Source organism: Cyprinus carpio, chromosome A3 (genome assembly GCF_018340385.1).
Source record: "Cyprinus carpio isolate SPL01 chromosome A3, ASM1834038v1, whole genome shotgun sequence".
In the NCBI taxonomy this organism is placed as follows: Eukaryota; Metazoa; Chordata; class Actinopteri; order Cypriniformes; family Cyprinidae; genus Cyprinus; species Cyprinus carpio.
In genome coordinates this window covers 36468761-36540849 of record NC_056574.1, presented here as the reverse complement: position 1 = coordinate 36540849, position 72089 = coordinate 36468761, and the positions used below count along the sequence as shown (strand labels likewise).

The 72089-nt window shown below is 37.3% G+C and overlaps 1 long non-coding RNA gene and 11 other non-coding genes across 12 annotated transcripts; all 12 read left to right on the top strand.

The window, feature by feature from the left end:
- Positions 1–33773: 33773 nt before the first annotated feature.
- On the top strand, positions 33774–33892 carry LOC122139188. Its single transcript, XR_006156063.1, has one exon. It is a non-coding gene; the product is annotated as a 5S ribosomal RNA (ribosomal RNA).
- An 84-nt stretch (positions 33893–33976) lies between these two features.
- On the top strand, positions 33977–34095 carry LOC122139163. The gene has a single exon (XR_006156035.1). It is a non-coding gene; the product is annotated as a 5S ribosomal RNA (ribosomal RNA).
- Positions 34096–34179: 84 nt separating this feature from the next.
- Positions 34180–34298, top strand: LOC122139174. The gene has a single exon (XR_006156046.1). It is a non-coding gene; the product is annotated as a 5S ribosomal RNA (ribosomal RNA).
- An 85-nt stretch (positions 34299–34383) lies between these two features.
- On the top strand, positions 34384–34502 carry LOC122139171. The gene has a single exon (XR_006156044.1). It is a non-coding gene; the product is annotated as a 5S ribosomal RNA (ribosomal RNA).
- Positions 34503–34589: 87 nt separating this feature from the next.
- LOC122139158 lies at positions 34590–34708 on the top strand. Its single transcript, XR_006156031.1, has one exon. It is a non-coding gene; the product is annotated as a 5S ribosomal RNA (ribosomal RNA).
- Positions 34709–34795: 87 nt separating this feature from the next.
- On the top strand, positions 34796–34914 carry LOC122139162. The gene has a single exon (XR_006156034.1). It is a non-coding gene; the product is annotated as a 5S ribosomal RNA (ribosomal RNA).
- An 84-nt stretch (positions 34915–34998) lies between these two features.
- LOC122139175 lies at positions 34999–35117 on the top strand. The gene has a single exon (XR_006156047.1). It is a non-coding gene; the product is annotated as a 5S ribosomal RNA (ribosomal RNA).
- A 286-nt stretch (positions 35118–35403) lies between these two features.
- Positions 35404–35522, top strand: LOC122139155. The gene has a single exon (XR_006156027.1). It is a non-coding gene; the product is annotated as a 5S ribosomal RNA (ribosomal RNA).
- Positions 35523–35607: 85 nt separating this feature from the next.
- Positions 35608–35724, top strand: LOC122139201. The gene has a single exon (XR_006156077.1). It is a non-coding gene; the product is annotated as a 5S ribosomal RNA (ribosomal RNA).
- Positions 35725–41755: 6031 nt separating this feature from the next.
- LOC122139065 lies at positions 41756–41874 on the top strand. The gene has a single exon (XR_006155970.1). It is a non-coding gene; the product is annotated as a 5S ribosomal RNA (ribosomal RNA).
- An 89-nt stretch (positions 41875–41963) lies between these two features.
- LOC122139197 lies at positions 41964–42080 on the top strand. Its single transcript, XR_006156073.1, has one exon. It is a non-coding gene; the product is annotated as a 5S ribosomal RNA (ribosomal RNA).
- Positions 42081–54857: 12777 nt separating this feature from the next.
- On the top strand, positions 54858–56471 carry LOC122138537. The gene is made up of 2 exons (XR_006155657.1): positions 54858–55034; positions 56001–56471. It is a non-coding gene; the product is annotated as an uncharacterized LOC122138537 (long non-coding RNA).
- Positions 56472–72089: the final 15618 nt, after the last annotated feature.

Sequence of the window (72089 nt, the reverse complement as noted above, 5' to 3'; positions counted from 1 at the left end):
ATCCACTCATTATCTTTCTGACTGAAGAAAATTACTGATTGTACTGTACATTTATTTAAGGAATGTTTAAATAAAATGGACAATCAAAAGATGAGAGGTTACTGAGAGGTAAATGAGAAATAAATCAAACAAATATGAACATGAATATTAATGAGCACTTACTGACAGACAAGGTCACTGGAGCGAAGTCTGTTGCTGGTAAAGGTGGTGTGGTAGCACTGGTGCTGGGAGCCCTAAGGAGTTTTTAAAATATAAACAAAATACCAAAGACGGTACCTTGTCACTTGTTAGTGTTGTGTAAAATATGCCATCATGATTGGAAACTAATGCTGAAACATTACACCACACAAATTAAAAACCAACAAACAGCCAAGCTATGTTACATGAGTAAGCAAGTATATATATATGGTGGGTGTGGCTGGCCCAGGGGTGTAATTGTAAAGTGGTGGGGACCCTGAAGAGACATTAGCAAAATATTAGCAACATTATATTTCATGTGTTTTTTAAATGTTTATATGCCCAGCAGTCAAAACCCAGGGTTAAGATTGGCAAAGGAAACAGAGAGATACATTTTATGCTTTTTTATGCTTTTTTACTCTGGTACCTTATTCATATTAAATTAAATGTCTTTATCATTGTGACTGCCTCTGTCCTCCATCAGCATTTACTCTCTCTCTCTAGCCAAGCAGAGAACGGTTTTATCTTGTGAGCCAAGGTGAGATGTCTGACTGAGGACAGAGGCAGATTTCCATTTGACCAACAATTTACAGTGTCATTTGTGGGCCTGAGGGGTGACAAGTAGCCCCCGTTAGCTAGCAGTAACGCATTTATCATGCTTTGCAGCTCAGAAAATCTTCACATAATCTTAAACTCACATTTACTCATGAGTTCATCCCACTGCGTTGCTTTGCATTAAACCGGTGTGAGTTTTACGCTTTATAGAAACAAATGTGCTACACATAAAGTGCATTTGGTGCTAGTAGTAAATCTCTACTGGTTACCGTTAGCTAGTTTAGTTAAGTTAGCCTTGTTTTTTTTTTTTGTTTTTCAAACGAAAAAACAAACTATCAAACATACACGGACCAAGTTAGCCTTGACAGTTATTTTGTTTTGTATTTTGAATAGCCGCCAGGATGGCTCTGCCGATGCTCTTGGTTAACGCCGATTCGTTTGACGTTTTGAATGACAGTAACGTTAACAGTTACCGTACCTGGTCAGGGGCGGGTGGGGGGGATATAGGCTCTTGCTGGCGTTTAAGCATGCGACAATGACAGAGTGATGACATGATGAGTGAGGACATAACATTCAGTCAAAGTGAGACCTCTCGTGGCTGGCTATTATGGCTAAAGGTCATCATAAGTTCCGCACTTTTTTCAAAAGTGACACTAGCCTACTCTTCAAATACAGTTCCTCCAAACGTGTTTATTATTTATGTAGTTATTATCATGATAATCCATGTCCAAGAGTCAATTTCCTCGGATGATGGATGTGTTTTTATTCATTACTTATTTGACACGATGCTATAAACACACACTGACCTCCTCGAGCTTTTATTTTGGCACTTCCGGTTATCTGCATTTTGAATTTGCATATTAGTTAAATATTTAGTTTCACCCGAAACATTTAGATTCAACATTTAGATTTAGATTTAAACTTTAGATTTAGATTTAACATTTAGATTTAGATTTTACATTTAGATTTAACATTTAGATTTTACATTTATATTTAGATTTAACATTTAGGTGTAATATTTAATATTTAGATTTAAAAATATTTAAAAATATCTATATATAGTTGAGAAATATTGTTGTAAATGTGCTAAAAAGTGACCGTCAAAAATTCATACAAGTTTTTTTAAACATTGTTTGAAGCTAAATGTGACAAAATGTTGCTGTTATTTTTCAGCGTGAGCCGCTTTTACAAACGGCGCCCCATAAAGTGAGAGCAGAGGATTTAATCAAAGCAATCTCGGAACAAATTGGAAGTGGAATAGGGTTGGCTGTAAGACCCAGACAAGGCAAAGAATATGAACTAACGCTGGAACAGGGAAGAAATGTGCGACGTGTTAATCGATGGAGGGGATTGACAATAAAGGGAGTGGACTGTGAAATAAAAAAAACTGCAAAATAAAGATTACGTTGTTTCCTTCATGCACCTGCCTGGAGGATAATGAAATTTTAGATAAATTGGAAGGATGGAGAGTATCCCCATATCTTAAATCAAAAGAATGTGCTATCCAGACACTGACATAGAAGACGGGAACATGATTTGTAAAGGTGAGGTTCCCCCAAAGAAGTGGCATCACTCCCTTATACAGTAGGTGGCCAACCAAAATGATGGTTCTATCAACCGCATGTGCCACCGCTGCCGCTGCGTCTGCAAAGTGCATTTGCAGCTTTTGACCGCTGAGTGGTGCTTTCAACCACAAAGTTATCAAACAAACGTATCAAAGCACATTTTCGCAAAATAGACATGAGTCTTTGCCTCACCGATGTGTTACATTTGATGGTTGCAGTCAGGGAAAATGAAAGAAAAACACTGTAGTTAAAATATTTAATATTCACAGATGAAAGTTTAGTACTTAAGTTATGTGCGTTTCATAGAATGAATTCAAACAGGATAAATGTCAATCCTATGAGCCTGTGCTTATATTTTCTCTAAGCTACACAGTATTACACCATATTTTAGATTTGACACATTTAATAGGTGTGCAGTATTATTTATATAATATGAATTATGTGTTATATTATTCTAAAGAAATTGTGGTTTACTTTGCATCGAAACATTAAAAGTGGTCTATTTTAGTGAGCTAGGCTGCATGGATTTATATGCAAAATGTCAATATTCTCACATATTAGGCCTATATTTTAAAATTATATTTTAAAATTCCTTTAATAAAACTGCATGCATTTTTGTCACGCACTACTTTGTTATTCGTTACCTGTTCTTTATTTTGACATAACTTTTTGGGAAATACATATCTGTCTGTAGACTGATTGAGAAATTGTTGCATGTTTTATAAATTATTTTCTTTATTTTAGTAAAACGTGAGGCACCGTATAATTTCACTCCCATTATTTAGGCCTAATTAAAACAAGAAATGAATATAAATTAAAACTGCACGATTTAGCTAAATCACTGAAACGCGCTAAAGAATGGATGGATTAATATAAACGTCCTCATTTTTAAACTCAAGTTCCTCTCATTATAAATCAACAAAATGCACACGATGTAAAAAAGAGCTTCATGGTAATTGACAACTACAGTGATTTTAAAGGGAGCTTTCTTTACTTGCTTTTATATAATTTAAGTAAAGTAAAAAATAAAATAGGCTAAATAAATAACTTGCAAGCAGCATTTAAATGCAGGTGTGGTAAAATATCAGAGTGCAAGATTTGTGCGGCTCACGTGATGCTGAGCGCAGCATTTATTCTTATTTGTCTACATATTTTATCTTCATTACAAATCTTTGTTTGGTTTTATTTTGGATAACTGCATGTAAAAATTATTTACTTTGTAATGAATATGCACAAATGTGAATTATCTTTCATATTCAAGTGTTTGTGCAAAAATTATTAATGCGCGTGAATGACAGGGAGGCGCCCTCTCGATCACTTTAATTTTTTCCTGATAATGAATTAACTTAAAATTGGGGTGTCTCACATACATGAGAGATATATCTACAAAAAGCTCGAAATGTCTACTTTTAAACGAATCAATTCAAAACAAAAGCATTATGTAATCTGTGAAGGTTGTATTTCTCTTTAAAGGCGCGTTCATGTGGATAAAGTCAGCACTGTGAATTTCATCTTGCAGCCGACAAGAAAACATTTGTTTATTAATAAATAATTAAAATGTCTCCTTTTTCACAATTATTAGGCTACTTCTGCCTGTGCTTTGTGGCAAACTTAATGCATGTGCTTGTACAAGCGTGGAATATATTAAGGCTCATTATGGATTATAGATGTAAATTTTATATATAACCTGTGATTATTTGAATAATGACAAATGAACGACTAGTAATTAGAAAAATCTTACGTGGGCGCAGACCTATTAAATACCCTCTAGACAATCTCTGGTAAAGTTTTTAAAGCATTTTATATGCGTTTGCATAAATTCTTCTTCTTTCAGAACGGTCAGTAATGGAGAGATGCCTTAACATTGATTTTTCCTCTGAAACACAAAAATGAAAATTGAAATAAAATTGATATTTTATGTTTTGAGATTTTTTTTATGCTTTATAGGCTATATATATAAATAATGTCTCCAAAAAACAAGGACCTGTATATTTATGTATGTAACGCATGTGTATTTCCCAAATCTAAAACAGCCTATATAAAACATGTTCATAGACGGATACTTTACTGATGTCTGGACTCTGTTTGGGATTTAGAAAAACATAAAGAGATGGATCAATATATTGGTAATTAGGCTACATTCTGAGAGAATTTATATTTCAGACTCTAAAAAATATTGTATGGATGCAACAAATAAGATTAATGCAACAATGCAATAATTTTTTTTTTCTTCTTCTTTTTGAGTTAAGGCAACTTCCTCTGAAATTAAGTTATAATAACTAATAAACTATATATGCGCTAGTAGTCAACATTTTAAGTGGATCAAAACCTTTCTTCAACATTATTCTTAAACCAAAGCGACAGGCATTCGTCCTATCTAAACCTGTTCTGCAAGTTTGAAACCCTCATAAGACACTGTCCATATGAAAGCGCAAGAAATTCACACCTTTATCTCGACCCTCACAAACTATACAGAACTACCCCCAAAAAACCCCAACCCCCCTCCAGCTGAACTGAACTCTGTCTGTTTTTTTTGGCTGTGGAGGAACGGTGTGTTGTCATGTTACTGGGTTGAAACATGCCTGCACTCACATCAGCCCTACTCTTTGTATTCATTATTTTCTCGCAGCCCATGTTATTATTTTCTCAAGACCATAATAATAACAAATTATCAATTGATAATTAATCATTATTTTTGCGAAAATCATTGTTATTTGTGAACGTTGGCGTTTGAGGAAGGCTTTAAGACCAAGCGGAATCCTCCATCAGCTGCTCCCGCATCACAGCGAGTGCGAGCGCTAACAGCAGCCAGGATCACCGTCAGCAAGTTTTGATTTTACAAAATCAGTTTGAGGCGAATACAACTCATTGATCATGAGCCCAACATTTAGCAAGGCAGGAGAACATTCAGTCTACCTGAAGAAAGACGTATTTCATTGAAAATGAATGCCATTAAATAGAGAGTTAAAAAAAAAAAACTTAAAAAAAAAAAAACTAGTGTAGGCTATTAAGCTTGGACCTCATTATATTAAAGTACAAATCCTAACATTTCATAGACCTTCAGTTGTTATGCTTTAAAATCCCGTCATTTGTAATTTCACAGTATTTTCACCTTCTAAATTACTACCCCCATTCTATAATAGTAAAATTACTCATGCCGATGGCTTTGTTATTTATTTCTTTATTTATTATATATATATTTTTTTTTAGAATAATTGTAGCCTATATTGTTGAAGCAAAACAAATATGATAACTTTTTTAACTGCAGGCAGATATAGGCCTATATTATTAAAAAAATATATTTATCATTACAAATATTTGGATTTTCCCTTATTCTGTACCTTATTTTCTTAAAGGATAAACACTTATTTTATACAAGAATAAACATTATAAATGAAGAATAAAAGAATCTCAATTAGCCCTTACTTTCCATTTCTGAAGTTAACTGGCAACTCTAATGATGATGTAATTATTTTTTGACTCCCTGACCGTGGCACCTTGCTCAAAAAAAAAAAAAAAAAAAAAATTCCCTGTTGTAGGAGATATGTGAGTGATTAATAGATTTAAAAAAGAAAAAAGTGGGTGCTTGGTTTCAGAAAACAAATACAGCTCGTAAAAAATGATATGATGAAAAAGTCCTGCTAACATTAATTCATAGAAATAGTTTAAGTGAATGCGCATGCACAAAGTCATTTTCAGATGCAATAAAAAAAAAAAAACCTGGATAAAAACATACACGAAACTTGTAAATAGTTAACAACATAGCCTCGATTAGGCCCATACTCTGATCCTAAGTATATAAATGCAATTTTTTTTAACCCACAGTAACAAATTTTAACTGATTAATCGCCTATTTTCATTTGCTGCATGATTTTTTTTTTTTTTTTGTGAGAGGAATTTTTTTTTGCTTTTTTATTACATTGAGAAATTATAACGGCAGGCCTAATAATGTTATAGTGTTATATATATATATATATATATATAAATATAATTGCAGTATATGATGCTTAGTTATAAAAAAAATAATAATAAAAATAATAATAATTTAAAGGTAAGGTTGGGCTCTCTTATTCTGGAGAAATCCAAACGTTTCCATATTCGTGATGTTGCCCATTTGAAAATAGGCTTTGTAGTTTACGCGTGTGTCAGTATTTGACGGAAAAAAATTATAATGAACAAAAAATATGCCAAAGTGGACTGCTGCTCACGCCGGATGACACTGTGAACAGCTGTTTCCAATGAATATGTGCGCGTGAGGCACCAGCGCGATCGAACAGCTGAAACAGAAAATACTACATTTTTGGTCACACATAAGGCATAATTCGATAATGCAAACTGTTAGCAGTTAGAAAAATCAATAATTATTTCTAAATGTTGGACCAGACTGTTCTCATTTCGCTCTGCATATGGAACCTGAAGATTATTTTTTTTAAACCAAGAATGAACCAAAATGAGCCTAAGACTATCCCACGTTTTTGAAATTAACTCACTGTAAATGTTCTAATAGTTTTTAAGAATGTTACAATGTTATATTATAATGTTATTGTTGTTTTACTTCCTCCTTTCATCTCCATTAACAAACCAACATTTTACAATTACATTCAGTTCACAATCCGTCCCTTTGCGCCACCTGGTGGTAGTTTTGCGAATGATTTTAACACGCCCATTCTGGTTGTCTACCTACTGTAGCACAAACCTGGAAACAGCAGAAGGCCCGCAGTACTTTAGGGTGATGCACAGCCACCAGGTGAAGACCTGTAGGCTGTGCATGAGCCCAGGACATCTGCTGAAAGAGTGCCCAGAATTCAAGTGCTATAAGTGTTTGGAAAGGGGAAATTTTGCACGAGACTGCAACGCTGTCAGGTGCCTGGATTGCCAAGAAATTTTAAATAAATATGAATGCTGGATGGAGGGAGTGGTAGGAGGAAGGAAATAACAGGTGGACAGATAGGTGCATGAAGGAAACAACGATGAAGAAGGACATTGTGATGAAAAAAAAAAGAAGAGGATGAATTGCAACCAAAGGAAGCAGAGGAAGGAACAAGCAACAGACAGGACAGAGAAGGAGAAGAAGAAAAAGAAAAAGAAAATGATGATGAACACATATAAGCAAACACACAATTGACACCCATGGACAGATCTTTAAGTCATGGACAAAAAGGAAAAGAACAAGACAAAGGAACTGACAACAAAGGAGAAATAAGGATGGAGGAGGACGAGAAGGAAAAGGTGGAGAGGGGACAAATAAGAAGAAGATCGCTAAAGTTAAAGCCAAATATAGAAACTTCAAGAAAAAAGTGAAATGTTTAAACAGGTTTGAGGGTTTAAATGAACTGGAGGAAGACTGAGAATGATGGGTTTTAGATATTTATTCTTTTTCTTTTTAGTGGTTTAAGAGGACTTTTGAACTTGAAGAAATTTGAAAATGTAAATGTAAAATGAAAAATGTAAAAGAGAAGACATTATTGTGCTACAAGAAACAAACTAAAGAGAAAATGTGATGAATGATTATAAAAAGAGATGGGAAGGAGGGATTTTATACAATAATGGAGATGGGAGGTTTGGGAGAGGTGTGACTTTTTTAATGAAGGATGATGTTTTTAAAGCAAGTAAAATTTTATACAAAGAGTAAAATGTACATGCAGCAATGGAGGAGAAGGAAAAGAACGTTTTTTTATGTTTTAAGAAGTGTTGTAAAGGAGCATAAGGAAATAATGATGGGGATTTTAACAGTTTTTATTATTAAACAAGACATGGCAGAAGGAATGGGTTTTTTAAAACTGATACAGGGAGAGAAAATAATTAAAAGCATTAATGGCAGAAAATAATATGATAGATGTGTGGAGAGAAAGAAATGAAAAGAAAAAGGATTTTCAAGGAGACACATAGTAGGGAATTTTGTGTGCAAAATAAGAATTGACTTTATGTATGATGAATGTGGAGAATTTTATCGAAAATATTAAATATGAAGACAAGTTTTAGCGACCACAAGTTTTTATTTTTTAAAGTGGACTGGAATAAAGTGCAAAGAGGGCCAGGAATATGGGTTTTAAATACAAAAATGTTAGAAAATGAAGACTATGTTTTAAAGGTTAAAGAAATTATAGAAAAAAAGGATAGAAAAAGAACAGGAAAATGAAATGTATGAAGAAGATAAGAGAATATGGTGGGAGAACGTTACGTTTTTAATAAAAAATTTCTCAATTAAGTATTGTAGTAGAATACGCAAATGCAAAAGATACAAAGAAAAAGAAATAAAGAAAAGTTTGGAAGTGGAATTGAATAAAGAAAATAAAGATCTACAAAAGATAAAGGAAATGGATGAAAAACTGAAAGAAATAGAGGAAAAAGAATATGAGGGTGCGAGGTTAAGAAGCAAAGCTAAATATACTGTGGAGGGAGAAAAATGCACAAAGTTTTTTTTTTATTTGGAAAAAAGAAAGGGAAAGCTGAAACAATAAAAGAGATAAAAGGGAAAAAAAGGAAATGGATGAAAAACTGAAAGAAATAGAGGAAAAAGAATATGAGGGTGCGAGGTTAAGAAGCAAAGCTAAATATATACTGTGGAGGGAGAAAAATGCACAAAGTTTTTTTTTATTTGGAAAAAAGAAAGGGAAAGCTGAAACAATAAAAGAGATAAAAGGGAAAAATGGGGAAGTTGTAGAAGGGAATGAAAAGATTTTAGAAGAAATAAAGAATTTTTATGAAGATCTTTTTAGTGCAAGGGGTGTAGAAGAAAACAAAAAAGGGAATTGCTGAATCGGATAAAAGCAAAAATGAGCAAGGAAGATAAAAAAGAATGTGATCAAAAAATCAGAGAAGAATAGATTGAAAGAGCAATACAGCAGCTGAATAAAAAGAAAAGTCCAGGAATAGATGGTTTGGGAAGTGAATTTTATATGTATTTTTAAAGAGATTTTAACCAAGATTTTAAAGGGAGTTTTTAGATAATTTTTTGAAAAAGAAGACGTTAATGAAAGAATGGGGATGGGGATAACAAAACTGATATATGAAAGGAAAGGAGAAAAGCTAGATTTAAAAAACTATAGGCCGATCACGATGCTTAACACAGATCTTAAGATTTTAGCGAAGGTTTTAGCAAACAGGTTAAAGGAAGTAATGCCAAGTATAATCGAAACAAACCAAGCATACGGAGTAAAAGGAAGGGATATAGCGGACATAACAATGAGCATAAGAGACACAATATGGTACATGAAAGAAAAAAATGCAGATGCTTACGTAATTAGTCTAGATTTTGAAAAAGCGTTTGATCGGGTTGAACACGGGTATTTATTTGATGTTTTAAAGAAATTTGGTTTTGAGGGAGATTTTATCAAATGGATTGAGATTTAATATAAGGGTGCTTTAACGAGAATAAAATGTTATGGGTTTTTAACAGAATGTTTTTAAAATCACAAGATCGATAAGACAGGGTTGTCCGCTTTCAGTGTTATTATATTCACTTGTATCGGAACCATTAGGATTGGCTATAATAAAACAAGAAGGAGTAATTGTTGGTGATGTTGAGGAAAATAAGGCTGAGGGAAAGGTTTTTCAATAGGCTGATGACACAACGATAATAGTAAAAGGAAAGGAGAGCGTCATAGAAGTTATGAAGGTTGTGGAAGAATATTGTAAAGGATCTGGGAGTAAAGTAAAAATGAATGAAGAAAAGACGGTATATATGAGATTTGGTAAAGCAATGGTTTTAAGGGATTGTTTTAATTTTAAGGAAGTGGAAGAAATTAGGATTTTAGGAATTTTAATGGGAAAAAATGAGAGGAAAGTAAGAGATGAAATGTGGGAGGAACTAGTAACAGGAATAGAGAGAAGGTTAAATTTTTGGAAATTAAGAACATTAAATTTGAAAGGGAAGGTTTTAGTATTGAATGTTTTAATGGTATCTAAGTTATGGAATGTTTTATGTGTGTCGGATATGCCATTGTGGACAGAAAAGAGGTTGAAGAAATGTTTTCTTGACTTTTTATGGGAGGGGAAGCCAGCAAGAATAGCTTTTAACACGATTTTAGGGGCGATAGAGGAAGGGGGTTTAGGTTTAATGGATGTGGAACAGAGGAAAAATAGTCTGAGAGTGAAAATAGTGAGGAAATACCTACAAGATGAGGGCAAACCAGAGTGGAAAAAGACAATGAAATATTCTTTAAACAAATGTGGGGATTTTAACATGGGGGATGGAATTTTATGGATGAAAACGAAGAATTGGATGACAGAACGATTACCAGAGTTTTATAGAGAAATTTTTGAGTATTGAGTATGAAAGTTGAGTATGATCCACATGGGAGAGAAAACATTTTAAATCAACCTCTGTTCTTAAACAAAAACATTTTAAAACAAGACAAAGAAATGTTTTTAAAGAAATGGATGGAAGTGGGGATAAGAAGAGTGAGAGACGTTTTATATAAATTTAAAGAAGGGTTTTTACCGACACAATTTATTGTGGATGCAATGGAGGAGGCAAAAGAGGATTACAGTGAACAAGAAATAAAAAATAAATATGCAATCATTAAAAGTGCAATACCCAAAGAGTGGATTAAAAGAATAGAAAGTATGGAAGGAGAGCCAAAAGAGAAATGTACAGTAGGTAGACAACCAAAATGGGTAATACCGCCGCGGAGTTAAATGCAAATCAGTCTCGTGTTAAAATCATTCGCGAAACTACCGCCAGGTGGCGCAAAGGGACGGATTGCGAACTGAATGTAATTGTAAAATGAAAGGAAGACGTAAAACAACAATAACATTATAATATACATTATAACATCCTTAAAAGCCATAAAAAAATAGGATAGTCTTAGGCTACAGTCTAATCTTTAAAAAATTAAAGAAAGACCTTTACACAAAGGCTCTGATGCATGCTATTGTTTTTAAACAGTCATATATATATATATATATATATATATATATACGGATTTTAAATGTTTTCATTTCGGTTCATTCTTGGTTAAAAAAACAAATATTAAAAATAATCTTCAGGTTCAATTTGCAGAGCGAAATGAGAATGGTCCAGCATTTACAAATAATTCTTATTAACTCTGTTATTATTCTTGATTTTTCAAACTGCTAACACTTTGCATTTTTTAATTATGCCTTTACTGTGTGACCAATAATTGTGAATTGTGACTTTGATCGCGCTGGTGCCTCATGCGCACATATTCATTGGAAACAGCAGTCGTTCACCGAGCCATGCGGCGTGAGCAGCGGGCCACTTTGGCATATTTTTGCTAATTATGATTTTTTTTTTCGTCGATACTGAAACACGTGTGAAATCCAAAGCTTATGAATAAGAGTTTAGCTTCAAATGGGCAACATGTTTGGATTTGTCCCGAATGAGAATGATAAGCCCAACTTTATGTATCGCTTTAAATTATTTTTAATTATTATTTTTTGTTGTTGTTTATAAGCCTATATTATTATATAGCCTGCTGCAATTATATTTATCCATTAGAATTATATATTTGTAATTCTTGTTCTGTTCTGATTAATTTTTTAAATTTAAAAGGATTTGTTGTAAAGTGAAGGGAACTATAAATATCCTGTTGGTACATTAGCCTGCATTATTAGGCCTGCCGTTATTATTTCTGAATGTAATAAAATGCAACTCTCACAAATGTAATTTATTTTTTAGCGTATTTTCGTGTATGTTTTTATCCAGCTTTATTTTTCCATTGCATCTAAAAATGACTTTGTGCTTCACATTCACTTCGTGAACAAACAAATATAACTTCAGATCTGCCTCCTGCGTTGCTCAGCTGTGGACGATTTCAGAATGTTTGATATAAAGGTTGCGGTCACATTTTATCCAGGAATTGTTCATTTAAAAAAAAAAAAAAAATCAAATTATATTGTTAGTTTTATGCTAACATGCAATCAAGTCTTCGGATACTATACAAGATACAAATTCATTTAGGCTATTTAACATGCACTGTGACATTTTACCATTTCAACTTATAAACTTTTTTAAATCTATGAATCGCTCGCATATATCATACAACCTACAAATAAGGGCTAATAGAGGTTCTTTCTTTATTTATTTATAATGTTTATTCTTGAAGAAAATAAGTAATTATTCTTTAATAAAATAAGGAACGATTCAAATATTTGTAATGTACAATAATATAGGCCTATATCTGGCTGCAGTTAAAAAGTTATATTTGTTTTGATTCATCCATTTATGTAGGCTACAATTAGCCTATTCTAAAAATAAAAATAAAAATAAATAATGTCATAAAAAATGCCATCGGTCTGAATAAATTTTTACCATTATAGAATTGGGGTAGTAATTTAGGAGGTGAAAATACAGTGAAATTACAAATGGCATGGGATTTTAAAGCATGACAACTGAAGGTCTATGAAACATTTGATGCATTTTTTTAAACAATGGCACTTAAAGTTTTGAACTAAAATATTACTATTTCAACCATATAGCCTGTGAATAAATAAATAAAATGCATATTTTTCAGTGAAAGAACACAGAGTGTAGGTTGCTTCTGGTGTTTGGATTTGTACCTCAATATAATGAGCTCCAAGTATAAGAATAGCCTTTTTTTTTTTTACTCTCTATTTAACAGCATTAACTTACAATGAAATACGTCTTCCTTCAGGCAGACTGAATGTTTTCCTGCCTTGCCAAATGTTGGGTCAGTTTGCGCGAGTCCCGCGCGCTGTTAAGTGGGAGTAGCTTACGGAGGATTCCGCTTGGTCTTAAAGCCTTCCGCAAATGCCTACGTTCACAAATAACAATGATTTTGGCAAAAATAATGATTAATTATCAATTGATAATTTGTTATTATTTTGGTCTAGTGAAAATAATAATATGGGCTGCGGGAAAAATAATGAATAAAAAGAGTAGGGCTGCTGTGAGTGCAGGCATGTTTCAACCCAGTAACATGAGAACACACCGTTCCTCACAGCCAAAAAACAGACCGAATTAAGTTCAGCTGGAGGGGGTTGGGGGGTAGTTCTGTATAGCTTGTGGGGGTCGAGATAAAGGTGTGAATTTCTTGCTCTTTCATATGGACAGTCTTATGAGGGTTTCAAACTTGCAGAACAGGTTTTAGGACAACTTTAAAGAAAGGTTTGATCCACTTCAAATGTTGACTACTGTATAGAGCGATAAAGTTTATTAGTTATTATAACTTCATTTCAAAGGAAGTTGGCTTAACTTAAAAAAAACAAACAAAAAAACTGTTGCATTAGGGCTGGGCGATAGGCCTATGGCCTAAAAAAAATCCCAGATTTTTTTCACAAAAAAATCCTATTTACAATTTAAATCGATTTTTTTTTGCCTTCCTACTTAAAATCAATATTCAAATGACAAAGAAATTGTTCAAAACAAGTTTTAATATAACAATATATTATTTTTTAATACTAGCCCATCATGCATCTAACCATCCACTCGGCGTAAAGAGCTGTTCAGATTAAAACTGGCAACTCCGCAGTGAGTCAGTGTCATGGATGGAGGACAGACCAAGTGTAGCCTAAATCAATTTTCTAGTCTATATTTTCATCTCGTTATGCCGCTGGTTTAGGTTATGTGTTTATTTTTATTATTTGTAAATATAACAGACACTGTCTAACCGTGTCTACAGTCGTGGCCAAAAGTTTTGAGAATTACATAAATATTAGTTTTCAAAACGTTTGCTGCTAAACTGCTTTTAGATCTTTGTTTCAGTTGTTTCTGTGATGTACTGAAATATAATTACAAGCACTTCATACGTTTCAAAGGCTTTTATCGACAATTACATGACATTTATGCAAAGAGTCAGTATTTGCAGTGTTGGCCCTTCTTTTCAGGACCTCTGCAATTCGACTGGGCATGCTCTCAATCAACTTCTGGGCCAAATCCTGACTGATAGCAACCCATTCTTTCATAATAACTTCTTGGAGTTTGTCAGAATTAGTGGGTTTTTGTTTGTCCACCCGCCTCTTGAGGATTGACCACAAGTTCTCAATGGGATTAAGATCTGGGGAGTTTCCAGGCCATGGACCCAAAATTTCAACATTCTGGTCCCCTAGCCATTTAGTTATCACTTTTGCCTTATGGCACGGTGCTCCATCATGCTGGAAAATGCATTGTTCTTCACCAAACAGTTGTTGGGTTGTTAGAAGAAGTTGCTGTTGGAGGGTAATGTGTATCAGTATTTTTTATTTTTGGCTGTGTTTTTGGGCAGAATTGTGAGTGAGCCCACTCCCTTGGATGAGAAGCAACCCCACACATGAATGGTGTCAGGATGCTTTACTGTTGGCATGACACACAGGACTGATGGTAGCGCTCACCTTTTCTTCTCCGGACAAGCCTTTTTCCAGATGCCCCAAACAATCGGAAAGGGGCTTCATCGGAGAATATGACTTTGCCCCAGTCCTCAGCAGTCCATTCACTATACTTTCTGCAGAAGATCAATCTGTCCCTGGTGTTTTTTTTGGAGAGAAGTGGCTTCTTTGCTGCCCTTCTTGACACCAGGCCATCTTCCAAAAGTCTTCGCCTGATTGTGCGTGCAGATGCACTCACACCTGCCTGCTGCCATTCCTGAGCAAGCTCTGCACTGGTGGCACTCCGATCCCGCAGTCTGAATCCTCTTTAGGAGACGATCCTGGCGCGCTTGCTGGACTTTCTTGGACAAACCCTGAAGCCTTCTTTACAAGAATTGAACCTCTTTCCTTGAAGTTCTTGATGAACCTATAAATTGTTGATTTAGGTGCAATCTTAGTAGCCACAATATCCTTGCCTGTGAAGCCATTTTTATGCACCGCAATGATGGCTGCATGCGTTTCTTTGCAGGTCACCATGGTTAACAGTCTTGTTCATTTCGTAGGGCGAAACATCTCTCACTCGGCAGTGCAGTATGCCTATGTGAGCGGAGTGGAGCAGCAACAATTTCCCTCCGCGCTCCTAGCATTTAATAATCACTCCGCTCCGTGTTCATTGATACCAGAAACACTGCTCCGCCTTCACTCCGTGGCTAAAGTTGAAATGTTATGTTCATAATAGCTTATAAAAATAAAATAAAAATAAATAAATTAAAATTACAGGCGAGTTTCAAAGGGGATTAGGCTATTGTGTGCAAACTTTTTGTCCTACCAAACGCCAAAATAATAACATTGTCAGCATTAAAAGGTATAATTGCTGCTTTCTGCTGTGCAAATTTTGTTTGTGATTAAAATAACATTTTCGTCAATTATTTTATCTACAGATCGATGCATTTGTTACACATTTCTTCTCATTCAAAATCAGATACAGATGAAGTATTCTACTGTAAGATTACATTTGTTTGAATGCGTTATTGCGACAGAGATTACGTGTGAATGTGCTGTATCTGTTTAAATCATGCTTTAACCCGAAAATAATCAGTAAAAGGAAGACAAACTCCTTGAGAACTAGCCTGTAACGCTCGACTATTGCCGTCATTATAATCTTCTGATCGGAGATATTATGTGTATCAAGCTATAGCTAAATATGTTTATCATGTGAATTATTGCTAAATATGCAGTTATATTATGGGCTGTTGGCATGAATTGTATTCGTGATGGAGCGGTGCTGGAGCGAGTGAAAACCACGACGCTCCGACTTTTAAAAAATCCGCTCTTCGCCCCAGTCAGAATCACTCCGCTCCGCTCATGCTCTGCTCGGCAGCGTGTCTCAAACGCGCGGGGAGGGTTGAGCCCAATCATTCTCAAAACATAAAATATTTATTTTATTTCAATTTACGTTTTTTGTGTTTCAGAGGAAAAATCAGTGTTAAGGCATCTCTCCATTACAGACCGTTCTGAAAGAAGAATTTATGCAAATGCATATAAAATGCTTTAAAAACTTTAACAGAGATGTCTAGAGGGTATTTAATAGGTCTGCTTCCCACGTAAGATTTTTCTAGTTATAGTCGTTCATTTGTCATTATTACTAATCGCAGGTTTTTAATGAATCTACAACTATAATCCAGCCTTAATATATTCCGCGCTCAAGAACATGCATTAAGTTTGTCACAAAGCACAGGCAGAAGTAGCCTAACAATTATGAAAAAGGAGACATTTTAATTATTTATTAATAAACAAATGTTTTCTTGTCAGCTGCAAGATGAAATTCACAGTGCTGACTCTCTCCACATGGATGCGCCTTTAAAGAGAATTACAACCTTCAGAGATTACATAATGCTTTTGTTTTGAATTGATTCGTTTAAAAGACACTTCAAGCTTTCTGTAGATATATTTCTTATGTATGTGAGATGCCACAATTTTCAGTTATTTCATTATTAGGAAAAAAATCACGTGATCGAGAGGGCGCCTCCCTGTCATGCATGCGCATTATAAATTTTTGAGCAAACACTTGAATATGAATAATTATTCACATTTTGCATATGCATTACAAAGTAAATAATTTTTTTTACATGCAATTATCCAAAATAATACCAAACAAGATTCGTAATGAAGATAAAATATGTAGACAAATAAGAATAAATGCTGCGTGCACTCAGCATCATGCGCAGAGCAAATCTTGCACTGATATTTTACGGAATATTATACAAACCTGCATTTAAATGCGGCTGCAATTTATTTATTTATTTATTTTATTTATTTTTACTTTACTTAAATTATATGAAAGCAAGTAAAGAAGACTCCATTTAAAATCACTGAAGTTGTCAATTAATGAAGCTCTTTTTTTTTGTGTGCACTTTGTTGATAAGTGAGGACGTTTTATTAATCCATACATTCTTAAGAGTTTCAATGATTTAGTTAAATCATGCAGGTTTAATTTTTTCGTTTCTTGTTTTAATTAGGCCCAAATAATGGAAGCGAAATTATACAGTGCCTCACGTTTTACTAAAATAAAGAAAATAATTTATAAAACACGCAAGACTAGCTCACAATAGGCTACTACTTTTAATGCTCCGATGCAAAGTAAACCGCATTTTCTTTTTAATAATATAACACATAATTCATATTATATAAATAATACTGCACACTATTTAAATGTGTCTAATCTAAAATATGGTGTAGAGAAAATATAAGCACAGGCTCATAGGCTTGACATTTATCCTGCTTGAATTTGTTCTACGAAATGCACATATCTTCATAGGAACTAAACTTTCATCTGTGAATATTAAATATTTTTTCTTTCATTTTCCCCGACTGCAGTCAAATATAACACTTCGGTGAGGCAAAGCTGATGTCTATTTGCGAAAATGTGCTTTGATGCGCTTTTTTGAAAACTTGTGATTAAAGCGCCACTCAACGGTCAAAAGCTGCAAATGCACTTTGCAGACGCCGTGGCAGCGGTACGAGCGGCGGTAGAACCAACGCTTTGGATGGCCACCTACTGTATTTATGTGAAATTAGGGGGAAAAGTGTATGATTTTAAGGAATGTACTCTGAAAATGATTTATTGTTCTTTTAGAGATGGTGTTTTTAAAGAGCCGATTGCAAATGGATACTGGGTGCAGAAATTCTGTTTTTTAAGAAAAGATTGTTTATGGGTGTAGATTTTTGGGATGTGTGTGGAAACAAAGTTAGAATGTTTGGAATATTTCATAAGACACAAAGTGGTTTTTACTGAGGCTATTTGAAATAAAATAGGAATGGAACAAAATGCGATGTGTAAAGTGTGCCAGGAAAAGGAGGAGGGCATTTTACATATGTTTTTATATTGTAGAGAACTGGAGGAATTTTTAAGGAAATGTAAATGTTTAATTAAAGATGTGACTGAGGACTGGGATGAAAATGAAAACGACCCTGCTTAGCTTCCGAGATCAGACGAGATCGGGCGTGCTTTTTTTTTTTATTAAGAAATTTCAATTAATAAAATACAAGAAATTCAACACAATCAATAGAAAATACAGAATTTCTTCTATAAACATCTCTACATTACACATCTTTCCTTTACATAGATAACGGAGACCGCCTGGGAATACCAGGTGCTGTAAGCTTTAGTTTTTTCGTCAATACAGATCTAATATAATGCAGATTAGGGTGGCTGATCTTTAAATAGCCCACACTTTGCAGCAGCCCTCGCTTACAGCCATACCACCCTGAGGGCGCTAGAGAGCTACAGGAAGTGTTGGCTGCAGTTGGGAGAGGAAGGCTCTCCCACATCTCTGTTTGTTTTGAAGTTTTGTATATTTGTATATTTGTCAATTGGACTATTGGCAAACGACACTGGACTGGCTAGAGAGACACCTATGGCAAACGACAATGGACTGGAGTATCGACAACGAGCAGGACACGGTAAAAAACAAGATGCAAGAGATAAATTTGGTGAAAAGAAATACTTAAAGGAGGCAACTGTGATTGTGAATGTTGAGAACGTAAATGAGGTGAGGGCTGTGGATATTACTAAAGCCGTCACGGACAAATGTGGATATGGTAAAATTCTGGCACTAAGACCAAGGCAAGGAAAGGAATTTGAACTGACAATGGAAAAGGAAGAAACGTGAAGAATTGACTGAGGGACTGTTAATAAAAGGAGTGAACTGTGAGAAAGAAACTGCAAAATAGAGATTATTTGGTTTCCTTCATGCACCTGCCCGTCTACCTTGATGATGAAGAAATTTTAGAAAATTGGAGGGATGGGGAGTTAATCCCATATCAAAATTAAAAAGAAGATGCTACCCGGGCACTGAAATTGAGGATGGAACAAGGTTCTTAAAAGTAAGATTCCCCAAGGAGGTGGCATCGTTGCCCTACAGCACAAAGCTGGAAACAGCAGAAGGGCCGCAGTACTTAAGGGGTGATGCACAGCCACCAGGTGAAGACCTGTAGGCTGTGCATGAGCCCAGATCATCTGCTTAAAGAATGCCCTGAGTTCAAGTGCTACAAGTGTGAAGAAAGGGGACATTTTACAAGGGATTGCAATGCAGTCCGATGCCCGGAGTGTCAACAAATTTTTAAATAAGTGTGAGTGTTGGATGGAGGGAGAGGAAGGATATGGATAAGGAACAGACAGCAGAACAGGGCACTCAATGGACAGAAATGGAAATATCAGACAGTTTTAAAAAACTTCTGGATAACATGGAAAGAGATGGACAAGGAATGGATGATCAAAACAAAGAAATGGACAGTGATGAAGAAACAAGGATGGACAACATGGAAAAAGACAGAGTGGAGAGAGGACAAATAAGAAGGAGAACATTAAAGGTAAAACCAAATGTTGAAAATGCAAGGAAAAAGATAATGACAAGGGGCTGAGTGAAAAGTGTAAACCGATGTGAAGTGTTAAGAGGGCTGGAGGGAGAAGATGGAGAATAATGTTTTTTAGGTATTTATTTTTATTTCTTTTAATGGTTTTAAGTTGTGTTACTTTTAATGCAAGAGGACTTTTGGACTTGAAAAAATTTGAAAAAGTTAAAGAAAAATGTAAAAAAGTAGACATCATTGCTTTACAGGAAACAAACTAGAGAGATGATGTGATGAACGATTTTAAAAAGAGACGGGATGGAGGCTTTTTATATAACAATGGAGATGGAAGGCTGGGGAGAGGAGTGGCATTTTTAATGAAGAATGAGATTTTTAAAATGAGTAAAGTTTTATATACAGATAATATTTGGAAATGTATGATAGTCAAAATGAAATATGATAGATGAGAACTAATTTTGGTTAATGTGCATGTGCCAACAGAGGAGAAGGAAAAGAAACAGTTTTTTAATGGGTTAAGAAGTATCATAAACAAGTATAAGGAAATAATAATGATGGGAGATTTTAATACAATTTTTAGCAAGCAAGACATAGCGGAAGGGATGGTTTTTAAAACAGATACAGGAAGAAAAGAACTGAAAGCTTTGATGGAAGAAAACAACATTGATGTGTGGAGAGAAAGAAACGAAAAGAAAAAAAGAGTTCTCAAGAAGACAAATAGTGGGCCAATTTGTGTGCAGATCCAGAATAGACTTTGTTTTATGTACAAGAATTGTAGAGAATTTTATAGAAAAGATTGAGTGAGGACACCAGTTTTAGCGATCACAAGTTTTTATTTTTTAAAGTGGATTTTAGTAGTGTACAGCGAGGGCCGGGGATTTGGATTTTAAATTCAGAGATTTTAAAAAATGAAGACTATTTTTTAGAGGTGATTATTATAGAAAATGAGAAGGAAAATGAAATGTATAAAGAGGATAAGAGGATATGGTGGGAAAACATAAAGTTTTTAATTAAAAAGTACTCTAATATATTGCAGTCTCGTACGCAAATGCAAAAGACAAAAAGAAAAAGGAATTAAGCAAAGTCTCGAAAAAGAATTAAATGAAGAACATAAAGATATACAAAAGATAAGGGAAATGGAGGGAAAGCTGAAAGAAATAGAGGAAAAAGAGTATGAAGGGGCAAGGTTAAGAAGTAAAGCCAAATATACGGTGGAAGGAGAGAAATGTACAAAGTTCTTTCTTGATCTAGAAAAAAGGAGGGGGAAGGCAGAAATAATAAAGGCAATAAAGGGGGAAAATGGAGAAATTGTAGGAGGCAATGAAAATATTTTAAAAGAAGTAAGGCTCTTCTATGAAGATCTTTTTAGTGCAAGAGGTGTAGAAGAGGAAGAGAAAAATAATTTATTGAAACACATAAAAGCAAAAATTAGCGAAGAAGATAAAGAGGAATGTGACCAGGAAATCAAAGAAGAAGAGATTGAAAGAGCAATAAAACAGCTGAACAAAAGGAAAAGTCCAGGAATAGATGGTTTAGGGAGTGAGTTTTATATATGTTTTAAAGAGGTTTTAACGACGATTTTAAAGGAAGTGTTCAAAGAAATTTTTGAAAAAGAAGAAGTTAATGACAGAATAAGAATCGGCCTAATGAAATTGATATATAAGAGAAAAGGAGAAAGGGTAGATTTAAAGAATTACAGGCCAATTACAATGTTAAACACGGATTTTAAAATTTTAGCAAAGGTTTTAGCAAACAGGTTAAAGGAGGTAATACCAAGTATAATTCAAACCAATCAAGCGTATGGAATAAAAGGTAGAGACATAGCGGACATCACAATGAGTATAAGGGACATGATATGGTACATGAAGGAGAAAAATGAAGATGGGTAGTCTAGATTTTGAAAACGCTTTCGACAGGGTAGAACATGGGTTTTTATTTGATGTATTAAGACGTTTTAATTTTGGGGAAAATTTTACCAAGTGGATCATGATTTTATATAAGGGGGCTTTAACAAAAATAAAATGCAATGGTTTTTTAACAGATGCTTTTAAAATCTCAAGATCTATAAGACAAGGGTGTCCACTTTCATCTTTATTATACTCATTAGTTTCAGAACTATTAGGGTTGGCTGTAAAAGAAAAGGAAAGCATAAAAAGGATCGAAATCGAAGAAAAGAAAGCTGAAGGGAAAATCTTTCAATATGCAGATGATACGACAATAATTGTAAAAGGAAAAGAAAGTGTAAAAGAAGTAATGAAGATAGTAAACGAATATTGTAAAGGATCTGGGAGCAAAGTTAATGAGGACAAAACAGTGTATATGAGGTTGGGTAGAGCGACGGGTTTTGATGGATTGTTTTAATTTTAAAGAAGTGGACGAAATTAAGATTTTAGGGATTTTAATGGGAAAGAATGACAAAAAAGTAAGAGATGAAATGTGGGATCACTTGGTTACAGAAATAGAAAGAAGGTTAAACTTTTGGAAATTAAGAACTATAAATTTGAAAGGGAAGGTGTTGATTTTAAATGTTTTAATGGTTTCAAAGTTATGGTATGTTTTATATGTATCTGAACTCCCCTTGTGGACGGAAAAGAGGTTGAAAAAATGTTTCCTTGACTTTTTATGGGAGGGCAAACCACCAAGAATTGCTTATTATATGATTTTAGGGGCGGTGGAGAGGGGAGGTCTAGGGTTAATGGACAGAGCAAAGAAAAAACAGTTTAAGAATAAAAATAGTAAAGAAGTACCTACAAGAAGAGACAAATGCAGAATGGGGAAAAACGTTTAAATATTTGTTTTAAACAAGTGTGGGAATTTTAACATGGGAGACAGGATTTTATGGATGAAAACGAAAAATTGGATGACAGAAGAACTACCTGTTTTTTATTGAGATGTTTTAGGTGCTTGGAGAAAATTTTTAAACACAGTTCAATACGATCCACGAGGGAGAGAAAACATTTTAAATCAACCTCTGTTCTTAAATAATAACATTCTGAAACAAGACAAAGGAATATTTTTTAATAAATGGATGGAAGCAGGGGTAAATAAAGTGAGAGATGTTTTATACGAATTTAAGGAGGGTTTTTTACCAGTACAGTGCATAGTGGACGCAATGGAAGAGGCAAAAGAAGATTACAGTAGACAAGAAATAACAAACAAGTATGTAACTATTAAAGAAGCTATACCTAAAGAATGGATAAAAAGAATAGAGAACATGGAAGAAGAAACAAAAGAGAAAAATATTTATGTGAAACTGGGGGACAAACTGTAAGATTTTAAGACCTGTACTAGTGTTGTCATGGTACCAAAATTTCAGTATTCGGTACCGATACCAGTGAAAATCCAGGATTCTCGGTACCAATTTCGGTACCAAAGCAAAACACAAAAATATGCTAATTAAAAAAAACAAACACTTTTTATCACTTAAAATAAAACCAATGCCATTCTTTATACTTATTTACAATTGTGTTTAAAGTTTTTCTACAAGTAATATAATTATAAAAAACTGTTTCACCAAAATTTAATTTGTCTTTTAATTGATGAAATTTAAACACTTTTTTTTTTTGTTAAATAAGGGGGATTTGCTATTAAAATTAAAACATGGAAGAAATATTGTGTGATATATTTCTTTAAAAAATAAAGTTTTATTAATATCACATACATTCTACTAAATAATAATAATATTTCTAGCACAATGCCTTTATGTAAAAATGAACTTTTATTTTGACGGGTTGCAGTGTTTCCCAGCCTTGTGGCGGCATTCCCCCGCCCTCATATATACATATATATGCAAAATAATTTTCCGCCAGCAGGAGGCGCTTTAAGAGCAGGATTCTCTGGTAATGGCTGCAAAGCAGCGCTGAGCTCACAAACGCTGCCTTATCAAGCATTACACGCAAAATGAAATGAAAATGAAATCGAAAATTTTCTAAAGACAGTCGGTTTCCTTCTGAAATACAGTGATATAAAAACACCCGCATTGGATTTTGATTTTGAAACGTGCAGTACTCATGTTTATTCAATGAAGTCAAAGCATTTTGGAAAATCTATTTGTGGCGGTCAGTTTTGATATTGTAATAAATCAATGTGTGCAAAACCCCGGGTTGCCGTGAATACCTTTAAATTGACACTGGTTTTACTCAAATGAAACGGTAAAATGCTTGTGAAGTGACTCAGAACAGTTCTGGTGATGTTTATGTATTTATGTCCTCATTGAGACGGCAGATGCTGAAATTACTGCAAGCGTCATGCGCTTCAGTCTATGTTGTAAACTAAACCGCACGTGTCTGCCATTCATTCATTCACACAGAAACGCGCAGAACATGCCGGGTTCATATTTTGCGGCTTAACATTTACAGATACTGGTCCATATGGAGATTTGATTTGATTAATTTATGCTAACTTTGACAAATTCCGTGACTGTCCATATTGAAATGTAAGTGTCATTTGCATGACTGGATTTTGAGATTCGGCCCGCGTTTTCTGCTTCGCGGAAATCATAGCGCTGTATGCGTCAAGAACCGGGTTGACCGGGTGCTCGGTACCACCGGTACTTAAAGAAACCTGGTACCGTGACATTTTCATTTTTTTAGTACCGACTTGGTACCGAAGTACTGGGTCTTTTGACAACACTAACCTGTACTGTGAAGATGTTTTATTGTTTTTTTTAGAGATGGTGTTTTTAAAGAGCCGATTGCAAATGCATACTGGGTGCAGAAATTCAAAGATTTAAAAAAAGAGTGTATATGGAGAAACATGACGGTGAAGTGTGTGGAAACAAAATTGGGATGTTTGGAGTATTTTATAAGGCATAAAGTGGTTTTTACTGAGGCTATTTTAAATAAAATAGGAATGGAAGAAAACTGTAAAGTCTGTGTAAAGTGTGCCAGGAAAAGGAAGAGGACATTTTACATATGTTTTTATATTGTAGAGAACTGGAGGACTTTTTAAGGAAATGTAAATGTTTAATTAAAGATGTGACTGAGGACTGGGATGAAAATGTAATGGAATGGAACAGAGTGGTGATATTTGGTTGGGGAAAAAAAGTGTCAAAACAAAAGTTTTATTAATCTGTGTGTAATGCTAATGAAAAGTGCAATATGGGAAAGAAGAACTGTGGCTAAAAAGGAAAAAATTGTGTTGATGTTTGGACTGTGTTTAAAAGGAAAACAGAATTATATATTGAAAGACTGTATGTGTACTTTAAAGGTGGAAATATGTTGGATTCTTTTTATGATGTTTTTACCCCAAAAGTTTGTTGTGTTTTAAATGATTTAATGTGGAAGCTGCCAGGTAGTGAAGGAGATTTTTAAATTATCTATGTAAAGGAAAGATGTGTAATGTAGAGATGTTTATAAAAGAAATTCTGTATTTCCTATTGATTGTGTTTAATTTCTTGTATTTTACTGATTGAAATCTCTTAATAATAAAAAAAAAAAAAAAAAAGTGCACCCGATCTCGTCTGATCTCGGAAGCTAAGCAGGGTCGGGGCTGGTTAGTACTTGGATGGGAGACCACCTGGGAATACCAGGTGCTGTAAGCTTTAGTTTTTTCGTCAATACGGATCTAATACAGGTCCTTCTCAAAAAATTAGCATATTGTGAAAAAGTTCATTATTTTTTCATAATGTAATGATAAAAATTAAACTTTCATATATTTTAGATTCATTGCACACCAACTGAAATATTTCAGGTCTTTTATTGTTTTAATACTGATGATTTTGGCATACAGCTCATGAAAACCCAAAATTCCTATCTCAAAAAATTAGCATATTTCATCCGACCAATAAAAGAAAAGTGTTTTTACTACAAAAAAAAGTCAAGCTTCAAATAATTATGTTCAGATATGCACTCAATACTTGGTCGGGAATCCTTTTGCAGAAATGACTGCTTCAATGCGGCGTGGCATGGAGGCAATCAGCCTGTGGCACTGCTGAGGTGTTATGGAGGCCCAGGATGCTTCGATAGCGGCCTTAAGCTCATCCAGAGTGTTGGGTCTTGCGTCTCTCAACTTTCTCTTCACAATATCCCACAGATTCTCTATGGGGTTCAGGTCAGGAGAGTTGGCAGGCCAATTGAGCACAGTAATACCATGGTCAGTAAACCATTTACCAGTGGTTTTGGCACTGTGAGCATCTTGATTTCCGAATGACATGCAAAATTTGCTTTCATCCGAAAAAAGTACTTTGGACCACTGAGCAACAGTCCAGTGCTGCTTCTCTGTAGCCCAGGTCAGGCGCTTCTGCCGCTGTTTCTGGTTCAAAAGCACACGCCTGTGCACGGTGGCTCTGGATGTTTCTACTCCAGACTCAGTCCACTGCTTCTGCAGGTCCCCCCAAGGTCTGGGAATCGGTCCTTCTCCACAATCTTCCTCAGGGTCTGGTCACCTCTTCTCGTTGTGCAGCGTTTTTTGCCACACTTTTTCCTTCCCACAGACTTCCCACTGAGGTGCCTTGATACAGCACTCTGGGAACAGCCTTTTCGTTCTGAAATTTCTTTCTGTGTCTTACCCTCTCGCTTGAGGGTGTCAATGATGGCCTTCTGGTCAGCAGTCAGGTCGGCAGTCTTACCCATGATTGCGGTTGAGTAATGAACCAGGCTGGGAGTTTTTTAAAAGCCTCAGGAATCTTTTGCAGGTGTTTAGAGTTAAATTAGTTGATTCAGATGATTAGGTTAATAGCTCGTTTAGAGAACCTTTTCATGATATGCAAATTTTTTGAGATAGGAATTTTGGGTTTTCATGAGCTGTATGCCAAAATCATCAGTATTAAAACAATAAAAGACCTGAAATATTTCAGTTGGTGTGCAATGAATGTAAAATATATGAAAGTTTAATTTTTATCATTACATTATGGAAAATAATGAACTTTTTCACAATATGCTAATTTTTTGAGAAGGACCTGTATAATGCAGATTAGGGTGGCTGATCTTTAAATAGCCCACACTTTGCAGCAGCCCTCGCTTACGGCCATACCACCCTGAGGGCGCTAGAGAGCTACAGGAAGTGTTGGCTGCAGTTGGGAGAGGAAGGCTCTCCCCCATTTTGTTTTTTCTGTTAGTGTTTGTTTTGTGAGTTGTTTTTGGACTTTTAGTTTATTTTTTGTGTGGTTTTTCAGTTTTAAACCACCTAACAGCAGCATCTTGCTGGCTGGAGGGTGGTTATTTTTTTGTTTGTGTTTTTTTACAATGGATGGATTATTGGCAAACGACACTGGACTGGCTGGAGAGACACGCATGGCAAACGACACTGGACTGGCTGGAGAGAGACGCATGGCAAACCACCCTGGACTGGCTGGAGAGAGACGCATGGCAAACGACACTGGACTGGAGTATCGACAACGAGCAGGACACGGTAAAAATCAAGATGCAAGATATACATTTGGTGAAAGGAAATACTTAAAGGAGGCAACTGTGATTGTGAATGTGGAGAATGTAAGTGAGGTGAGAGCTGTGGATATTATTAAAGCAGTGACGGACAAATGTGGATATGGGAAAATCTTAGCACTGAGGCCAAGACAAGGAAAGGAATATGAACTGACAATGGAAAAAGAAGAAACATGTGATGAACTGACTGAGGGATTGTTAATTAAAGGAGTGAACTGTGAGATAAAGAAACTGCAAAACAGAGATTATGTTGTCTCTTTCATGCATCTGCCCGTCTACCTTGCTGATGAAGAGATTTTAAATAAACTGGAGGTTTGGGGGGTTTCCCCAATTTCAAAAATAAAGCGGTGTATTTATCCGGGCACCAGCATAGAGGATGGGACAAGATATGTAAAGGCGCGGTTTCCGAAGGAGGTGGCCTCCCTACCGTACAGCACAAAAATGGAAACGGCAGAGGGTCCACAATACTTTCGGGTGATGCACAGCCATCAGGTGAAGACTTGTCGGCTGTGCATGAGCCCAGATCATGTGGTGAAGGACTGCCCGGAGTTTAAGTGCCATAAATGCAAGGAAAGAGGCCACTTCGCGAGAAACTGCAATGCTGTGACATGCCCGGAGTGCAATTTGGTTTTAAATAAGTGTGAGTGTTGGATGCAGGGTGAGGAGGAGGAGCAGCAGCAGGTGGGCGGGCAGGTGCATGAAAGAGACAACGAGCAGCAAAATGTTGGAGAAAGAGTACGAGGTGAAGGACTGGAATTAAATAAGGACATAGAACAACAGAAAGAGTATACCAAACCGATCATACAAACACAACAGGATGGGGGAATTTGGACACAGATGGATTTGACGGACAGCTTGCAAAATGCTTTGGATACTGTGGAACTGGACAATCAAAGGAATAAAGTACTGAGTGATGCACAACAGGAGGGAAATTTATGTACACCGATGGATGTGATGGACAGTGTGCAAAAGGAGATGGACGCGGTAGAAATGAATGATTCTACAAAAGAAAGTGAAAAAGGAAAAGAAAATGAGGAGACGCAGGGGAAATCATCGAAAAGAAGAAGATCTGTAAAGGTAACGCCCAATCTAGATGCTGCAAGAAAAAGAGTGCTTAAAGAAGATGGTATTGAGTGTGCAAATAAGTATGTGCTGCTAAAGGGTTTGGAGGAGATGGACTGAGTTTATGGGATTTATGCATGTTTTTATATGTTTTTTTATGCTTTTAAGAATTGTTACTTTTAATGCTAGAGGACTTTCGAACGTAGGAAAATTTGAAAAAGTGAAAGAAATGTGTAAAGGAGAGGATGTGATTTTATTACAAGAAACTAACTGGAGGGAAGAGTACATGATTGAAATAAGGAAGAGGTGGAGCGGAGAGATTTTTTATAACAATGGTGATGGGAGGCTGGGAAGAGGAGTTGCGATTTTAATAAAAGAAAACTGTGGGGTATCATGTAAAACAATATATAATGACATAGATGGGAAATGTATTGTGGTTGAAATGGAGTATGAGGAGAAAAAAGTTATTGTAGTTAATATTCATGCACCGACTGTAGAGAATGAAAAGAAGGAATATTTTAATGTATTAAGAGATTTTTTAAAAAAGCATAAAGAAGTTATTATGATGGGTGATTTTAATACCGTTTTCAGTAAATTAGAAATTGGTGAGGGAATGGTTTTTTAAAAATGATAAAGGAAGAAAAGAACTGAAATTATTACTGGAAGAAAATAATATGATTGATGTATGGAGAGAAAGAAATGAAAAAAAGAAAGAATATTCAAGGAGGCAATTAGTAGGGAATTTTATGTGTAAAACAAGGATTGATTTTATTTTATGTACAAGGAACATTGAAGGTTTTATCGGTAACATTAAATATGAAGAATCAAGCTTAAGTGACCATAAAGCACTTTTTATACAAGTAGACTGGAGTTCAGTGAAAAGAGGGCCGGGTGTATGGGGTTTTAAATGTAGAGGTTTTGAAGAATGAGGAGTATGTGTTAAGTATTAAAGAAATTATTGAAAAAGAAAAGGAGAATGAAATGTACAGTGAAGATAAAAGGATATGGTGGGAAAATGTTAAATATTTAGTAAAAAAATTCACAAAGTATTGCAAATCAATACAGATGTGTAAGAGGAAGAGGGAGAGAGAAATAAGAGAAAAATTGGAAAAGGAATTAAATGAGAATGGGAAAGATATACAAAAAAAATAAAAGAATTGGAGGGAATATTGAAAGAAATGGAAGAGAAAAAATATGAAGGTGCAAGACTAAGGAGTAAAGCTAAATATACTGTGTAGGGTGAAAAATGTACAAAGTTTTTTCTTTGATCTAGAAAAAATAAAGAAAGAAGAGAAATTGGAGTTACTAAATCAAATAAAAACAACAGTAGGAGAAAGTAGACAAAAAAGAGTGTGATGAAGAGATAAGAATATAGATAAAAAGAGAAGAAGAGAGAAAAGATGGTTTGTGGATGAATAAGTGAATTAACTAGTAAACAAATAATGAGAAAAGTCCAGGTATAGATGGTTTGGGAGTGAATTTTATACGTTTTTTTAAAGAATTTTTCTAACCTAGTATTTAAAAGAGAGTATTGAAGACTTTTTAAAGACAACGAAAGAGAAATGAATCAGAGAATGGGGATTGGGGATTAATAAATGATATATAAAAGAAAAGGAGATAAAGTAGACTTAAAAAGAGGAAATTGGCACAGAGAATGGGTGGGATTAATAAAAAGTTGAGAATAACAAAAAGGAGATATAAAGTAGACTTAAACAATTACTAGCCCCATACATGATGAATACAAGATCTGAAAATTTTAACAAAAGTTTTTAGCCAATAGATTGAAAGAGGTAATGACAACCATACTTGAAAAAATTAGTGATGGAATTAAGGGAAAGATAGATCTGACAAACTTAAGTTAATTGCGAGAATAAGATATATTAGAAAAAAATAAGAAAGGATTGTCATCAGATTGGATTTAAGGCCTTTGAAGAGTGGAGCATTGAATATTTACAAATCAAGAAGGTACGGGGGTTTTTTAAAGGAACAATATAGTCAAGGGATTACAAACTATATAGGGGAGTATAGACGGAAACATTGTAACGGTTTTTTAAACAGATATGTTTTAAAATTACAAGAAGACAATAGTGGGCCAATTTGTGTGCAGATCAGAATTTACTTTCGTTTATGTACAAGGAATGTGGCGAATTTTATAGAAAAGATTGAGTGAGGAGACAGTTTTAGAATACACAATTTTTATTTTTTAGAAGGTAAGGATTTAGATAATTGTACAGGCGAAGGGCAAAACAAGTTGTATTAGTTAAACGCGATAGAGGTGTTAAAAATGAAGAATAGTTTTAGTACACAAGTTTGTAGGTATAGAAAATGAGGAGGCAAATGAAAAATGTATAAAAGGATACAATAGGACAATAAGTTTGGGACACACACAGTAAAGCCTTTGATAAGTATAGAAAGCACTTAAGATATTGGCATTCTCGTACGCAAATTGCAAAGGTGACAAAAGAAACATCTGGAATTAAGCAAGTTCAAAAAAAGAAAGAAATGAAGAAAAGAATTTAAAGAGAACATAAGCGATAACAAGAAGGGACTAGTGGGACGGAATTGAAAGAAATAGGCGGAAAACTTTATGAATGGCACCGGTTAAGAAGTTAAGCCAAATATTACGGTTTAAGGGAGAGAAATGTACAAAGTTCTTTCGTGATGGAATAGCTACTTAAAAGTGACTGAAGGCATTGCAGGGAAAGGCATAAGGGAGGAAGTGGGTGGAATTGAAAAAAGGCATTAAGAATATTTTAGAGAAAGTACGGCTCTTCTAATGAAATTGCATCTTCATAACATCAAAGAAGCGTACAAGATGTTTTTGTAGAGGCGGGGAGGGAAAACTAATATTGAAATGTTGAAACAATAAATCAAGAAAAACAAGCGTAAGAGATAAGAGGAATGTCGACAACAAGAAGGTCAAAGACAGAGAGGAGATTGAAAGAGCAATAAACAGATTTAAAAGGGAAGGTGGGATTTTCTGGATGGTTAATGGAGTGAATTTTTATACTATGTTTTAAAGAAAAAGAGGTTTTAACAGACGATTTTAAAGAAGGTTTGCTAAAAAAATTTTGAAGAAAGACAGAAATTAACTGACAGACGTGAGGAGAGGGGCCTAATGAAACATATATAAAGGAAAGGAGAAAGGGTAGATTTAACAAGAATTACATGCCATATTCAACAGAATGTAAAACCAGATTGTGGTTAAAATGTTAAAAAAAGGTTTTTAGCAAACAGGTTATCAAGGAAATAGGTAAATACCAAGATAAATTCAAACCAACCAAGTCATTAATGGAAATACAAAGGAAGAGACATAGCGGACATCACAATGAGTATAAGGGACAAGATATGTACATGAAGAAGAAAATGAAGATGTTCAAAAATAGTCTAGATTTTGAAAACGCTTTCGACCAGGGTAAGAAAATGGTTTTTTATATTGATGTATTAAGACGTTTGGGAGGGGAAAATTTTACCAAATGGATCATGTGTTATATAAGGGGCTTTAACAAAAACAAAGTGAATGGTTTTTACACAGATGCTGTTTAAATTACAAGATTATAAAGACAGAGTGGTTGTTTAGTTTCATCTTTATTAGATTCATTAGTATCAGAACTCTTAGGGTTGGCTGTAAAAGAAATGGAAAGCATAAAAAAGGATTGAAATTGAACGAAAATAAAAGATGAAGGGAAAATCGTTCAATATGCAGATGACACGACAAGAATTGTAAAAGGAAAAGAAAGTGTAAAGAAGTTATGAAGATAGTAAACGAAATATTGAAAGGATTCTGGGAGAAAACGTAATGATTTTAAAGACAGTGTCATATGAGGTTGGGTAGAGCGACGGTCTTTTACGGATGTTTTAATTTTAAAGAAGTGAGACGACATTAGGGATTTTAGGATTTTAATGGGAAAGAATGACAAAAAAGTAAGATATGAAAATGTGGGATCACTTGGGTAACCAGAATAGAAAAGAAGGTTGAACTTTTGGAAATTAAGAACAAAATTTTAAAGGGAAGGTTTTCAGTAATTGAAATGTTTAATGGTTTCTAATTACTGTATGTTTTTTTATGTATCAGAACTCCCCCTTGTGGACGGAAAAGCTCTGTGAAAAATGTTTCCTTGACTTTTTATGGGAGGGCACAAATTTTACATAGCTTATAAACAAATTTTAGGGGCGACAGAGAGGGGAGTTTAGGTTTTAAATGGTGAAAAGAAGAAAAATATTTTAAGAATTGAAATAGTGGGATGAAATACCTTACGGTGAGGACAAATGCAGAGTGGGGAAATGTTTTGAAATATTTTTTAAGGAAAAAACAAGTGTGGGAATTTTAACATGATTGTGTGATTTTATGGATGAAAACGAAGGAATTGGATGACAGAAGAACTACCTGGTTTTTTATAGGAAATGTTTTAGGTGCTTGGAGAAAATTTTTACATAAGGTTCAAAACGATCCCACGTGGGAGAGAAAACATTTTAAAAATCAACCTCTGTTCGTTAAATAAAACATTCTGAAACAAGACAAAGGAATGTTTTTAAACGAAATGGATGGAAGTGGGGGTAATTAAGTGAGAGATGTTTTTTACGATTAAATTTAAGGAGGGGGGGTTTTTTACCAGTTACAGATTATAGTGACGCAATGAAAGAGGAAAGAAGATTACAGTAGACACGAGATAAAAACAAGTATGGAAATATTATGAGAAGCTTCCCTAAATAGTGGATAAAAAAGAATAGAAAAATGGAGAAGAAACAAAAGAGTGTATTTATGTGAAACTGGGGGGACAAACTGGAAGATTTTCAGAGTGTACTAGTGTTGTTCATGGTACTCCCAATGATTTTTGTTATTCGGTGCTGTACGATTACCCAGTTTAAAATCCAGGATTGCAATGATTAGCGGCAGAAATTTTCGATTTAAAAAAGCACACACTTTGCAGCAAAATAGGCTCATGTGTAAAAACAAAACACTTTTTTCACTATTGAAATAATGCCCATTCTTATACTTATTTAAATTGGAATGCTAAGTTTTTTGGCTAGAAGTTAATAATTGGAAAAAACGATTTTCACCCAAATTTAATACCAGGTGCTGTGGAGCTTTGGAAGTTTTTTTTTCAAAATTGATCTAAATAACGGGGAGTGGCCTATTAAAATTAAAACAATGGAGTGGATCTTGTTGATAGCCACACTTTTGCAATAAAGTGTTTATTAATCGGCCATACACCTACTAAGCAGCGCGCGATATTTCTGATCAACTGGAAGCTAAGTAAAAATGAACTTGTTATTTTGCGGGTTTGCAGTGTTTTCCCAGCCTTGAGGGCGGCATTCGTCGTGATTCCCGACCTCATGATATACATGTTAGTATTGCAATGATAAGCTTTACCGCCAGCAGTTTTTTCTTTCGTCAAGAGCAGGATTCTAATGTGGTACTGGCAGATTAGCAGCGCTGATCTTTAAATAGCCTGTATCAAGCATTGCAGCATGTAAAACCCTCGCTTACGGCCATACCACCCTAAAGACAGTGGTTTGAAATTCTGAAATCAGGGATATAAAAAACACCCGCATCGGATTGAGCTGAAGCCCGGGTCGGGCCTGGTTAGTTCTTGGATGGGAGACCGCCTGGGAATACCGGGTGCTGTAAGCTTTAGTTTTTTGTCAAAATTGATCTAATATACGTGCCCATTAGGGTGGCTGATCTTTTAAATAGCCCCACCCTTTGCAGCAGCCCTCCTTTTTACGGCCATACCACCCTGAGCGCGTCTGATCTCGGAAGCTAAAGCAGGGTCGGGCCTGGTTAGTACTTGGATGGGAGACCGCCTGCTGGAATACTGCGTCAAAATTGATCTAATATACTGCACATTAGGGTGGCTGATCTTTAAATAGCCCACACTTTGCAGCTGCCCTCGCTTACGGCCATACCACCCTGAGCGCGCCCGATCTCGTCTGATCTCGGAAGCTAAGCAGGGTCGGGCCTGGTTAGTACTTGGATGGGAGACCGCCTGGGAATACCAGGTGCTGTAAGCTTTAGTTTTTTTGTCTATATGGATCTAATACATTGCGCATTAGGGTTGCTGATCTTTAAATAGCCCACACTTTGCAGCAGCCCTCGCTTACGGCCATACCACCCTGAGCGCGCCCGATCTCGTCTGATCTCGGAAGCTAAGCAGGGTCGGGCTTGGTTAGTACTTGGATGGGAGACCGCCTGGGAATACCAGGTGCTGTAAGCTTTAGTTTTTTTGTCTATATGGATCTAATACATTGCGCATTAGGGTTGCTGATCTTTAAATAGCCCACACTTTGCAGCAGCCCTCGCTTACGGACATACCACCCTGAGCGCGCCCGATCTCGTCTGATCTCGGAAGCTAAGCAGGGTCGGGCCTGGTTAGTACTTGGATGGGAGACCGCCTGGGAATACCAGGTGCTGTAAGCTTTAGGTTTTGTTGTCTATATGGATCTAATACATTGCGCATTAGGGTTGCTGATCTTTAAATAGCCCACACTTTGCAGCAGCTCTCGCTTACGGCCATACCAACCTGAGCGCGCCCGATCTCGTCTGATCTCGGAAGCTAAGCAGGGTCGGGCCTGGTTAGTACTTGGATGGGAGACCGCCTGGGAATACCAGGTGCTGTAAGCTTTAGTTTTTTTTTTGTCTATATGGATCTAATACATTGCGCATTAGTGTTGCTGATCTTTAAATAGCCCACACTTTGCAGCAGCCCTCGCTTATGGCCATACCACCCTGAGCGCGCCCGATCTCGTCTGATCTCGGAAGCTAAGCAGGGTCGGGCCTGGTTAGTACTTGGATGGGAGACCGCCTGGGAATACCAGGTGCTGTAAGCTTTAGTTTTTTTTTTGTCTAAATGGATCTAATACATTGCGCATTAGGGTTGCTGATCTTTAAATAGCCCACACTTTGCAGCAGCCCTCGCTTACGGCCATACCACCCTGAGCGCGCCCGATCTCGTCTGATCTCGGAAGCTAAGCAGGGTCGGGCTTGGTTAGTACTTGGATGGGAGACCGCCTGGGAATACCAGGTGCTGTAAGCTTTAGTTTTTTTGTCTATATGGATCTAATACATTGCGCATTAGGGTTGCTGATCTTTAAATAGACCACACTTTGCAGCAGCCCTCGCTTACGGCCATACCACCCTGAGCGCGCCCGATCTCGTCTGATCTCGGAAGCTAAGCAGGGTCGGGCCTGGTTAGTACTTGGATGGGAGACCGCCTGGGAATACCAGGTGCTGTAAGCTTTAGTTTTTTTGTCTATATGGATCTAATACATTGCGCATTAGGGTTGCTGATCTTTAAATAGACCACACTTTGCAGCAGCCCTCGCTTACGGCCATACCACCCTGAGCGCGCCCGATCTCGTCTGATCTCGGAAGCTAAGCAGGGTCGGGCCTGGTTAGTAATTGGATGGGAGAAAGAATGGGAATAAAAAAAAAGAGTCAATGCGTTTTTTTTTATTTTTGGATGTTTTATAATGCAGATTAGGGTTGCTGATCTTTAAATAGCCCACACTTTGCAGCAGTCCTCGCTTACGGCCATACCACCCTGAGCGCGCCCGATCTCGTCTGATCTCGGAAGCTAAGCAGGGTCGGGCCTGGTTAGTACTTGGATGGGAGACCGCCTGGGAATACCAGGTGCTGTAAGCTTTAGTTTTTTTCGTCAAAATTGATCTAATATACTGCGCATTAGGGTTGCTGATCTTTAAATAGCCCACACTTTGCAGCAGCCCTCGCTTACGGCCATACCACCCTGAGCGCGCCCGATCTCGTCTGATCTCGGAAGCTAAGCAGGGTTGGGCCTGGTTAGTACTTGGATGGGAGACCGCCTGGGAATAGGGTGCTGTAAGCTTTAGTTTTTTCGTTAAAATTGATCTAATATACTGCAGATTAGGGTGGCTTATTTAAATAGCCCACACTTTGCAGCAGCCCTCGCTTACGGCCATACCACCCTGAGCGTGTAGAGGGCAATACCACCTAACTTTACACAGGAAGTGTGTGTTTGGCTGCAGTAGGGAGAGGAAGGCTCTCCTCCATTTTGTGTTTTTTTGTTTTTTTTTTTTTTTTGTTTTTTTTTTGGACTTTTTAGTTTTTTTTTGTTTGTTTTTAAAACCACCTAACAGCAGCATCTTGCTGGCTGAGGGTGGTTAATTTTGTTTGTTTTTTTTTTTTTTTTGGACGGATTTTCTGTTCACTAAACAATGGATGGAGAGACACGCATGGCAAACGACACTGGAATGGCTGGAGAGACACGCATGGCAAACGACACTGGACTGGCAGGAGGAACACGCACGGCAAACGACTGGAGGAACACGCACTGAACTGGCTGGAGGAACACGCACGGCAAACGACACTGGACTGGACTGGCTGGAGGAACACGCACGGCAAACGAAATTGGACTGGCTGGAGGAACACGCACGGCAAACGACACTGGACTGGCTGGAGGAACACGCACGGCAAACGACACTGGACTGGCTGGAGGAACACGCACGGCAAATGACAATGGATTGGCTGGAGGAATACGTAAGGCAAATGACACTGGACTAGAGAAACGACAAGGAGCTGGAATTGGAAAGGATCAAGGGGCAAGGAAAAGATTTGGTGAAAGAAAATATTTAAAGGAGGCAACAGTGATCGTAAGTACGGAGAACGTGAGTGGTGTGAGAGCAGAGGATATAATTAAAGCAATCTCAGAAAAAATTGGAAGTGGAAAGGTGTTGGCTGTAAGACCCAGACAAGGCAAAGAATATGAACTAACAATGGAACAGGAAGAAATGTGTGACAGTTTAATTGATGGATTGACAATAAAGGGAGTGGACTGTGAAGTAAAAAAAACTGCAAAATAAAGATTACGTTGTTTCCTTCATGCACCTGCCTGTCTACCTGGAGGATAATGAAATTTTTGATAAATTGGAATGATGGGGGGTTTTCCCCATATCTAAAATCAAAAGAAGGTGTTATCCGGACACTGACATAGAAGACGGCACAAGGTTTGTAAAGGTGAGGTTCCCCAAAGAGGTGGCATCACTACCTTATAGTACAAGGCTGGAAACAGCGGAAGGGCCGCAGTACTTTAGGGTGATGCACAGCCACCAGGTGAAGACTTGTAGGCTGTGCATGAGCCCAGAACACCTACTGAAAGAGTGCCCAGAATTCAAGTGCTATAAGTGTTTGGAAAGGGGACATTTTGCACGAGACTGCAATGCTGTCAGGTGCCCGGATTGCCAAGAAATGTTAAATAAATGTGAATGCTGGATGGAGGGAGTGGTAGGTGGAAGGGAAGAACAGGTAGACAGACAGATGCATGAAGGAAACAACGATGAAGAAGGACATTGTGATGAAAGACAAGAAGAGGACGAATTACAACCAAAGGAAACAGAGGAAGGAACAAACAACAGACAGGAAGGAGAAAGAGGACAAGAAAAAGAAAATAATGATGAACAAATAAGAGAAGAGGACACACAATCGACACAGATGGACATATCTTCAAGTCATGGACAAAAAGGGAACGAACAAGACAAAGAAACTGACAACGAAGGAGAAATAGGTATGGAGGAGGATGAGAAGGAAAAGGTGTGGAGAGGGGCAAATACGAAGAAGAGCGCTAAAGGTAAAACCAAACATAAGGAACTGCAAGGAAAAAAGTGAAATGTTTAAACAGGTTTGAGGTGTTAAAGGGAATGAAGGAGGAAGACTGAGAATGATGGGTTTTAGATATTTATTATTTTTCTTTTTAATGGTTTTAAGTGTTGTGACTTTTAATGCTAGAGGGCTTTCGAATGTAGGAAAATTTGAAAAAGTGAAAGAAATGTGTAAAGGAGAGGATGTGATTTTATTACAAGAAACTAACTGGAGGGAAGAGTACATGACTGAAATAAGGAAAAGGTGGAGTGGAGAGATTTTTTATAACAATGGTGATGGGAGGCTGGGAAGAGGAGTTGCGATTTTAATAAAAGAAAACTGTGGGGTATCATGTAAAACAATATATAATGACATAGATGGGAAATGTATTGCGGTTGAAATGGAGTATGAGGAGAAAAAAGTTATTGTAGTTAATATTCATGCACCGACTGTAGAGAATGAAAAGAAGGAATATTTTAATGTATTAAGAGATTTTTTTAAAAAAGCATAAAGAAGTTATTATGATGGGTGATTTTAATACCGTTTTCAGTAAATTAGAAATTGGTGAGGGAATGGTTTTTAAAAATGATAAAGGAAGAAAAGAACTGAAATTATTAATGGAAGAAAATAATATGATTGATGTATGGAGAGAAAGAAATGAAAAAAAGAAAGAATATTCAAGGAGGCAATTAGTAGGGAATTTTATGTGTAAAACAAGGATTGATTTTATTTTATGTACAAGGAACATTGAAGGTTTTATCGGTAACATTAAATATGAGGAATCAAGTTTAAGTGACCATAAACCACTTTTTATACAAGTAGACTGGAGTTCAGTGAAAAGAGGGCCGGGTGTATGGGTTTTAAATGTAGAGGTTTTGAAGAATGAGGAGTATGTGTTAAGTATTAAAGAAATTATTGAAAAAGAAAAGGAGAATGAAATGTACAGTGAAGATAAAAGGATATGGTGGGAAAATGTTAAATATTTAGTCAAAAAATTCACAATAAAGTATTGCAAATTAATACAGATGTGTAAGAGGAAGAAGGAGAGAGAAATAAGAGAAAAATTGGAAAAGGAATTAAATGAGAATGGGAAAGATATACAAAAAATAAAAGAATTGGAGGGAATATTGAAAGAAATGGAAGAGAAAAAATATGAAGGTGCAAGACTAAGGAGTAAAGCTAAATATACTGTGGAGGGTGAAAAATGTACAAAGTTTTTCTTTGATCTAGAAAAAATAAGAGGGAAAGCTGGAATGATTAAAGAAATAAGAGGAAAAAATGGTGTAGTGGTGGAAACAAATGAGGAAATATTAAAAGAAGTAAAAGCATATTATGAAAACCTGGTTTAGTACTGAGGGGGTGAGGGAAGAAGAGAAATTGGAGTTACTAAATCAAATAAAAACAACAGTAGGAGAAGTAGACAAAAAAGAGTGTGATGAAGAGATAAGAGAAGAAGAGATAAAAAGAGCAATAAGTGAATTAAACAAAAATAAAAGTCCAGGTATAGATGGTTTGGGGAGTGAATTTTATATAGTTTTTAAAGATTTTTTAACTAGTATTTTAAAAGAAGTATATGAAGACATTTTTAAGAAAGAGGAAATGAATCAGAGAATGGGGATGGGATTAATAAAGTTGATATATAAAAGTAAAGGAGAAAAAGTAGACTTAAAAAATTATAGACCAATTACAATGCTGAATACAGATCTGAAAATTTTAACAAAAGTTTTAGCCAATAGATTGAAAGAGGTAATGCCAACCATAATTGAAACAAATCAAGTGTATGGAGTTAAAGGGAAAGATATAGCGGACACAACTATAAGTATAATTGATAGAATAAGATATATGAAATAAAAAAGGATATGTTATTAGTTTGGATTTCGAAAAGGCCTTTGATAGAGTGGAGCATGAATATTTATTTGGAATTTTAAGAAGGTACGGGTTTGGGGAAAATTTTGTCAAGTGGATTACAATTTTATATAGGGGAGCGATAACAAGAATACATTGTAACGGTTTTTTAACAGAATGTTTTAAAATTACTAGGTCAATAAGACAAGGATGTCCATTATCAGCGCTTTTATATTCTTTAGTTGCAGAACCATTGGGATTAGCTATTAAAATAGATGAAGACATAAGAGGGATAAACATCGAAGGAAGTGGGGGAAATGAAAAAATATTTCAATATGCAGATGATACAACAATAATAGTTAAAGATATAGAGAGTGTTAATAAAGTAATGGAAGTGGTACAGATGTTTTGTAGGGGATCAGGAGGCAAGTTAAATGAAGAAAAAACAACATATGTGAGATTTGGAGGAGTAAATGTTTTAACGGATTATTTTCATTTTAAAGAAACAAAAGAAATAAGGATTTTAGGTGTTCTAATGGGAAAAGACGAAAGGAATGTTAAAGAAAAAATGTGGGAAGAAATAGTAGGAGGAATTGAAAGAAGGTTAAATTTTTGGAAATTGAGGATTTTAAGCTTAAAAGGGAAGGTTTTAATTTTAAATGTTTTAATGGTGTCAAAGTTGTGGTATGTTTTATATGTGACTGCTATGCCAATGTGGGTGGAGAAAAGGTTGAAAAAATGTTTTTTAGATTTTTTATGGAATAGTAAACCGGCAAGAATTGCATATAGTACATTAATAGGAGATGTAGGGAAAGGAGGGATGGGATTAATTGATATTGAACAGAGAAAAAATAGCTTAAGAATTAAAATAGTTAAAAAATATCTAGATGATGGTCACAAAACTGCATGGAAAAAGACAATGGAATATTTTTTAAACAAATGTGGGGATTTTAACATGGGGGATGGGATTTTATGGATGAAAAAAACAAAGAATTGGATGACAGAGTGCTTACCAGAGTTTTATAGGGAAATGTTTAGTGCCTGGGGAAAATTTTTAGATAGACTTGAGTATGATCCACATGGGAGAGAAAACATTTTAAAATCAACCTCTGTTTTTAAACCAAAACATTTTAAAACAGGATAAAGGAATTTTTTTAAAGAAATGGATGGAAGTGGGGATAACAAGAGTGAGAGATGTTTTGTATGAATTTAAAGAAGGGTTTTTACCGACACAATTTATTGTAGATGCAATGGAGGAGGCAAAAGAGGATTACAGTGAACAAGAAATAAAAAATAAATATGAAATCATTAAAAATGCATTACCTAAAGAGTGGATAAAAAGAATAGAAAGTATGGAAGGAGAGCCAAAAGAGAAATGTATTCATGTGAAATTAGGGGGAAAACTGTATGATTTTAAGGAATGTACTGTGAAAATGATTTATTGTGCTTTTAGAGATGATGTTTTTAAAGAGCCGATTGCAAATGGTTACTGGGTGCAGAAATTCAAAGATTTAAAAAAAGAGTGTATATGGAGAAACATGACGGGGAAATTTGTGGAAACAAGATTGGAATGTTTGGAGTATTTTATAAGGCATAAAGTGGTTTTTTACTGATGTTATTTTAAATAAAATAGGAATGGAAGAAAATGCTCTGTGTAAAGTGTGCCAGGAAGAGGATGAGGGGATTTTACATATGTTTTTACATTGTAGAGAGCTAGAGGACTTTTTAAGGAAATGTAAATGTTTAATTAAAGATGTGACTGAGGAGTGGGATGAAAATGTAATGGAATGGAACAGAGTTGTGATGTTTTGGTTGGGAAAAAAAGTGTAAAAACAAAAGTTTCATTGATCTGTGTGTAATGCTAATGAAAAGTGCAATATGGGACAGAAGATCTGTGGCTAAAAAGGAAAAAGTTGTGTTGGATGTTTGGAGTGTGTTTAAAAGAAAAACAGAATTATATATTGAAAGACTGTATGTGTACTTTAATGGTGTAAATATGTTAGACTCTTTTTATGATGTTTTTACCCCACAAGTTTGTTGTGTTTTAAACGATTTAATGTGGAAGTTACCAGAAAGTGGAAGAGTTTTTTAAATTATCTATGTAAGGAAGAGATGTGTAATGTAGAGATGTGTAAAGACGATGTTCTGTATTTTCTATTTGATTGTGCTTAATCTATTGTATTTTATTGATTGAAATTTCTTAATAAAAAAAAAAAAAAAAAAAAAAAAAAAAAAAGCGCGCCCGATCTCGTCTGATCTCGGAAGCTAAGCAGGGTCGGGCCTGGTTAGTACTTGGATGGGAGACCGCCTGGGAATACCAGGTGTTGTAAGCTTTAGTTTTTTCGTCAAAATTGATCTAATATACTGCACATTAGGGTGGCTGATCTTTAAATAGCCCACACTTTGCAGCAGCCCTCGCTTACGGCCATACCACCCTGAGCGCGCCCGATCTCGTCTGATCTCGGAAGCTAAGCAGGGTCGGGCCTGGTTAGTACTTGGATGGGAGACCGCCTGGGAATACCAGGTGCTGTAAGCTTTAGTTTTTTTTTTCGTCAAAATTGATCTAATATACTGCAGATTAGGGTGTGCTGATCTTTAAATAGCCCACACTTTGCAGCAGCCCTCGCTTACGGCCATACCACCCTGAGCGCCCGATCGTGTCTGATCTCGGAAGCTAAGCAGGGTCGGGCCTGGTTAGTACTTGGATGGGAGACCGCCTGGGAATACCAGGTGCTGTAAGCTTTAGTTTTTTTTCGTCAAAATTGATCTAATATACTGCAGCAATGTGGGGTTGCAGAAAGTGGAATAGCCCACACTTTCTATTGTAGCCCTTGATTGAAATTTCTTAATAATAATAAAAAAAAAAAAAATCTCGTCTGATCTCAGAAGCTAAGCAGGGTCGGGCCTGGTTAGTACTTGGATGGGAGACCTACTGGGAATACCAGGTGCTGTAAGCTTTAGTTTTTCGTCAATAATGATCTAATACACTGCGAATTATGGGGCTGATATTTAAATAGCCCACTCTTTGCGGCAGCCCTCGCTTACCATACCCCACCCTGAGGGCACTAGAGAGCTACAAGAAGTGTTGGCTGCAGTTGGGAGAGGAAGGCTCTCCTCCATTTTGATTTTTTTGTTTGTGAGCTGTTTTGGACATTAGGTTAGTTTTTTTGTGTGGTTTGTCAGTTTTAAACCACCTAACAGCAGCATTTTGCTGGCTGGAGGGTTTTTGTTTTTTGGTTTTTTTTTTTTTGTGTTGTTTTTCTTTTTTTGAGCATTTTGCTGGCTGGAGGGTGGTTACCTCCCTTTTTTTTTTTTTTTTTTTTTTTTTCTCTTACAATGGACGGATTAATGGATGGGGTGGCTGGATAGGACAATTTTGGCTTTGGTACGATACCAGAATCTAAAACCTCGGTATCGATACTAAATAAAAAAAACACTGCTTGAAACTCTGCTGCACCAAATGTACAAACCAAAAGTATCAAAATGTTCACACACACACACACACAAAAAAAAAACTACAGCCAAGCCAGGGAACATACAGTAGGTTAAATTTTGAAAAGTTACTATTAAAATTAGTTTAATATCTTCATATCTTGTCTGTCTTTACTCCTTTACCACATGGTGCAAAAAAACAAAAACGTATCAATGTAACAAACCAAAAAAACCTAGAGGGAACGTAGGTTCAATTTTGATTTTGCAGAAAGAAAAAAAAACGTGTTCATATCGTCACATCTTTATTTTTTTGACAGCTGCAGATTTTTGAACAGGAAAACTAATGTGTCAATATTGTCACTTGATAGTCTGGATCTTAGTGGGCTACAGATGAGCCCAGAGGTACTGAAAACTCTCTCAGAGGCTGAGCTTGATGCTGGAATGCAAAGGTAGTATTTGGCACACATTGAAACGATGGGGAGGCTTGATTCATGCCTTTTCCACGAAGAAAGTGGGTTTTCTGTGGCATTGGTCTCTTCCATGCACTTGTACATTTCGAGTTCTTTGTTCAGTCTGTCAGCTGGGATCTCTAGAGATTCTATCCTGGCTTGGCATTCATCTCCATTTCCCACCTCTTTTCTTTTTTTCTCTGATACAATAGAAGACAGGAGGCTACCCAAGTCTTGTTTTTGTTTTTTGGCAGCAGTTTGTTCTTCCTGCTCTGCCTGAGTTGACTCCATCACTGATTGTATATTAGAGAGATCAGCTGTGGCAGCTTTTTGCAGTAGTACTTCTGTCACATCATTCTCCTTAGTTACAAATGTGTTCTTAAATCTAGGATTAAAGAAGGTGGCTGAATTAAGAAGGATTTGTAAATTCTCATAGTTGTATCTCATTTCCAGAACTTTCTGTCACGGCGTGATAAAGGACAGGAGGCAAATGCAAGTAACAATGAGGTTTATTGAGAATACGTGATGATGAATGGCTCTTGGAGAATGATGCAGGGACTTCGGTGGCAGCACAGACAGGTGAGTAGATCCCCTTGAGTGCGTTGGTGGAAGTGGTGACGAAACGACAATCCCCTTGAGTGCGTTGGTGGAGATGGTGAAGGTAACAGATCCGTGCAATGGTGGTAGTAATCCAGAACCGGCCGAACAGGAAACAGAGCATGAAGGAGGAACGCTGAAAGACGGACAGACATGCACCACGCGGACCTCACACAACAATCTGACAAACAAGAGATGAAAGACCGGGCATTAAGTAGGCTGTTGTAATGAGCTGCAGCTGCCAACACCCACATGAAACAAATGACATGACGTCACAACAAACCAGCAGGAGACGGTGCATTCATGAACCGTGACACTTTCCTGATCTCTGTTTTCATGTTGCAGGTTAGCACTGAGTCTGTATCACTGTCCTGTACATGTGAAAGTATCTTCCACATCACAGGGATGACAGAAGAAAGTGTTGTCTCTTTTTCTCTACACAGGGCATCAGTGAAGGCACTTAGTGAGCCCAGGACCTCTCGCACTGTCTCCACTGTGGTGATGTCTGTGTCAGAAGGCATTAGGCACCACATTCCGGTTTTCTGCTAAAGCAGCACAGATGGCTTGTTGTTGTTCACAGAAACGGTCCACCATATCAAATGTAGAACCCCAGCGGGTTCCATCCCCCATGTAGCTTGCCATAGCGGCAGTAATAGTAATATGCCATTTATTTTACTGTCACTAAAACTAAAATTGATATTATTAATCTTTTTATTCATTCAAATTCAATTAATATATTATTGTTTGAAAGTGCAAAAATGATGAGACCTAAACTTATTCAACTTATAATACTCATTCATTGGTTCTAGCGTGTCATGCAAGCACATTTGAGCTTTCGTGTTTACCGTATCTTATAAGTAGGCCATGTGCACTGATCAGTGTTGGGAATAAAAGTCTAAATTAAATCAGTTGAATGATGGACTCACCTGTCGATCTCTGAACTCCTTGAATAAGTCAGGATGAACTAGAGACAGATGCTTAGCCAGATTTGAAGTGTTGCCTCCCGTTTCGACACATGATTTCAAACAGCGTTTGCATAGTGGTGCATTCACGTCTGTAGCTTCACATTTTTCATTACCTCTGTAGGCAAAGTAATGCCATATTTCACTCCTACTGCCTTCTTTATTGATTTATTGCGGGCGTGTAGAATTAGCTTGATCAGGTTCGATCCATCTTATTTCTCCGTTGTCACTTTTTGCCGGTTTCAAGTGACCCGCGTCTGTTTGGGTAGCGCACTGCCGCCTAGCGGTGAACTTCGAAACTGCAGTGCATCAAATACCGAATTGAGCAAAATTATGATATTGTAGTGTTTGAAATATAATATATACACACCGGTATTTTTGCAGTACCGGTATACCGCGCATCCCTATACTGGACTAGGCAGAGAGACACGATCGGCAAATGACACTGGACTCGGAAATCGACTACGGAAATGGAAAGAACCAAGGCACAAAGGGAGAAATTTCTTGAAAGAAAATATCTAAAGAAGGCTACAGTGATTGTGAACATAGAGAATGTGATCGAGGTGAGAGTGGAGAATATTATCAAGGCTGTATCAAAACAATGTGGACATGGGAAAATCTTAGCACTAAGACCAAGACAAGGAAAGGAATACGAATTAACAATGGAAAATAAGAAACGTGAAAAACTGACTGATGGACTGATAATAAATGGAGTGAACTGTGAGGTAAAAAATTTGCAAAATAGAGACTATGTTGTTTCCTTCATGCACCTGCCTGTCTATATTGATGACAATGAAATTTTAGCTCAATTGGAAGGATGGGGAGTTAATCCCATTTCACAGATAAAAAGAAGATGCTACCCGGGCACTGACATTCAGGGCGAAACAAGGTTCCTAAAAGTGAGATTCCCCAAAGAAGTGGCATCGTTGCCATATAGCACAAAGCTGGAAACAGCGGAAGGCCAGCAGTATTTTAGGGTGATGCACAGCCATCAGGTGAAGACCTGTAGCCTGTGCATGAGCCCGGGACACCTGCTAAAAGACTGCCCAGATTTTAAGTGCTACAAGTGCGAGAAGAGGGCACACTTTGCAAGAGATTGCAATGCTTTCAGATGCCTGGGCTGTCAAGAAGTTTTAAATAAATGTGAATGTTGGATGGAGGGAGAGGAAGGAGGTATGGAACTTCGGTTGGACGGACAGGTGCATGAAGGAAACAGCAAGGAGGAAAGATAAACTGATGAAGGACAAGAGGAAGACAGATTGCAACAAAAAGAAACAGAAGGAAGAGCGAGCAACAGAGAGGAAGGAGGAGAAAAAGTGAATGATGCAGACAAGGAATGGACAACAGAACAGGACACCCAATGTACGGAAATTGAAATATCGGACAGTTTTAAAAATCTTCTGGATAATGTGGAGAGAGATGGACAAGGAATGGACGATCAAAACAAAGAAATGTACAGTAAAGAATCAAGGATGGACAACATGGAAAAAGACAGAGGGGGGGGGAGAACAAATAAGGAGGAGAACATTAAAGGTAAAACCAAATGTGGAAAATGCAAGGAAAAAGATAATGACAAGGGGCCACGTGAAAAGTGTAAACATATGAAATGTTAAGAGGGCTGGAGGGAGACGATGAAGAATAATTGTTTTTAGGTATTTATTTTTCTTTCTTTTAATGGTTTTGTGTTACTTTTAATGCAAGGGGACTGATGGACATGGGTAAATTTGAAAGTAAAAGAAAAATGCAAAGGTGAAGATGTTATTGCTTTGCAAGAAACAAATTGGAAAGAGTGTGTGATGAAGGACTATAAAAAGGAATGGGAAGGGGATATTTTATATAACAATGGGGATGGAAGGCTTGGAAGAGGAGTGGCGTTTTTAATGAGAAAATGATTTTAATGCAAGTAAAGTAGTGTATAAAGATAAGATGGGGAAATGTATGGTGGTGGGAGTAAATTATGAAGGACGCGAACTGATTTTAGTGAATGTACATGCGCCAACAGAGAAGGAAAAGAAAGAAATGTTTTAATGTTTTAAGAAATATCGTAAACAAGTATAAGGAAATAATAATGATAGGGGATTTTAACACCGTTTTTAGTAAACAAGACATGGCAGAAGGAATGGTTTTCAAAACTGACACGGGAAGAAAAGAATTAAAACCAATGTGTGGAGAGGAAGAAATGAAAAGATAAAAGAATTTTCAAGGAGGCAAATAGTGGGGCAGTTTGTGTGTGAAACAAGAATTGACTTTATTTTATGTACGAGAAATGTGGAGAATTATATAGAAAAGATTAAGTATGAAGAAACAAGTTTAAGCGATCACAAGTTTTTATTTTTAAATGTAGACTGGAATAAAGTGCAAAGAGGGCCGGGACTCTGTATTTTAAATACAGAGGTTTTAAAGAATGAAGATTATGTTTTAAGTATAAAGGAGATCATTGAAAAGGAAAAAGGAAATTAAATGTATAATGAGGATAAGCAAATATGGTGGGAGAACGTGAAATATCTTGTAAAAAAAAAAAAGGTTTACAATAATATATTGCAAGTTAATTAATAAATGTAAGAAAAATAAGGAAAGAGAGCTTAGACAAAACTGGATAAGGCAGAAAAAAGCATAGAGAAAATAAAAGAAATGGAAGGTAGACTGAAGGAAATGGAAGATGAGAAATATGAAGCTGCAAGATTAAGAATCAAAGCAAAATATACAGTAGAGGGGGAGAAGTTTTTCTTTGATGTAGAGTAAAGAAGAGGAAAAGCAGACATGATTAAAGAAATAAGGGGCAAAAATGGGATAATAGTACAAGAAAATGAGGAAATTAAAAGGAGGAGGAAAGTGTGTAATTACTAAAGCAAATAAAAGCACGAGTAGTAGAAGTGAAAAAAAAAGTGTGATGATGAAGTAAGAGAAGAGGAAATAAAAAGAGCAATAAGTGGATTAAACAAAAGAAAAAGTCCGGGGATAGATTGGTTGGGGAGTGAGTTCTATATTGTTTTTATAAAAAAAATTTAACCAGTATCTTAAAACAAGTATTTCACAAGATTTTTTAAGAAAGGTGAGATGAACGGAAGGATGGGAATGGGATTAATGAAGCTGATATATAAAAGGAAAGGAGACAAAGTGGAGTTAAAGAATTATAGGCCTATAACACTGCTTAACACCGATCTGAAGATTTTATCAAAAGTTTTAGCTAACAGATTAAAAGTGATGCCCAGTATAATCAAAACAAACCAAGCATACAGTATTAAAGGAAGAGATATTGCGGATACAACAATGAGCATAAAAGATACTATAAGATATATTAATGAAAAGAAGAAAGATGGTTTTATAATCCGTTTTGACTTTCAGAAGGCTTTTGACAGGGTAGAGCATGATTTTTTATTTGGGGTTTTAAAGAGTTTTGGTTTTGTAGGGGATTTTATTAAATGGGTTAAGATTTTATATAAAGGTGCTGTAACGAGAGTAAAATGTAATGGGTTTTTAACAGAGTGTTTTAAATTAACGAGATCAATTAGACAGGGTTGCCCGTTGTCGGCACTTTTATATGCTTTAGTTGCAGAACCACTGGGATTAACAATAAAACAGGAGGGGAGAATAAAAGGGATAGGCATAGAGGGAGGAGAGAATAAGATATTTCAATACGCTGATGATACTACGCTAATGCGTAGGGGAAGCAATGAAAATAGTAGAAAAATTTCGCAGGGGATCAGGGGCTAAAGTGAATGAGGATAAAACATTATACATGAGATTTGGGGGAACTGAGGTTTTAACTGGGCACTTTAATTTTAAGTAGAAGAAACAGTCGAGCGACAGAGAAGGACAGCAGTTTGTAAGTGTTTTTGCCTCGTTTTCTCATTAGACTACTGCGTGATCATCGTTGCTAGGAAAACTTTGCTTTAATTACTGTGTGTCTTACCCTGGTAAATACGTGTGAATTGTGGCGTTTGGTTTTGTGTTTGCCTATCGCGGGACTGGACAGTTTCGGTCTGCTAAATAGGGAGGCGTGACAATAGCCAGTAAGCCGGTAAAAAGTACTTAAAGAGCTGTTTTGTAAGCACTTGTCAGAAGAAACAGTCGAGCGACAGAGAAGGACAGTAGTTTGTAAGTGTTTTTGCCTCGTTTTCTCATTAGACTACTGCGTGATCATCGTTGCTAGGGAAACTTTGCTTTAATTACTGTGTGTCTTACCCTGGTAAATACGTGTGAATTGTGGCGTTTGGTTTTGCGTTTGACTGGACAGTTTCGGTCTGCTAAATAGGGAGGCGTGACAAGCTGACTTCAATCACAGGTAGGCAAATATATAAGTGGTAGGTGTCACCGCGGCAGCGGTCGCGGCAGCCCTCGTGTGATGCCTCCTCGTCTAAAGACCGACGAGTGTAAAGACCATCGACTCTACCTGCGCGACTCCACCGAGCAAGGACACCGACAGGGCACTTGAGTATTGCTTTTCTCCCCTTCAATTTTTGTACAGCTCGTCCTCAAATACTTATTTTGGTCACTTGTAGTCACTATGTGCTTTCAGATCTCTACTATCAGTACTAACACTCGGAGAGGACGCTATGTACGTCAAAGGAAGGCCTGCCTGACAAATCTAAGGCCTGTCCCTCTGACCTCTACTCCAACGCTCTCTATTCCACTTGGTCTCTGGAACTGCCAGTCCGCTGTTAACAAAGCAGACTTCATTTCTTCTATTGCTACTCATTCTGGTCTCAGCCTCATGGCACTGACTGAGACCTGGATCAAACCTGAGGACACTGCCACTCCCGCAGCCCTCTCCACTCATTTCACTTGTTCCCACACCCCTCGTACGACTGGGAGGAGTGGAGGTACTGGTCTCCTTATATCGAAAGATTGGAAATTTGATCTTCAACCACCACCTACAGGTCACGGTTCATTTGAATCACATGCTGTTACTGTAACCCACCCTGCTAAAATCCACTTTGTGGTCATTTATCGTCCCCCAGGTCAATTGGGAAACTTCTTGGAGGAGTTGGACGTGCTGCTATCAAACTATCCTGAAGATGGTACTCCTCTGGTACTGCTTGGTGACTTCAACATCCACCTAGATAAACCCCAGGCTGCTGACTTCAACACTCTGCTCGCCTCATTTGATCTCAAGCGAGTCTCTACTACAGTGACTCACAAATCGGGCAACCAACTGGACCTCATCTACACGCGCTGTTGCTCAGTGGACAACACTTTAGTTACTCCACTGCACACCTCAGACCACTTCCTCATTACTGCTAATCTAGCACTTACTCCTGAAGCGGCACACGCTCCAACGCGGGTCACCTTTCGACGGAACCTACGCTCACTCTCTCCATCTCGCCTATCCTCTGTGGTTGCATCCTCACTTCCTTCACTCTCGCAGTTTTCAGCTCTGGACACGAACAGTGCTACGGACACTTTTTGTTCCACTCTGACCTCTTGCTTGGACAACTTTTGCCCACTGTCGTCTAGACCAGCACGCACCACCCCATCTGCCCCCTGGCTGTCCGATGTACTCCGTGAACATCGCTCTAAACTCAGGGCTGCAGAGAGGAAATGGCTTAAATCAAGAAACTCTACCGACCTCAGTGTGTATCAGTCTCTCCTCTCTTCCTTCTCTGCAAACGTCTTCACTGCTAAAACATCATATTCCCACGACAAGATTAACAACTGTTGTGACGCTCGGACACTCTTCAAAACCTTCTCTTCTCTTCTTAATCCGCCTCCACCTCCTCCTCAATCGACTCTTGCAGCTGATGAAAGATTAACATTTGTTGTGAAGTTAGGAAAGTATTATAAGTGTTCTATTCTCCACACCGCAGACTGAGGATAACTTCACAACGACTAATGCTCACTCGTTCTCCTCCTTCTCTCCACTCTCAGAGACGGACGTTTCCAAACTTATCCTGTCCAGTCATCCTACTACTTGCCCACTGGATCCGATCCCCACTTACCTCCTTCAAGCGATTTCTTCTTCAGTCATACCTTCACTTACTCATATTATCAACTCCTCTCTTCACTCTGGAACATTTCCCTCAGCATTTAAGCAGGCTCGGGTAAGCCCACTGCTGAAGAAACCATCTCTAAATCCAGCACTTCTAGAAAACTACAGACCGGTATCCCTTCTTCCATTCATTGCAAAGACACTCGAACGAGCTGTGTTCAACCAGCTCTCTATGTTTCTTGTACAGAAAAACCTCCTGGACAGCAATCAATCTGGCTTCAAAAGTGGCCACTCAACTGAGACTGCCCTGCTCTCGGTTACTGAAGCCCTGCGACTGGCAAGAGCAGCTTCAAAATCCTCAGTACTCATTTTGCTGGACCTGTCTGCTGCTTTTGACACTGTTAATCACCAGATTCTCCTATCCACCCTCAGAAAGATGGGCATCTCTGGAACCGCACTCCAGTGGCTTAACTCCTACCTGTCTGATAGATCCTTCATGGTGTCTTGGAGGGGTGAAGTTTCTAAGTCACAACAACTTGCTACTGGGGTTCCTCAAGGCTCAGTACTTGGACCGCTTCTCTTCTCCATCTACATGACGTCATTAGGATCTGTCATTCAGAAGCATGGCTTTTCCTATCACTGCTACGCTGATGACACTCAACTCTACTTCTCATTCCAACCAGATGACCCGACGGTAGTTGCTCGCATTTCAGCCTGTCTGAGTGACATTTCTAGCTGGATGAATGACCATCACCTTCAGCTCAACCTTACTAAGACTGAACTGCTGGTGGTTCCAGCTAACCCATCGTTTCATCACAACAGCTGGGTTCGTCAACCATAACTCCTTCCAGGACAGCCAGAAACCTAGGAGTTGTGATGGATCATCAGTTAAGCTTCACAGACCATATTGCTACAACGACCCGGTCCTGTAGATTTGCCTTATTCAACATTAGGAGGATTAGACCCTTCCTGTCAGAGCAATCCACCCAACTTCTTGTCCAAGCTCTTGTTCTCTCCAGACTGGACTATTGTAATGCTCTCCTGGCGGGTCTTCCTGCATGTACTATCAAGCCTCTACAACTGATCCAGAATGCAGCAGCGAGGGTTGTCTTCAATGAGCCGAAAACAGCCCATGTTACTCCTCTCCTCATCAGGTTACACTGGCTACCAGTAGCCGCTCGCATCAAATTCAAGGTACTGATGCTTGCCTACAAAACGATCACTGGCACGGCGCCAACTTACCTAAACTCACTAGTTCAATCTTATGCACCCTCCAGAAGTTTGCACTCTGCAAGTGAACGACGCCTTGTGTTGCCATCCCAAAGAGGTTCAAAATCACTCTCACTGACTTTTTCCTGGACTGCTCCCAGCTGGTGGAATGACCTCCCGATCTCAATTCGAACAGCTGAGGCTTTACTCATTTTCAAAAAACATCTAAAGACTCATCTTTTTTCGCCTGCACTTAACCAACTAATACTAGTACTTACCTTTTTTCTTTTCTATCATATTCCCAAAAAAAAAAAAAAAAAAAAAAAAAAAAAACCTTTGCTACATGTTCTGTACTAGACTAACTGAGACTTGTCATAGCACTTGTATACCGTTGTTGTTCTCGTTGATATGATTGTTTCTACTGTTCTCATTTGTAAGTCGCTTTGGATAAAAGCGTCTGCTAAATGATTAAATGTAAATGTAAGTAAACGAATGAAATAAAGATTTTAGGTGTTTTAATGCGGAGGGATGAAACCAAAGCAGAAGGAAATATGTGGGAGGAGATTTTAGGAGGGATCAAGAGAAGGTTGAATTTTTGGAAATTAATATCCTGAACTTTGAAGGGGAGCGTTTTAATTTTGAATGTTTTAATGGTTTCTAAGTTATGGTATATGCATATGTGATATATGTGGCATAGAGTCCTGCAACGGGTCGGGAACCCGCTGGTATCTGCATAAAAGTGGCTAAAACAGGTGGATTGTGACATTCGTAAATATTTACGGGCGGGGATGCGGGCGGATAATTAACTCCTTGTGGGCGGGTAGTAGCACGGATTAAAAATGTGTGCAATATTTGTATGTCTAAATTACCATTACACATACGCAACAACGATATGACATTTGACCCATCATGTCACCACCACTGCAACTTTTGTTGATGTTTCTCGTAGCCTAGTTGGAGCGAGCGTTGCAGGAGTAGCTATGGATGAAGTAAAAGTAAAGTTGGCGAGTGGAGTATAGAAAATTGTTGACAACAAGTCTATAAAGGCAAAATCGGATGTGTGGAGAAAGTGTGGTTTAATACGAGATCAGGAATATAACATCATAAGTGGCTTTGCGGCTTGCAAAACATGCCATAAAGTTGTGGCGTTTGATAGCTGGAAGCTAGGCACGTCTTCTCTTAGGAAGCATGTCGAGACTTGCAGGAGCACATTAGGGGTTGCCAGTGTGACAATTGACAGGTACTTTGCCAAAGCCCACAAACCTCCAAGAGGGGAAGACAAGGAGGCGATAACACAGTTGGCTGTGCAATTTGTGTGCCGAGACATTAGATTGTTTGAGACTGTGTGTGGTGATGGATTTTTGGAACTGGCACAGGGCTTAATTGACACTAGGGCACGAGCTGACCTTGTGGACGCGCGTCAGCTTCTGCCCGATCCAACTACTGTCTGTATTCAGTATTCAGACCACCTTAAATTTTTCACTCTTTGTTAGAATGCAGCCATTTGCTAAAATCATTTAAGATCATTTTTTCCTCATTAATGTACACACAGTACCCCACATTGACAGAAAAACAGAGAATTGTTGACATTTTTGCTGATTTATTAAAAAAGAAAAACTGAAATATCATATGGTCCTAAGTATTCAGACCCTTTGCTCAGTATTTAGTAGAAGCACCCTTTTGATCTTATACAGTCATGTATTAGTTTTTCACACCTGGATTTGGGGATCCTCTGCCATTCCTCCTTGCAGATCCTCTCCAGTTCTGTCAGGTTGGATGGTAAACATTGGTAGACAGCCATTTTCAGGTCTCTCCAGAGATGCTCAATTGGGTTTAAGTCAGGGCTCTGGCTGGGCTCCTAGCTTAGGGTCATTGTCTTGTTGGAAGATGAACCTTCGGCCCAGTCTGAGGTCCTGAGGACTCTGGAGAAGGTTTTCTTCCAGGATATTCCTGTACTTGGGATTCATCTTTCCCTCGATTGCAACCAGTCGTCCTGTCCCTGCAGCTGAAAAACACCCCCACAGCATGATGCTGCCACCACCATGCTTCACTGTTGGGACTGTATTGGACAGGTGATGAGCAGTGCCTGGTTTTCTCCACACATACTGCTTAGAATTAAGGCCAAAAAGTCTCATCAGTCTCATCAGACCAGAGAATCTTATTTCTCACCATCTTGGAGTCCTTCAGGTGTTTTTTCATGTGTCTTGCACTGAGGAGAGGCTTCCGTCAGGCCAATCTGCCATAAAGCCCCGACTGGTGGAGGGCTGCAGTGATGGTTGACTTTCTACAACTTTCTCCCATCTCCCGACTGCATCTCTGGAGCTCAGCCACAGTGATCTTTGGGTTCTTCTTTACCTCTCTCACCAAGGCTCTTCTCCCCCGATGGCTCAGTTTGGCCGGACGGCCAGCTTTAGGAAGGGTTCTGGTCATCCCAAACGTCTTCCATTTAAGGATTATGGAGGCCACTGTGCTCTTAGGAACTTTAAGTGCAGCAGATTTTTTTTTTTTGTAATCTTGGCCAGATCTGTGCCTTGCCACAATTCTGTCTCTGGCCTCTTTAGGCAGTTCCTTTAACCTCATGATTCTCATTTGCTCTGACATGCACTGTGAGCTGTAAGGTCTTATATAGACAGGTGTGGGGCTTTCCTAATCAAGTCCAATCAGTATAATCAAACACAACTGGACTCAAATGAAAGTGTAGAACCATCTCAAGGATGATCAGAAGAAATGGACAGCACCTGAGTTAAATATATGAGTGTCACTGCAAAGGGTCTGAATACTTAGGACCATGTGAAATTTCAGTTTTTCTTTTTTAATAAATCTGCAAAAATGTCAACAATTCTGTGTTTTTCTGTCAATATGGGGTGCTGTGTGTACATTAATGAGGAAAAAAATGAATTTAAATGATTTTAGCAAATGGCTGCAATATAACAGAGTGAAAAATTTAAGGGGGTCTGAATACTTTCTGTGCCCACTGTATGTGTATAGAAAGCTTGAAATGTCTATGTAAATGCGATGAAGAGGCTACTTTCTCCTCAGAGGAAGAACATGGCTCAGATGATGAATGTTTGCATTTTGAAGAACGTCTGGACCCAGCTGAGGATATAATTCCTGACGAGTAAGCCTTTTATTATTACCTTCATGATTTAAAATGTTGCTCAGCTATAGCATATTTTATATCTACATTTGGGCGTCTCCAAACAGGCTAGACTAAAATCAGAGCAAAGCGCGTATTTAACTATATATAGCCTATATAATTATATAATACATATAATATTGTAGCCTATTTATGTTTATATCGGCCTATAGCATTATATATCTCTTACAAAAATTAACCATGTTTTTTGTAATCTATTTTATAATTTTTTTTCACATTGTTGATTGTTTAGACTGTATTTTTCCAAATGGTGAAATTGTTTACCAACTTAGCTTTTGTTGGCGAATATCAGATGTGGTAAAAGTTTCAAAAGCGTTATAACCAGCTATTGGCGTTCGTGATCGTCCAAGGTGTAAATGTATCATAAAGCTGCAAATGTCGCGGATAAGTGGGCCACCTGGAGACATATACGCGCGTCTATTCTTATCAATGATGTAATATATTATCAGTTATGAATCCTCTGGTAATTGCTAACAACAGTTTCAATTTTCTTTTAGGACTGTGTCTGCATCACCGGCATCATGCATAACAAAAGAGTGCCGTGTTTTGAGTTCGCTGGAAAATCATACTAAGTACACAGTATTGTACTTATATTATGCCTATGCCTAAATAATATGGAAACATTATTTGTGGTTTGGATGACACAATAAGCAAATCTTCCTGTATGGGTTAATAGAAACTGTACTTTTGTTATGCCTATATCCCACATGAAAAAATAATATTGTAATTTAGCTATAGTAAATACTATAGTGTTTTTGAACCATACTATAGTAAAGTGTATTGTACTGTATATATTATAGTATTTACAACACTAATTCTTAATAAATATCATCAGTTGTTAGCAATTTTTTTAAGACTTCAAATACACCACTTTCATGTTTTACCTACATCAAAAATGCAATTTTTTATTTTTATTCTTTATTTTAGATGTGAAAATAACAGTGCAAAAGAACCTGTGGCAAAGAGAGCTAAAGCAAATAAGCATCCCACTTGGTCATGGAAAACAGAGGACGATATTGACATGGCTCCACAGGCTCTGAGATTCCTGCCCACACGGGAACCTGGACCACAACTAAGACCATGTGATGCACACACTCCCATGAGTCTATTCAAAAAGTTTTTTTCTGACACTGCTGTGTTAACTCAGGCTGCCAGGGCATGTGCAAAGGGACATAAATATAAATGGACAGATGTCAGCATCAGTGAGCTGTAATGCTACATTGGGCTACTCTTCTACATGGCCATGGTGAAGTTGAGTTCCATCACAGACTACTGGTGGCAGAACAATCTTTTCTCTGTTCCTTTTCCTGCCACAATCATGTCAAGGGACAGATTCTGCACCATTTCATGGAATCTGCACATGAGTCACCCAGATGCAGACCAGGACAATGACAAAAAGAGGGGCACAGCTGAACATGACCGTCTTTTCAGGGCCAGATCCCTCATGGACACTATCCGGCTTGCATGTAAGGCCATCTATCATCCAAGAAAAAATTTGACAGTGGATGAAAGAATGGTGGCATGCAAAGCAAACACAGGAATGACTCAGTACATGAAAGCCAAGCCAACCAAATGGGGATTCAAGTTGTTTGTTCTTGCGGACTCATCAAATGGATATACTGCAGATTTTGCTGTTTACACAGGAAAGAACCCCTTTCCCACAGGCCATGGACTTTCATATGACGCTGTGACATCTCTGTTGGACCGTATAGTTTTGGGCTCTGGGTACCATGTATACATGGATAATTTTTACACTAGTCCCAAGCTCCTAAGAGACTTGTTTGGTTTAAGTTTGGTGCATGTGGGACTTACAGAGACAACAGAAAAGATTGCCCTCGGAATGCAGCTAACTCACTCACCAAAAAATCTGTGAGGGGCTCCATCAGGTGGATTCGAGACAAACATCTTGTGTTTGTGAAATGGATGGACACACGAGAGGTGTCTGTCTGCTCCACCATCCATGCTGCTTATACAGGAGACAATGTGCAAAGGAGGGCGAAAACACAAAATGGATGGAGGACAAAGAGTTTTCCATGTCCTGCACCTGTGACTGCCTACAACCAGCACATGGGGGGCGTTGACCTGTCTGATCAGCTGTTACAATACTAAAGTACACAGCACAAAACAATGAAGTGGTACAGAAAGCTATTTCTACACTTCTTGGACATTGCTGCCACCAATGCGTTTATTGTGCACAAAGAGCTTTATGGCACCATGACCCACAAGGAGTTTATGGAAGAACTAATTGCAGAGCTCTGTGGTGTGTCACAGAAAATACCACCAAAGCGGACCAGTGCTGACCATGTGCCTTTTCCAGGAACTGAGCAGACCTCAGATGCCACTACTGGTCGCCGGACTTGTGGGCTTTGCAAAGCAAAGCATGGTAAGAGGCAGGACACTCCTTGGAAATGCCAGGCATGTGATGCGCACTTGTGTGTCCTGGTGAAAAGGAACTGTTTCCTAGAATGGCACAAAGATGTATAACTGTGCAATTCTGGGTACTACGTGACAGTGACCCCTTTTTATTTTATCTTGCACTCTTCCTGTTTACATTTTTTTTTTTGTTGCATTTTTCCTGTTTACAATTATTTTTTTTATTTTTTTTGCACAGTATCACCTTGATTGTGTCTTCTCTGTTTTTGCTAACTTCTAAAGTTATTTTGTGGGATAGTTTAATATTATAAATAATAAACAAAAAATATATACATTTATTTTTTCGTCCTCACATTCTTTCTTGTAACTCTTCCCCTCTCAGTCACACAGCTGACTGAAAGGTTCATTATGCAGCTCATTATGCGGGCCTTTGTCTTCTCAGGTGTAAATCACAATGATATTCATGATAGTTCACATCCTCTCGCATAGACCCTTTCTACACAAAAAGTATCTTAGAAAATTTAAATCAATATATTGTTTTCTGTAAGTGAGTAAACAAGATGATTTTCACATAATTTAGAAAGAAAAATTCTAGGCTACAAGCTCCAGTTCTCAAAAGTCCCAGGAACCAATTTTCTGTGTGTGTTTTATGGCCTTATTCAAGTGATGTAACATTTTTAGTTTTCACTAACCACGCATAACATTTTTTTTCTCAAAAACACAATCATGTACATACATGCTGCTCACATATTATTATAGCCCAGTTTGTGCTGATTACAGTGAGATTAGACTTTAGCCATTTAGATATTTATAAGTAACTGAAAAAAGCACAAATGTCAGGGCATGACAAAACTTCTCCAGGCCCCAAAAATAGCCTTAGACCTCAGAGGGTTAATGGGACAGCAATTTACGTGCAAACATTGTTGCGGCCCTCCGCACAGTCATGAGATTGAGTTGTGCAGCACATATCCTGAACACAGTATTGCATACCACACTTGGGAAACCTTTTTTCAGGACGATTTGTTTGGCGAAGAGATATCTGGTGTCATTGAGTCCGCTAAGTCGCTTGTGACTTCTTTTAAGCAGTCACATCTCCAGAATCATCTGCAAAAAACACTGAAAGCATCTGTGGAGACGTGATGGAACTCGCTTCACACGATGCTAGACTCCATTAGCAGCTAGTATGAGGCCATCGGTGCTCTTCTGGAGGAACGTGACGAAGAACACCGTTTAAACTGCATGAGCAAGGAGACTTTGCATGACATTGTGAATTTTTTTGTACGATTCAAAGAAGCCACCAAAGCCCTGGAAGTATCCAAAACTCCAACCATTCACTTGACAGCTGTGTGGTTGGAGCGCCTCAGACGTCCCCTTCAGCTGTCTTCTACCGACAGTCTAACATTGTCATCGCTTAAAGAAAAATGACGATGCTGACTCGTGCATTTCTCTCACTACTGCGAAGATCGCATTTCATTTGGATTACATAAGCAGAGAGCAGTCTGTTTTGTTTCGTTTGAATTGCTCTGTTTAAAAGTAGACATTTCAATATAGATATATTTCTCAGGTCTGTGAGGCAAGTAGGCTACCTTATACGCTGAGTTTTAGTTCATTTATGATACGAGCTCCAGTTCAGGCCCCAGCGCCTCCGTGTCGTGATCATCTATTGTCTGCTATATTTACTTCTTATTTATTAAATCCAGGCAATTGGTTGATGAAATATTGATTAAAATTAAGATTCAATTAACACAAAATGAAATTAACTTTAAAGAAAGGCTTTGTGATTTCTATTTCTATTTAGGCTATACCCAGCAAGCAATTTTTGGTTTAAGAGACGTCTATTAGCTAGGGATGGCTGACGCGAAACAGACGTTCCGAAGCTTTGCGAGATCCCGAAGCGCAGATGTTTCGAAACACTGATCCGAACCGTGATTCAAAACGCCCATGTCACGTCACTACGGCTAATAAAGCCTCAAAGTGTTTCACAAGTGTTTCGACAGGTGGCATGGTCTGCCGAATCAGCGTTTGATTGATACGGTCGGGTACAGACCACACAATCACACATCTGTATAAAAGTGAAGTCAACGCATCTTGACCTTGTGGGTTTTTGTGAGAGGAGTTTGATTTTGAGATAGCGGATATTTGGTGATATAGTGACATTTATAGTGCGATTTGTTTAGTTATATTTAGGCTTAAATTTAAATTTACACACTGACTGATAGGCTACAGACAGAATATACATATAGTGACACATTAATAGATGCATAGATAGAAATATATATAGATAGATTAAAATAGATAGATAGATCAATAAAAATGGAGGGTCCTCAGAAGAGATGCAGTACATCTGTGGTGTAGGAGAATTTCCATTTGGAAACCCCAAATAAAGTGAGATGTATGTATTGTGATCGGCAGGTAGCCTACTGCAACAATACAAAATTCATGATGCGCCATTTGAGGAGCACTCATCCTGCCATTTTGCAGGGTGCAGACGATGGTAGCATTCCCCCTGTACCTAGGCCTGCTACTGACACTGCTGGGCCATCTAAGCAAGGTATGCAGTGTTTGAAATATAATTATAATTGAAATATAATAACAAACTGTTGGGACACTGTTTAGAAAGTCCATATCCCTGTGTCAACCTAACCCCTACAACCTAATGTCCCAATCATGTTAAAAACAGCTTCAATGTGAATATAATATAATATAATATAATATAATATAATATAATATAATATATGTTGTCAATATAATATACTATTGTGTGAATATACATTTTATAGGTCTACATATGAGCACCCAATCTACAGCCAGTGAAGACATCATTTTGGTTTTCCTAATTGTTGTAGTTCTACATTCCATTTGATTTTTCTCTGCACACTGAGCATAAACGTTCATAACATAACTTTGTTTATGAAGGTTTCCAAATAATGAAACCTGTAGTAGGCTACAGTTTCAGTCTATGTTATGTTATGTAATCTGATTCATATAATATATACTTCATATATGCAGTCAGTGTAGGATTTGTTACTAATTGCTGTTTTCATCATCAGGCCCATCATCATCACCATCACCATCAACACCAGTAGAAACACAGGACAGTTTATGGGAACTTTTTGATAATCGTATCCATGAAACCCAGATGATACACAATGCTACTGCTGATGCCACAGTGGAAGTGAAAAAATACCTCCATGATGCGTTTTTGCCCAGAACTCATGATCCCCTAATTTACTGGAAAGAGAGAACAGTAATCTTTCCTCATTTGTATGTCCTTGCTAAAAAAATATCTTTGCATGCCAGCAACAAGTTTCCCTTGTGAGAGGATTTTTTCAAAGGCTGGAAAAATTATCTGTAAAAAAAAGAAGTAGGCTAAGTCCTTCCACAGCAGAGAAATTCATATTTTTGAATAAAAATCTTTAAAAAGTGAGACATTGTGGCTTGATTTCTTTTATAAATAATAATTTTTCATGACCAAAACAACATTATGCACAGTGAGAAGCCTACAGGTTACAAGCTTCACATATTAGAAATTTTTTTAATGGCTCGTTGTCAAGGTTGTTTCAGATCAACACCTGCAAGTGACCACTAGGTGTCACCGTTAAGACGGGTGTCGGATTGATTCGAAGCCTCGACACAATGGCTGCATCCGAAAACTGAAAAATGCTGCCTTCGGAGGACGCATTCCAAGGTAGGAAGGCATCAAGGGATGTCCGAATTCAATGTTAGCTTCAGTTCCTGTCTCCTGAGATGCCTTCATCTGGCCGATTTTTGAAGGAAGCATTGATGTATCCTTCACTGCCTTTGATATCCCACAATCCTGTGCATTAAATTCTGTGACAGTTAAGCCAAAAAATAAAGATGGCGTCTGAAGATGCGGTCGGAGGTCAGTTTGTGTGTAAATGTACGTTTCTGATCAACGTTTTCCACTTTTGATGTCATTTCTAACGAGAAATTAATATTGCAGTAATGAAATATCCACTTAGTTATCACGAAAGCTCCCTATATTTTGCAGTAGCTCATTAAACCATTACTCTGCCTCAGAAGCCTGTCCAAAATCAGTTTCATGAGGTGCCTGCAAAGTCATTGCCTGATACGGCAGTGAGGCAGCAAGTCAGCTGCCTACGTTTTCGGATGCAGACAATATGGCACATTTGCTTCAACTGTTTCATTGCTTCACGAAGCCTCGACCTGCCCACCACTACTATTAGCCATCTAAACACAGCCCAGACGTCTAGGCTAAAACAAGGCTGAATTTGGGCTGTCAGTGAAAATTCAATAGACCTCTAACCATAATCATCAAATAGACAGATTATGAATGCCTACATAATAGATAACAAAACATTGTTAACTAAATATAACGTTCTTCTCATAAATAGCAATTAAAACAAACAAATTAAATATAAAGCTTTTATTAATAAAAGCAAAATTTAATAATGAAAACTTGAAACAATATTTAAAACAATATTAAATACAAAATGAAAAACATAAGAAATAATATATTTGTGACAATAACAAAATATAAACAATGTAATTACATAGAAAAAGTAAGATTACACCACGATAAAAGGCTTTTTGGACAACATCATGTTTTACTTTACATTAATTGAGTGTCTTTTTATTTTTCTTTGATGATAGGGCTTGGTAATATAGAGCTGACATATATAGTCTCAGTATATACTGATTTGGAAAATGTGTTTATATCAACACAGACTGATGTCATAAAGAAAATACATTTAATCATTAAAATAATGATATTATATATCACCTTTAAGCCTAAAGACAGACATAAGCTCTCTGAGCAATGTTTACATGCAAACACATGCACATACCTGTAATGACCGAGAACAGAGTGGTCTTCTCAAATGCTGCCTTCTGCAGTGTACCACCCCCCTTCATGTTAAAAGTGGACATAAGACAGTTTTGCAAAACCCTAAAACATTAAAAAATAAAAAAAAAATAAAATAAAAAGGGTTAACAATCGGTAACAAATACTGACATGATATCACAAGTTTGTTTTTAAATACTTTTATTGCTGTGCTTTGTTCACTGTATAATTTGCAATAAAACTTATATCAAAGAATGTGGATCACATCACTCCAGTTCTGAGGTATTTATACTGACTTCCTGTCTGTAAAAAGCATGTACTTTAACGTAATATGCTAGATTTATAAAGCAATGAAAGTTTTAGGGCCTCTCAGCTCTGTTTTCTGTCCCCAGTGCCCAGATTTGGAGAATAAGCATTCAGTTTTTATATGGAACAAACTGCCAGAAGCCGAAAGACTATTTGCATCTAATAATTTCTGCGAATTATTAATCTCACATTGCACTTATTACAGGGTGTTTAGAGGAATGTAAATGCATAAAGTTGACCGAGGAATATGACTGGTACAAACATTTTATGCCTTCCACAGTCGATATAAAAACATTTAGACCACGTATTGGGATATGAAGAGACTTTCAACCAACATAACACACAGTGCTTTTGAACAAAATCCCTTGCCTTTGAGATAACCACAAAATGGCATACTCTAGCTACCCTGCTATAATTTCATGGTCCCTACAAGATATCAAATGTAGAATGGCAACACAGATACTTACAAGAAAAAAAAAAAAATCTGTTGTCTGTCTGTCTGTTGATTGCCAGTGTGGTTGCTCATGCGTCCTTCTACTCCTGTGGCTTTTGCTCATGCGTTGCTCTTCAAAAAAAACCTCTATAGCGGGTAAAATCTAATGGTGCAGGCGGTATTATTTATCGCGAGATCTGGCCGAATTCTCTACCAACTTCCAAGTCTCGCATTGGCAGTGGCCATGTCTCAGTAGGGCAAATTGCCATCTACAGGTTGGGATATGTAATTGCATGTTTAACAAAGTAAAAAAATCTAATCGGGAAATGTAATGTGTGACAGCAAAAATAATGCAAATTAAAACATCGCAAAAAATTACTTGGTTGTTATGATGTCATGCATCCCACAAGCTGTACATGTAAAAAATTTTAGACTAGCTGGTTCAAAATAGGGCTATAGCCAAGTCGTTGAAATTAGACCACAGATTGCCTTGATTTCGCCCTTACACAGCCTGTCCAATTCAGGGATAAATCGTGGCTACAGATGTCACGAAATAACACTTATTGTCTAGATATTATTGATACTGCGAACATGATGAGAACCATCTCATGTGCTGCCTGGGCAAAAACTTTTTTTAAATAATTACATAAACTATATAATAATTCTAATTGTAATGTTTCAAAAATGTACTTGTATTTGATAAGCTGCGTGGTCAAAACTTACATGTAAACAATTTTAAGGCTATTTTAGCTATTCTCATCACTGGTATAAGGCTATAGCCAAGCCGTTAAAATTAGACCACATATAGCCTCAATTTCGCCCAAGGGCTAAAACGTGACTATATAGACCATGTCAAGAAATTACACATATTTTTGTATATGTTATTGACACTGCGAACATGATGGGATATGAACCATGCACTGCCTGGATAAAAACTAGTGGCTCAGTTTGGACTATGAGTGGGCTACACATAGTGGCTACGTGCTACTTATTGAACACGTCAAAGAAACAAAACCAAACACCTTATAAACGGTGTTGACTTTGCTCACATGATGTAATATCATATCTCACAAGTTATTTTGCCAAAAAAAAAAAAAACGACTTTTAACAAAATTCTGGGTTAGTTGGGCTACGTATATCTGGCCTTAGTTCACCAAGACGGTGAAATGACGGCTATTGCTTGCTGGGTAATGTTAACTTCAAATAAGGGTGTGTCTCGATTTTGGTTTTACAGCCCTAATTATTAGAATATAGACATTAAGAGAATAAATTGTAATGCAAGTATCATACTTAAAGTACATTTAATATCAAGGAACTTTTTACTTAAGAAGGGTTTTCATTGTGGTACTTATTACTAAACTAAATATGTCTAAAGTAAATATGTCTCTGGTTATTTGTACTTTTACTTAAGTACCGAGATTCAGTACTTCCTCCACCATTGCTTGTCTTTAAAATATAACAATTATTGTTAATGGGTAAATTAATAATTTAGTGAAATATATACATTCATGTGTCTATTTCTTTTAAATAGAACTCTTAAGAGAAACGTGAAAATCTGCTACCAGGCCACAGCCTGTCGGCAGCCCCAGGTGCAAAGAGAGCTTGTTTGGTTTCAACAGTTGATTGTTTGTCAGACGTAGAGAACTCCAGCAATGACACTGTGCTGCCCGAGAACGAGGTCTCTGCATACATCGAGTTCAAGCCACCCAAGGGGGATCCTTTCAATGTTTTGTTGTGGTGGAAGGAGCATGCGAAAACATTTCCCAACCTGGCAATGATTGCGCAGAATGTTCTCTCTATGCCGGCATCGAGCGCTGCGAGTGAGAGAGACTTTTCCACAGCTGGATTTGTAATTCAAGAACGGAGAACGCAACTTAAACGTGGGACTGTTGACGATATCCTTTTCCTGCACAGGAACCTTACGGGAAAGTAAATGCATAGGCATAGGCCTATAAACTATTGTTTGTGAGCGACAGGCTCAGGTTGTATTTTTACTTGTTCATTAAAGCTCCAATATGTAGGAATTTTGTAATAAAATTTCCAAAAATAACTTGCACAGTGTGATATATTTCCTCCAGTTGTGTACTTACAATATCTCAAAAGTCTCCAAAGATTTTTTATTTCAGAGAAATTCCAATTTTAAATAACTGGCCGTCCCGGAAAAAATGTCGCCTCTCAGTGACGCAATGTCCGCTCTATACTTTTTTTCCGGTGTAGACTGGCATGTGATGTTCCACCACACCGGAATATCACATGGTCAAATGCGGAAGTGGTGGTTATGTTATAGCCGCGCGTATGGTTTGGTTGTCGTTGTTATGGATCACGATAACTCTTTGGCGAGAATTGAAGTGCCAGTAAAACGTAAACGTCCATATTCGGATACACGCAGACTGTGTGACAAACGGAGGAATAAAACCAGGATAAATATCGGCCAGGCGTTTACGAGATAATATAGTATAACATTTCACGTTCCTTGCAGTTCATTAATTATGATGACATAAAATAATACGATCATATATACAGGTAATACAAAAACGAATAAATTACCTCATCCATGATTCGTTTATCCAATTTAGATACATTGCTATGGTGAAAACGCATTAAAAACGACATCTCCCATCGTCACCTGCTTCATAGCGTCATCAAGCTTCGCCTTTGTTATTGTTGGAAATGCGCCCTCTTGTGGTCAATTACAAAAGTCACATACTGGAGCTTTAATAGTTCTATTTGCATATAGTAATCAAGTTCCATAGCCTATTTAGGTGCAGATGGTAGGCTACTTGAATGGCGCAAAACAAACTTTAGCCTGTTTCATTAGCCTATTCATGTTGTGATGTTGAGAAAGTTGCGAGCTTAAAAAATAAATCACTTTAATTGGAATGATTTTAGCGCGTGTGATTTATCGCAGGTACGGATTGGGTAACGGGCCAAATATTAACGAGTTTTTATGTATCTTATGTATTTCAATGTTAAATAATTGATATGTATGTTTGAATTGATGATTTTTTTCCATAAAAAAAATAAAATAAAAAAAAGCAAGCCCGATCTCGGAAGCTAAGCAGGGTCAGGCCTGGTTAGTACTTGGATGGGAGACCGCCTGGGAATACCAGGTGATGTAAGCTTTAGTTTTTTCTTCACAACTGATCTAATACACTGCGAATTAGGGTGGCTGATCTTTAAATAGCCCACACTTTGCAGCAGCCCTCGCATATGGCCATACCACCCTGAGGGCACTAGTTAGTTACTGGTGTACAGTGTAGCGTATCAGACCCGAACCAGACAAATTAAAGATTCGATCGGGAGCATGGTTGAAACATGAGCCGAATTCCACAGAAAGGCAACAGGATGTTGTAAATCAACTCCTAGCACCACAGTCTAAAGCAAGATAACCAACCAACTCTTTCACAGAACAGCTTTCAACATTAACATCATTAGAACAATTACTGACAATTTCAATTCGCAGAAGAGATTTAGGTCAAATTTAGGGCAAGTAATCCAGATTGATGGTCAAAGAGATGCACAGCCTGACCATCACATGTAAACCCATGATGGTAATCATGATCACATTGATTGACTTCCCCCCCACCTACAAGACAAGAACCAGACTGAAATTCCTTTAAGGGGACTTTTAACCTCTGGTCTCCACAGAACGTCCTTATGTCAGAAAATAGCACAAAAACTGTCTTTTACAGATGTAGATGCACCAAAATGAACTCAAAAAAGACTTGTATGATATGGAGTTAAGCAATGGACTGATATTGCTTTATATGAAACCCACACATTTGATTATCACGTTTCTAATCAATTATTGTGTATGTCTTTTTAATAACTATTGAATAGCTTAACTATTCATATTCATGTTTAGTATGTGTGTGTTTTCGAATCTTCTTGCTTGAAACGTTTCTGACCATCAGTTATTTGTCAAATGTATCATATTCTTATCATAGGAATCATGTCTAAAATTATACCCTGCAAGAGGGTAAATTCAGACCACGTGATTGATAAGATAACATATGATTTATGAATGGGTAGAACAAACATCGCAACACCCCGGGCAAAGACAATATTTAATTGGTCAAGACAACATTTGAGGTGTGGCCGAAAGGCCAGTTTAAATACTCAGGACACCATCAAATTTGGCTTTTAGCTTTTGCTTTTAGTCATCACTTTTAGCGTTCTTCGAGTGCCATTCCAGCGTGCTTCAGCCTGCACGCCTGCTGCTACTTAGCCACAATGAGAAGAAACACCACCTAGTCTCGTTAAACTTTACTTCTATTCTTTTACTTTAGTTTCTTTTCTTTTCCGTTTGAGAGTTTTGTGTTCTGAATTAAGTTTTGTAACGCCGTCTCTCCGAGTCCGATCTCGAGTGCCCGTCTAAAACTACAACCAGCCCACAACTCTGCATCGTCAGCCTACGCCCAACCACGGGCTTCCCAAGACGTCACGTCAATGACTACTGAACTTCCAGCCAATCAGCAAGCTCTGGAAACCCCCTTTTCAACAACAACAAAAGGAACCCCGTTACACAGGCAACGCAAGTAACATACCTCCAGACTATGATCTGTACTGGTGTATCTAATATAATTTTAACCTCATTGAGGAACTCAATGCGAGGGTTAATTAAGTGACTGATGGTTGTTCATGTCTATGCAATTTCACGTATTGCTGTAAACTTGAGAATGAAAATGTGAAATCCCTTAAACTCATTATTTCCTTACTTTCTATCCTCCTGCAACTTGTGTGAATGTGAGTGCGTGTGCTTGTGTTACATTAGTTTATATGTCTTAGATTTATCTAATAAAGCCTTATTCATATTGAAGAGAGAAGTATCTTGTGTTTTGTGCTTACAAGTTAATGCCTTAAACTGCCGGTCTTGTTACTGTGCTAATAGTGTTTTCACTATATTTTGGATATTAATATCCATTGCAGAGTTGATGTTATACGGCTCATTTAGTGAATCACTGGCTGTCTCAGTGATCAGCCGTGAAACAGTGATTCTGTTCAAATTCCCTTTAAAATCTTAAATGATTCCCTTTGAGCTAAATTGACCTGTTTCCCTTACAACAGGAAGTGTTTGGCTGCAACTGGGAGAGGAAGGCCCTCTCCCATTTTGTTTTTTCTGTTTGTGTTTGTGAGCTGTTTTGGACTTTAGGTTAGTTTTTTGTGTGGTTTGTCAGTTTTACACCACCTTACAGCAGCATTTTGCTGGCTGGAGGGTGGTTACCCCTTTTCTTTTTTTTCTTCTTTTTGTGTTATTGACGGACCTATGGTAATGAATTCAGCAATGAACGACGGATCACGGCATGGGAATGAAAACGGACTGAGTAAACGACAACGAGACGGCAATGGAATGGATAAGGAAGCGAGGAAGGAGAGAATTTACTTGAAAGAAGCGACGGTGGATTTAGAAAACATGAAAGACGTGTGGGTGGCGGACATTATCAAGGCAGTTACGGAGCGGATCGGAGACGGGAGGATTTTAGTGGTGAGACCCAAGCAAGCAAAGGAATATGAGGTGACATTGGAACGTGAGGCGTACACAGAGTTTTTAACAGGTGGATTAACGATTAATGGGATTAACTGTGAAGTGAAAAGATTACAGAACAAAGATTACGTTACCTGTCTACCTCACTGATGAAGAGATTTTAAATAAACTAGAGGAATGGGGAGTTTCCCCAATTTCAAAAATAAAGCGTCATGTTTATCCGGGCACCAGCATTGAGGACGGGACGAGATATGTATAGACGCGGTTCCCAAAGGAGGTGGCCTCCCTCCCTTACAGCACAAAAATAGAAACGGCAGACGGAGTACGTGTGAACCTGTATAATGTATAACAAATCTATTTGTAATAATTTGCAACACCTAAGGCACCGCTACAATGAGCTCTATGGCCAATGCATGACAAGAAAACATGCCTAATAATTCAGCACTCCTGAATATAAGGAGTTTTTCACTTCCAGTCTTCAAGGACAATTATATATCACTCATAAATGATTAAATACCAAATGTATAGTATTTATTAAGATTGATGTGATTTGGAATTGGTAAAATGTGCTTGGAAAAAAAATATAATCAGAATATCAATGTGACTAATTATTATGCACTCAACGAAAAAGCATTTTTAATGATTTTATTGATCTATAAGCATTTGCAAAATATTTTTGCCTGCATTACAGCTAAGTCCACGTTTTTTTTTAAAATCTTTTTATGTTGCAATTAACATGATTCTTAACCTAATTATTTAAAATCATGTTGTCGGTGCCCTACAAATTGTACTAGGTTTTTTTTTGTCCCTAAAACTGACAGAAAAGGATAAGGCCTAAGAGATTTCTTAAGCTGTAATCATAAAAATAAAAAAACAACAACAACAACAACAACAACAACAACAATTACTGATTTTTTTTTTCTTCTGGTGATTAAAGAGATAATAACTCTCTCTCTCTCAGCCAGCCCCCCCCCCCCCCTCCCTCACACAGAGAGAGTGGCCTCAGAGTGAGATCAGATGTCTGACAGTTTTTTAATTTTCTGTTATCCATACAGTGTTGTAAAGTCGTGAAACTATGCATATTTCTTCAGAATGACTTCTACTCTGTATGAAAATATGGTTTTGAAGTGTTTGTAAGCTGCAATTTAAAAATACAAGACAAGTAATGTTTCCTTTTTTACTGTTATTTCAATGTTTTAACACGGCAAAACCATTCAAGCTATTCAAAATTCCTTCGCAATTTAGGTTCCTCAATGTTTTGTCATCATGTAGACAAAGTTTGGTGTGTATTAGTGTAATAGTGTAATACTAAAGTAGTATGCATTAATTCACAGCAATATTTTTCCAAAAATCCACATTTAAACCAAAATAGCTGACTTCCTGTTGGTCGTAGCTGATGACTGTAAATGAGAAAGTTGTCTGTCTTGATAAGAATAATTTATGTACAGAGTTTGGTGTCTGTAGCTAAAACTAACCCCCGACTTTTGACAAAAGGTGGCGCTATAGAGTGCCTCCTCCACGCCCTTTTATGATCTTTTGCCATTGTCTAGCTATCATTAATACTGATGTGTTTTGTGTTTCATGTAATTCTGAGCATGTTATCTGCCTCAAAATCACCAGAACAGAATATTCAAGTTTGAAGCGTTTCCATGGAAACACTATATTAGATATCAATATCCCCACAACAGATTTACATCGGCCGTGTTTTGTCATTATTCTGATGAAGTTTGAAGCAAATCAGGTGAAAATAAGATGCTGAATTCAAAGCATTTTGAAAATGACACACTTCCTGCTGCCAGTTGGTGGCGCTATAACTTTGACTCCTAATAGTTACATATATGCGATCGGCATCATACAACGAACAAACCGATGAAGTTTGATAAAACTCAGGTAGTGTATGTGGATGTTATTAGACATTTCCTGTTTCTCATTTTTCGCCCTAATTTCAACGCATCACCACGGCCAAACCGTTCGAGATATCAAAAATCTCCTGGAAATTTTTCATCCCCAATGAAAAATTGGGTAACAGTTTTCAACCGCAACAGATGATAATAACAGTTTCCAACCGCAACAAAACACTACAGAAAAGTTGCTCCGGCTCATACAGACTGTTGATGAGATGAAAGAACACAAGTCCACTAAATTGTTAAAATTAATAAATGAAGTGCGATCAAGGGCAGAACCTCCTCCAGAACCAGCTTTTGATTTTGAACAATTTGTAAATTGTCAACAATTAGGAGAGGTGTCAGAACACATCTATACTGTAACACTAATGAGCGGATGGTATTCAACCATCTGTTTCATATTAATGAATCCTGACTCTCTAACACATTCTGCACTCAGAGACAAGAACTTAAAAAAAAAAAAAGAGATAAGGACTTTTGTTTTACAACATCCTCCAACATAACTCCCCACTCGGGTGCCGCGATGTCGACAACATCCCAGCCCTAGTGACATTTATTACACCTTCGAGATGGTCCAGCGATACTCTCTCGTGAGCCTCAAAGGAAAGGCAAACACCCGCCTTTTTACTCACAGCACGACGACATTACACAGACACACACACACACACACACTTTACTTTCCTTTTTCTTAATTTACCGTGTAGATACATGAACAAACATCATAGCCCTATCACTTAACCTTTCTGCGTATAGTTTATTGTATAAATATTGAACCATATGAAAGAACAATATCCCCGTCTGCACAAAGTAATATGCCTCACCGTAAAATCCAGAAACAACAGGATAAAGAAGGCTATGGTGGGGTCACTTTAAAATGGTGTCAACACACAAGTTTCAAAACACAGGCTTTGGGAAACATGAGAACAAAACTCTTCTCCTGAGAACAAAACCAGCTTTTATTAGATTCATGGCAACAACAAAAAAAGAAGTGGTCAATGAAAAAAATAAAAATAAAGGTCACTTTATCCTATAAAAAATAAATCTTAATTTAAAATGCACTTAAGCCCATAAAAAGGAAATAGAAAATGAAATTAATTAATTAAACAGAAAATTCACGTCATCCCAAAAACCCTCACCCCGTTTTCCCCTTAGCTCGCTCTCCTGGAGATGTGGCTTCCAGAGGCGGTAACATACCAAGTCACAAACTCTTGAACCTATTAAGGAATTATTGTTTGTTGCAATTATCACAATGCACAAAACAGAAAGTGCAACAAAAGTGCAACAGTGAAAACAGAAAGTGCAGCAAAAAGTTTACCTCAAACTGTATCCCATTCAATTCATTTTTCTCTCTATTCTTCGAAATAACGATTGTATCGCATAAGTAAAAGTCTTTCAAATCTTTTATCTGACAGCCTGTTCCTCCTTGGGGTCAGAACAATACTGCCCAGGCTGAAAAGCCTTTCAACCGGTGTACTTGACGGTATTGGAGTGTTGTACTGCTTTGCAATTTCCTTAATCCTGGGGAACCTGGAGAGAACCTCCCAGTCAGATCCAGGCATTTTTAAGTACTCCATGACTTCAGTCTCTGCAGTGTAGGAAAACTCCTCTTCAAATTCAAAAAAAGTCATTGTGACTGGAGGTGACAGGGCTAAACAATTAGCATGGTTTTAACAGCATCTCTTCTCTTCTC